This window comes from Coffea eugenioides, chromosome 2, assembly GCF_003713205.1.
Source record: "Coffea eugenioides isolate CCC68of chromosome 2, Ceug_1.0, whole genome shotgun sequence".
NCBI lineage: Eukaryota > Viridiplantae > Streptophyta > Magnoliopsida > Gentianales > Rubiaceae > Coffea > Coffea eugenioides.
Genome location: NC_040036.1, coordinates 65,621,725 through 65,693,813, shown reverse-complemented (window position 1 = coordinate 65,693,813; position 72,089 = coordinate 65,621,725). Strand labels below are relative to the sequence as shown.

General features: G+C 39.7%; 1 protein-coding gene across 1 annotated transcript; it reads left to right on the top strand.

Annotated features, from left to right (window-relative positions):
* Window positions 1-49,620: 49,620 nt before the first annotated feature.
* LOC113760048 lies at window positions 49,621-51,336 on the top strand. The gene is made up of 2 exons (XM_027302623.1): window positions 49,621-50,595; window positions 50,707-51,336. The coding sequence occupies exons 1-2, from the start codon at window positions 49,621-49,623 to the stop codon at window positions 51,334-51,336; spliced, it is 1,605 nt and encodes a 534-aa protein (XP_027158424.1).
* The last annotated feature ends 20,753 nt before the right edge of the window (window positions 51,337-72,089 follow it).

The following is a 72,089-nucleotide window of genomic DNA, read 5'->3' as shown; positions in this document are numbered from 1 at the left end:
TTGGTATGATAAACAGGATGAGGGTTTGAGTAAGTAGGGTATTGTTGAGGTTTGGGTCTTGGTACAGGGTTTCGATCCCAGACAAAAGCTGTTTCCCCCTCTTTTTTTTTTGAATTGTTGCTTCTTCCCACTACCACCTTGGCCTTGCAAAGCTTCCACTTGAGTTTTCAGGGCAGACACATTAACAATCTTTCCAGCCCTCATGAAATCATCATATTCTTCAAACTTGTTGATAATAGCGGCGAATGAGCATCCAGTCATGCGAAAGATTTTCTAAAAATACGGGGGATCATGTGCTTTAATAAAGGTGCGAATGATTTCGTCTTCAGTCATTGGCGGCTCAACCTTTGCAGCTATTTTCCTCAATCTCTTAGCATATGTTTTATGGTCTTCAGATGGCCTCCTCTTTGTCCCCTCTAGTGTGGTCCGCGTTGGTGCTAGTTCACAGTTGTACTCATATTGCCTTATAAACGCATTGGACAGGTCCAGCCAAGTCTTTATCTCATCAGACTTCAAATTTGAATACCAATCAAGTGCGTCGCCTTCCAAACTTTCTGGGAATAGCCTTAAAGGTAGATTTTCATCATCTATTGGCTTACCCAACTTGTTGGCGAACAATCGAAGGTGTGTCTTGGGATTGCCTGTGCTATCGTATTTGTTAAATTTCAGAGTCTTGAACCCCACAGGCAATTGTACATCAGGAAAAAGGCAAAGCTCATCATAGTCCAGCATTCCTTGCTTGCTTAAACCCTAGCTTTTTCTCATGAATTCATCGAAACGATCGAGGTGCTTGAGCAACTTCATGTCAACAGGAGCAGAAGATTCTCCTATCTCTGGTTTTGCTTGGACAGCGTTGTCTAATAGGAAAGGCTCTGCAGTGGCTTGGTAAAATATCTGTGGTTCAGGAGGAATATTGGAAGTAATTTGGCGTGGTGAAATTTGAGCATGACTAGGATTGAATGAAGGATTAGGGGGGGTAAGAGTATGATGGATTCGCAGCAGTGTAATTAAAGGTTTCTTCAAGTGGACCAATGAAAGATGGATTGAAGGCAGTTTGGGTCTGGGGTTTGGTAATCATTGGAGGTGGAATGGTGAAAGATGGATTGAAAGTAGTTTAGGTAGGGGGTGGAGGTTCAGACTCAAATTGTTTAGTAGGTATTGATTCGGGCTGAATGCCACTGTTGATGAGTTGGTCGATTAGTTGCCTCTGGGCTGCCATCTCTATAGACATCTCATTGAATCTAGCAAGCATTTCAGTCAGCTGAGCTCCCAAACTTGTAGTCTCAGATTGGATTGTTGTAGGAGTTTTCTCCATTGGCTCAGGTTGTGCACTCATGTTTACACGACTCTTTTGGGCTTGGCTGCGAGATCGCGTTATGATGGGACTTCGACGAGAAACTATGTTTAAATATTACCTGAAAATTTTGAAAGGAATTGCCTTTAGATTTAGCCCTCGCTTAGCTTTTCCAACAAAATAAAAATAAAGAAAAAGAAAAAGATAAGAGTTAGTAAATATAAAAAAAAATTCGGATGCATGTCCTATGGGGGAACCCTTTTTGTGCCAAGGGTAGGCCTAGCATGATGCGACACTTTGGGGAATGAGACCCCGTTGATCAAACCTGTTATTGACAATCATTTTGTGAAAAAGGGAGAGATTTCGTTTCATTGCCAAATACCAAGTACATTTGTTTACATCATGTCACGAAGGCGGTTTCGTACAAGGTCACCAAAATTTCTGAGCCTATCTAGTACAGAATCTCTAGTTTCTCTAGCATACGGAATCTTGACACGTTCAACTTGATCATGTAATTCCCCACATTTCTGCTTCATCTCTTGGTGCTTTTCTCGCTCCTCTTCATATAACCTTTTGTTTTCCTCTGCCTTTTCCTTGTGTGCCTCGACAAATTTCTTCAACTGTAAAACCTCCTTGTCCTTGGCTTCAACGATGGCTTTCAACTTCTTGATCTCCTTATACGGCTCACATTGCAACCCTTGCGTGGTGGAGTCTCTTAACCAACCCTCGTATTGTGAAGTTGCTACACCCTTTTGTTTGAGCTCTGGAAGATAACTAATGCATCTATCGTCGGATATTGTTCTCCAAGCTTCGATGATTTGGCTCTTCATAGGGATCTCTTTTGAACATACTCCCTTATTAAAGAAGACGGTGACTTCACTCAACTCAGATGCAGACGGTAGTCCCTGGATGCGACCTAGTTGTCTGAGAAATCTCTTCGGGGTATATGAGATGATTCCTTGAGTATCCGACAAAAGAAAATATTCTGACGCCTCAATGCGAAGTACTGGTTTAAAACAGTCCATCCAATCTAATACCCACCTAATGTCATGATCTTGTAACATTTCTAAGTAATCCACATATTCGGATGCGTTCTTCGGTAGACCCTCTTTGTTGACTCTTTTGTAATGTGTAACTATCCAATTGTATCCAACCACCGGCAAACTATTAGCAACAGACGATTGTCTCCTAAAATACTCCATAGCCCATATATGCAGAACCAAATTCGCCCCATAAAAGAAATTTTCTCCCTTTTGGCAACTGGTACAGGCTAAAAGAATGTCTGCGAGAATGGTCGGGACTATAGAGCATTGCTTATCCTAGATTCCCAAAAAAAGGTCATTCATAATTTTTGCTAATTTAAAAGCTATCTTTTGATTTTTCCTCGAGAAGAAATAGATCCCAGCCATAACTATTCCATATACTAATGGCCTTTTGTGCTCTCATATGTCTTTGGAGGTGAACACAAAATCCGTCACATGTCTCTTGAACCCGTCGCATGGTGCAAAACGTTCAAACAGAATATTGACGGCAACGCCCTGGTCTGATCCTCGTAGTACCGACTCTTTCAATCTTATGATCTTGCAAAATTCTGCCTTGTCTGAAGCGGACGGAAAAACCAAGGCAGTTCCATGCATGGGTAGATTAAGGAGGCCAGCTACTTCCTCGAGTGTTATAGTCATTTTCCTATTACCTATTCTAAAAGCAGAACACTCTGGGTCCCAAAGATGTACTAAAGCCTCTACTAAATAACCGTTGGGTTTGATCTCCTTAAAATCTCCAATCGGTCCTAAATATTGGGCTACTTGATGCAATTCACTGGGTAGCATGAAGGTAGGCCATCTTTGAACCTCGATCGATGGTATCAACAACTGATAAATTCGGCGAGGGCAATCCATCTAAAATGGAGAAAGTAGTTTGTCAATTACCTTACCTATGAGTCTCATTCCTCCAGTTAGGCGATAATTTAAACGTGCAGTCCCCTGAAGGATTAAATACCAACGGGGAAAACAAAGGTTGACTTTATTCCTAAACGGAATTTCCTACGTAGCGTTCCCTCTCTAGGGTTTATGCATGATGCCATTTTATCAAAGTGAGTAAATATGAAATGTAACCTAAAAGGATCCCCTTTTAATTGTCGGGGTCAGCCTAAAATGATATGTTATTATGCTACCAATGCAATGCATTGAAATTTAAACGTGTCATAACAGGGTGGCTTTTTGAGAGTACCATACCAGGACTTTTATTTTCTAAGCCTCGTGAATGTAGTAAAAAAGAAACAAAGAAAGGTTAGTTCAATCAAATAAACACATAACGCATAGAAGCAATACAAAACATTAAATAAATAATGAAGAAGAGGTGGGATCCCTCCCCACGTGAATCGTGTCCCTAATAGGGTAAGGCAGACTCTACCCTAGGTAAACGATCATAGATGCATAAGGTATTGGCTCACTAATGCATCTAGACTCTATAAGCTCAGGTCCCCAAGCCTTCAGACTCGTGGCCAAGGGTCATCAATCCCAAGACCCTTTGTCGGTGGCTCGAACGATTCCCCAAACACCGCTACGCACACATCGTGTCACGGCTACGTGTTTGAGTGAATCTATCAAATAATCCTCAACCTTCGACCATAAACAGAAGGCTATCAACCCAAAGCTTAAAGCAAAAAATTGAGTGACCCCTCGGATCATGCTACGCACACATCGTGTCACGATCACATGTCTAAGTAGGTCGCCTAATCCTAATAGGGTGGAGTGGCGTGACAAGCCACTAAAAGAAAAATAAATGAGGGTTTAAAATAAAGCATATGCACGTATGAAAGTGTTCCCTTTGGAGGGGAGGGATAAAAAAAAGCACGATGGCTCTAGGGCGATACTCCCTCCCCCAAAAAATATGCAATGCAAAACGCGGCACAATTAAAGAATATAAATAGAAATCATACATTCGCGAAGTGTGAGAAAGGGATTAGGAGCACGAAAAATGCAAAAATCCTTAAAAAGGAAAAGATGCAACCCTAGACATCTAAATGTGATACATGAAGAGGGTAGAAAAAGGACAAGAATGACTAAATCGCGTACTCGGACCCACTTAGGAGATCCCCAATGGAGTCGTCAAGCTGTCGCGCCCCATTTTTTATAAATGAGTGATGTGTGGATCAAAATTAGTGATGTGGTGTTTGTAAAAAATCATAATGTGATGTGTGTAAAATGAAAAGGCCATGGGACTTTGAAATACGACAGTTTGGCCAAAAATAGTAATCTAAAAAGGTTTTGGTAAAAGTGTAGGAGTCGTCACTTGGTATCGAGTTAGGGTGTACCAAGTCACCTAAAAAAATGTGGATTTAAAAAAATGTAATACCTTTTTAGATTGACTCCAAAATCTACGACAAATCAGAGAAAAATGATCCGGGGGTCACGGTTGAAGAGAGGGAAGGCAAAGACAATGTCTAAGGCATCCTCTTAACCTAGCCTAAGTTAGTTGTATGATTTAGTCATGATTTTCCTAATTTCTAACCAAAAGATATATCACATTTGGATGTAACTATCATGGATGCACTCCTAAATCTAACGATGAATCGAAAGGGACAAATATCTCTTAGAGGCTCGATCGGACTAGATCACATGAGTTGTGATAGCCAAGGATAAGCCCTCCAAGAGATCATGAATAGTGCTAATAATGTAAGGATGAGTGAAATAAACGTGTGCAGTGTGAACAAAATGAGCGTGTGTGAAGTGAGAATGTGTAAAGTGGTAGTGTGCAATGCGATAATATATGAAGTAAGAGTGCAAAGTAATAGTGGGTAAAGTGATAGTGTGCAGAGTGAGAATGTGTAATGCATGAGCCCTAGAGGAATGCAAGCAAGACGGATATGGGGAGACCCTAAATCGTGACTTTTGATTTGCCTTTTGGTTAAAAAGAAAACGAACGTGCTAAGGCTATGTGTAGTCATACTCGTTCGTTTCTCTTACCAGAAGGGTAACTCCCTAACCTAATCAAACAAATAACCCTAATAACTAGAATGAAATGCAAAGTCCTAAAAATCGTACTTCAAATGCGGGAAAAGGGTAAAGGATCATGCAAAAAATGTAAAATACTAAAAAGAAAAAATGCATGAAAATGTAGCGAAGGCATGCGAGTATGTACTAGCGAGGGACGGCCCTATTGGGTCTAGCATTGGACTAGCCCTTTACTAACGCTCTCTCACAAGCAATTGGACTTGTGAGCGATCGGAAATAAATAGCCATGACTTGCATTGGACTAACCACGGCTATATCGTGCATCTGCATCCACCATATACATAAGTAAATAGGCATAGTTAAAGCAAGTAGGCATGTGAGCACATAATTCACATAACATTTAAGCATAATATCTAGATGCAAGGTTCTAGAAAATCGAGTAACACGTAACACATAGGCATGCAAATCACAGAAAATAAAGCAAATAAAACAGATAAAAGCCCTAACTATTACATTTGGGGTCTTAACTACAATCTAAAAGGGGGGAAACTAAATAAATCCCTAACTATTACATATTCTATCTAAATACAGATCTTCAACCCCCTAACTATTACAACTTGGCATTTAAATGCCTTTCAAATAATTACATTAGAATAAGCACATAAATTAAAGTAAAATTAAATAACTAAAGAAATAAATGAATGAAAATGAAATAAAACGTTAAAAAATCATGCAATTGCACACATAAAACACATAAGTGCACATATGGCCAAAATAAGGGATAGGGTGTACCTCCCTTGAGTTGGAGCCCTAATGAAGTGAAATTACTTATTTACCCTCCAAAATAATAAAAGGGTCAAGGCATCACTTTAATCAAGAAATAATCACATAAATACGAAATAAGCATGAAATCCAAGGCGTTTAAAGGAAGGTGAACAACCCATGTAAAATTAAAACAAGTAATGACTTGATTGCAAAAACTAAAGAAATTTGAGGGTTCAATTTGATTGATTTTTCCAATTGTTTGGGCCGTAGTAGAATTAGACAAGAAACAAGGGGTTAGAACGCGATTTTTCTAAAGTTTTCATGCAAGTTCCATGCAAAGCTTACGAAAAAGCTTATATTTCTGCAATTTTCAGCCATTGTTATTTCTGCAACTTGTCATGTTCATTTGAATGCAATCTTTCCATCCAAACTTAGCTAATATCTCAACCCAACATCAAAGCCTCGATCCCAAACAACGAACTCACAAAATTCAACGTCCAAACAAACCAAGAAAGAAAAGAAAAACTAGAATGGGAACATGTAATTTTGGAAAATTTTCTGCTATTGCTGCCATGAACAACAAAGCATCATTTTTTGATCAAAAACACAAGCACAATCCATCTAAATATGGTAAAACGTGCGCTAAACATTCAACAAAAGAAAATCAGCAACAAATGGCCAAACACAGCATCTGAATATGCATTTGTCACTACCTCGCTCCATCAGATTCACAAGTGCAACCATGAAAAAAATGCAGCAAAGAAAACCTTATCATTTTTTTGCTGGAAACATTAAACTAGCACATTCAAGAAAATGTCCTAAAGCTCGGACCATGACACAACAAAGTGCTAGGCTTCTGTACAATGAGTTTAAAAACCATATCACGCAACTCTCAAAGAGGCTTTCCCTCTTATTGCTGGTTTCTGGGTTTGCTCAGTCCCTTGAATACAACCAACAATTCGCATGCATATCACACCATAAAAAGACAAAGTAACTAAGTCTAAATCTATTCAAAAACTCCTAGAAAAATCATTCAAGAATAAAAACTCCACAACTTTAGATTGAAAACAGCAGCTCATGAGACAAACCAAAGAACAGGAGGAAAGGAAATGAAAGCCACGAGAGGTAACATATATGCGCAACAAACGGTCCCTGAATCTAGCCAAATTCCACATGCATGGTTCTCCTGTTCTTGCACTAGAAACCGACAACACAGAAAAGAAACCAAAACACCAGTTTCATGGCTTAGAACTTCCACCCAGGTTCATGATCAAGAGAGTATACGAATGAAGGAAGAAAAGGAAAACAAGTTCGGATTCACCTTAAATGAACAAAGGTCTGACACCAAGTCTATCAACGACACAAAAACAACCTCCCAAACGTACCCACATAACAACACAACAACCTCCCAAACATACCCACAATTTCGGCCATCTTAAAGCTTCCAAGATTGGAAATGACAGATAAACAAAACTAGTTTTCTGGTGAATGGGTTTGTCCAAGTTAACACCTTTCTACCAAATGCCAAACAAGTCTAAAGCTTTGGCAAAATCAAATCATTAAAAGCCCATTTCTTTTAACATCAACAATCATACGAACAGAAAATTTGCAAAAAGAAACACATTCATGCGAATGAAACCGACTGAAGGAAGATGATTGTTACCTATAACCAGTCAAATGTGCTGAATTGACGCAAGGAAACTGGACACAATCGTCTGGAGTGCCCGAAATGAAGCGAAAAGCTTTCTTTCTTGTTTTCCTCTTCACTCTCAGGCTCTCTCTCGCTCTCTCTTTCACTCTTTCTTGATCCTTGTTTCTCCCCTGTTTCTTGCTCTCCCTCTCGTTCTCCTTTTTCCTTTCCAGCTGCTACTCTCCTATCTTTTCATCAGCCCTCACCAGATTCTCTCTAAAACCACATTTCAGCCGTCGGTTTGCTCTATTTTTTTGTTCCAGCCGTCACTTCCCTCTCCTTAAACCCTCGGGTTCCATTTGCTAGTCTTTTATAGCAAATCAATACTCCCAAAAACCCTCCGCTCAAGGGTTCCGATAGAATCTCACTTTGATACCTATCTCCCGGCCCTTGGATTGTTGTTTTCTTTCTTTTCTCGATTTCTCTTGTTTCTTAGATGCAAGCCAAGTGGTTAGGGATTAAAGGATCCAATGGTGAAGGAAAAACAGTGGAAAAAATGGTGGAAAAGAGCGTGGAACGGGGCTGCATTTTCTGTACTTTTGCGTTTCATGTTTTCTGCTTGAAATGTAATATGGAGAAAGAGCTCGGATCATGTGCAGCTCAGGGTGCGTGAGCTTGCTTTTTTTTCACTTAATTTAGGTAAACAAACAACAAATTTTCATAAATTGAATCTAAAAGAATTTAAAGCATATTTTTGTGAACAATTTTCTTTTTTTGATAAATTTTGATAATAATTAAGAAACTAATGAACAAAAATAAATAATAATTATCATTTAATCCATAAAAATGAAAAATAATAATAAATAAAGCTAAACTAAACATTTGGGATCTAAAATACTAAAAAATGCTAAAAAATGTCTAAAAAACAAAAATCATGAGATTAATAAATAAAAATAGATAATAAAATAAATTAAAATAAATAAATTAAAAATTTGGTGTCTACACTTAAATTCAACACATAAGCAAACTTAACAAAATGGCTCTTCAACTAGGCTCAATATTATCCAAATACAAGTCACTTCTAGCAATGAAACCATCAAGATCAAAACTGGAAACCAGTTTTAAAGAAGAATGTCTAAGTGGCAGATTTGTCATCCTTCGGTATTTTGGTCATAACTGTAGCTAGGTATATCGAATTGAGATAAACAACAATAATCAAAGCTGAAAAAATGCAAACCCTAGCTAAACATGCCACTACACCATCAAAAACTAAACAATCAACCATAGCAAGCCAAGGTTAAAAGCTTCTATACCAAACTTAGCAAGATTAAGCAAGAGGAAAGGAAGTGTTAGCCTTATACCTTCCAAAAGCCTCTTGAAAGTGAAGAACCAACCACTATCCCCCAAGATTTCCACCACTTCTACCCTCCTAAGCACCAAGATGAGACTTTAATCGGTTTAGTTTTGTTGATTTAACTCAAACAAGGCTTGATTCAAGATTGGAGTTGCAAGCTTTCTTCTCACTTTTTCCTCTCCTCACTCTCGGCCAACAAGAAAAAAATGAAGGAGAAAAGAAGCCAATTTGAAGATAAGAAGAAAGGAAATTTTCTTGGTCAAAGTTGGTTTGATTTTCGCCAAGTGTCGCTTTATGGTTTAATCTCAAAATTTTTCTTTTCTCCCTTTTTTTATGTCAAGAATTTCGGCTGCCTTGAGGGACATTTTGGGGCTGATTTTGCTGATATAAAAGTAAGGAGATTAAGGTAATAAAGTAGTATTCAAGTGGTGTGTTCAATCGGTAGTAAACGATGCACGTCGGTTCAAGCCGATTTTCCTTAACTCGCGCGTACTAGTGTTTTAACTTATGATTCACTAACTTATTATTAGCACTTCTATTCACACAATTTCTCTTATCTAAAACTCACTCTTAACCACCAAATTTAGTATACTCGCCTCACCAATTAATCACACTACCAAAATACGCAAAAATCCTATTTTACCCTAACTATAAAACTACGGGTAAAACTCTTAATTCTATTATTTATTACAACTATTGAGGGGTAAATGAGTAGCAAAGATATTATAAAATAATTTATTCAAAATAAAAGGAATTTTAAGAAAATGTAAGGGATTTTGAAGTCCTCACAATGTTGGCAGTACTCCGCTGGTTGTCACTATCTAATAATCGAGGATTTTCACCAAAACTGTCGATACTTGCGTCAAGAAGTAGTGATATCTATGAGTACGTGGTCTTATAGTGATAGGAGTTGAGCAACCGAGTTTCTTCATCTGACAAATGTCAGAATTTAAGTCAAAAGATTTTAATGGCTAAAGACTAAACCTATATCTCAATATCAGAACTTGCAATATTTTTTAATAGAGGCAATGATTTATATTTATTAAGTTAGTCCTCAAACAATTATAAAGTTTGCCTATTTTCTAAAAATTAACCGTCTTGTTACCTGGCAGTACTCTAGTCCACGAGATTGAAAATCTGTAGGAGTCTAAACCGATATTCTTGACAATTTTCACATCTTCCTGTAGTGTAATTGGACAGAAGCAACGAATTACGATTGGGAACTTAAGGGCCAATAAATTTGGAAAGAGATATATCTAAAAAGAGAGAGGAATAGTTTGAATGAGCTAGAATCTATGTGAATGGCGGATAAGTACCTTGAACAACTTGTATGAATAACATGCAACGTTTGCATTTTCACCTTCATTGGCTTTTCCTGGAAATCAGCCAATTCGTTAGAGGCACAAATTTTTTTGGACATGAAAAGTAAAAGGATGAAACTCATACTGAAATTCTTAAAGATAATAGTTTGCCACTTTTTTATTTGTATTTTAATTTTTTATATAATTTTTTGTGTCTACCTAGAACAATCTATTTTTACTTGTACTATGAGGAAGAAAAATTCTAACTGAAACTTATATATGGATTAGGTAGACTTTAGAAATATAGGAGCACTGTAACACCCTCTAAATTTGTTTGAAGAAGGGAAGCACTATACTTCTCCTTTATGCATGAAGTGAGATTTAAACTCTCAAACTAGTGTTGGATTTGTAAGAGGCTTTCCCTGGCCACTTACAATATGGTAAAGTAAATTCAAAACATTTGGACAAAAAAAAAAGAAACAAAAAGTCTAATTGCAATATCAAACATTCTCTTTTGTATAGTGCAACTCTAGTTTTAAGGACAAAGAAGGAAAAATAAAAAAAAAAGGAGGAGATAAATTCACACCATTCATCCTAAATTTACACGTATTGTGAATTATATTTATCACTTGTATTATTGAAATTAAACAAAAAAAAGAGAAGAAATTAATTTAGACTTTCACAGAGTAATAACAAAGTCTAGCTTTAATGATGACAAAGAGGAGGACTGAGACAACAGACCTGGTGTCGTTTGGGTGAAGGCATCCCACGAACTAGGTCCACGACCTCCTTCAAACACACCACCTTCAATCTATGGAACACAGCGAATCCAATGGGTAGTAGAAGAAGGGTCAGCCCAAAAAATTAACCCAAAAACAGATTAAGAACAAAGTGTGAATTCGGGTATAATTGAAAGGTGCAAATTAAAATTAACCCAAAAACATATTAAGACCAAGTAGCCAACTTACACAAGGTGCTTATATACCATTCTATTTAATCATATTACTTTAACATGGTCAAGTATTCTTCGTTTAGGATCAAAACTTGGGGGATGTGGTCCAAGTTTAACCATGTAATTATATATACTCAAGTTTTGTAGGTTCTCCCCATATACTGTGTGAGGAGTTTTTTTTTTTGAGCCTATGTGAGGAGTTTTTATGGAGTTTATTTTATTTGGTAAGAAACCTTTTAGCCAAACTCCAAACTATTGAAGGCATAATTCATTCATGATATGTTGATTGGGTTTAAAATATATGTTAATTTTATTAATATTTTCTCTCTCACGAGATTAGATATTTCACTAATTCATTGTTTTTGCAGGAATTTTGATAATCGGCGGCTATCGTTGGGCTTAAAGACAAAAAAAGGTTTAAAGAGATAATTGTTGAAAATTTTTACCTGTTAGACGTGGCCGCACTCAAGTCCGGATTTTCGGGATTTAGTGCACGTGAGAAGATTTCAAAAATGTACCAAGGCTAACTTCCTGAAATGTTGGGACTGACTCCTTCAATTGAAAATCAATTAGTTGGCTACAAATTAAGAATTTAGTGGGGGCCACTTTGAAGAAAAAGAAAAGTAGAGGAAATTGACTTGTAATAGAACTTTCTTTTAGAAAGTTGATTGGTATTAGGATACCAATCAATTAGAAGCTAAAGGAGGGGAAAGTCGGCAAACATCACCTATCATCTTTTTGCTAGGAAACGAAGTAGCATAGTACTTTTGTCTTGACTTTTCTCTTTTGGCTGATTTTGGGGAGAAACAATTTGAAAACTTCGAACAGATTTTTGCATGGCTTGTTCTCCATTAATGGAAAACTAATTTCGTATTTCTAGTCAAGGGGACAACTGAAGATTTGGTTCAACAATAACTGTGAGAATTATAGTTTTAGTCCCCAATGTATTACCCATGCACAGAACTAGTCCTCAATCTATTTCAAAAAGTAAATTTGGTCCCTAATCTATCCAATTTTGCGTAAAAGTGGACAATTGACAGATTCCTTCCAGTTGAGTAACGGAATGTGGCGCGTGCACTCATTGTACCAGAACGTGCAAGTGGTTTCAATGTTTGTAAATCAAGAAACTATTTAAAAAGTCAAAATCTATCCTCTCTTTTTCTCTTCTTTTCATTTTTTCACATCTCTGTTCCTTTTTGTCCTTCGACAAAATGTGAACGATTTTCTAGTAAGCCTTGAAATAGGGTCGGTAATTTGGTTGGTTTGAAGCTAATCTGAAGAACTGCACACTGGCGGAAGGGTTGAGCTTCAGTTTTTGGAGGACAGCATCGATGAGTTTGTGGGAGAATTAGAAAGAAAGGTTCTTGAGGTCTGAATGGCGTTCGAGAACTAGAAGGTGGCAAACCCGACTGGTGAGTTCGAGCATTGTCAAGTTGGAGGGTTCTACCCCGGAAGCCCATTTCAGGAGGGTCGCAGAAGAGTGAAAAGAGCGACGGCGGAAGAGGGGAAGATGAGAAAATAATCTGCAAGAAATTTGAGCGATGGCCTGAGTGAGCACCATTGGAATAAACCATCAGAATTTTTAGCAGAAACTGAGAGAAAGAAATACTTGGAGTTGGTCTGAGTGAGCAGCTTAGCTAGCAGCACCGATTGGAAAAAAAAATGGACCACCGAGTGGATTATTTACCTTTTGATTCTTAAGTCCTATAAGCAGCGAGATAAATGAATTTAGGAGGAGAAAGTAGCTGCCAATTATTAGCTAAGTGCAAGCGGTGAGTGAATGGAGCAATAGAAACTGATATATTAATTGGGCGGTGGCCGAGTGAAGAAGCACGCTTCAACTCTTTTCCTACCAACTAAACACTAGGAGCAAAACTGAGAGAGAGATTTAGCCACACCCCTTCATCTCAAAACACAACTGAGTGAGAGGAAAAGAGAACATTCTAGTTTCTCCTTGCTTCCAGCCCGCAACTGAGAGAGTAAGGAAGAGAAAGATAAACATTTGCTCGCTTCATTGCTCCAGCTTGTAACCTCAAAACCATGAGCCAAAAGTGAGTACGAAGGAGAGGCTAGTGCAGTTTTGGGAATCGAAGCAGGAAACTAAAAGTGCAGTCTGCAATTTTCCAAACTCTAAGAGGAAAGAAAGAGGTAAAATGACTACAATAGTTTTTTTTATCAGCTGAAGCCCTTGAGTACGTATATAGTATGCTAGATTCTAGTCAAGGAAAGTAAGTTTGGTTTCGAGAAATCCTGCTCAGAACTGGTAGCTTGCTAAAAGAAAATTCTACTCTTTAGCTAAGAAACAGGTACGAATTGTTCAGGTGCTATCAAAGGAGGATGGAAACAGGTAGCTAGGAACGTATGAATATGTTCACTTTAAGTAGTAAAAGCAGGTTACCGTAGTAACTTGCAAGAATCTGAACATGCGTATGAAAGAAATCTGGTGTAGGTTGCTTTGCATCAGATTTTACAGCCTTGCACCGGCATGGGATTTGATTAAGTTTCCTCTTGGAATCTGGTCATAAACTTCCGTGTTAGCTTAGGATAATCTATAGTTGAATAGGTATCCTTTGTAGGATCAGCTAGGACATAAAACAGAAATGGAACTAATGAGAAAATATCAAACGAAAGGCTACTGCTGCTACTGGAAATTAATGTTGCCGCCGAGAGAAAGAATAAGGAACCATTGCAGGTTCTTCAAGAAATCTGATTCCAAACCTTTGTATTGAAGTATAACTCAAGGTACAACATGTTAGTTCCAACATGTATGTTAGATTAGAAGGGAGAATTGAAACCACTTGCACGTTCTGGTACAGTGAGTGCACACGCCACATTCCGTTACTCAACTGGAAGGAATCTGTCAATTGTCCACTTTTAGGCAAAATTAGATAGATTAGGGACCAAATTTACTTTTTGAAATAGATTGAGGACTAGTTCCGTGCATGGGTAATATATTGGGGACTAAAACTACAATTCTCCCTTATTTTAATTATTTCTTTCATTCATTGGTATTTGTATGTTTTCTGCTTTTAGTGGCTATGGCTATTGTGTATGATTGAATAGTTGCGTAATATTTAATTATCCACATAGTCTATTTGCTAATTGAGGGTAGTTGAATCCGTAATTGTTTGATTACTCTCTTCCCGATAGCAACTGGCATAATTAAGTTTGTATCGGGGAAACGTACAATCTAATTTAAATAAACCCTCGTAGAGTGTTTATTGATTAGAGTAGGGTTTCTCTAGTTTCTAATGCAATTGAAAAATTAAATCCTATGGTCGTACTTAGGGTTATTCCTAAATTAGAAAAATATTCAATGGTCGTACCTTGACTATCGAAACAGTAAGGAGAGACTGACTGTCAGATCGTATCGGCAGTTAAAAACCTACTTATTAATGAATGTTGAAATTATAATGCATCAATGATCAGTTACTTGGACAATCTCTGAAGTGTATCTTTGGCTAGAGTTTTCCCCATTATTTCTCTCTCTTAATTATTTTTCGCAGTTGATTAATTTAGTTAGCAATTCATTAGCGTTTAATTCTCAAAACCCCCGTTTCACCTTGACTTGAAAAGGAATGAACTTTCCCCAATCCTTGAGGATACGATCCTACTTGTCCTATATACAAATTAAAGATTTTTTGTGAATAAATTATGGTATATCGGATTTAGCAAATTCTTCGGAACCAGGGTGAATCTATTAACACATTGCACATCTAAAGTCCCTGCTCCAGTAGTAGAATTGACACGAAACTCCTTTTGTTGGCACTTAGGATTATTATTATTATTATTGCACAGACTCGACACCTATCAATTTTTGGCGCCATTGCCGGGGACTAGTGCCTGATTTTTCTTGTTCCTTTTTGAGTTAATTTTATTTCATTCCATTTTTATTTTTATGGTATTTTTGTTAGTGTATGCCTCGTTATTCCTGCACAGGTGAATTAATATACGACCCTGAGGTTGAGAAGGCAGCACGTAGGTGAAGACAAGAAACCAAGAAACGTAAAGAAGGACAGTCATCTACTGCAAATGATTCAAAACAAGAAAAGTATATGATGGTAAATAACAGGACATTAAGGGAGTTGGCTGCTCCTGATTTAACTCAGCAGCCCCTTTGCATTACCTTCCCTAATCTGAATGAAAATACCTCTTTTGAGTTGAAATCTAGATTAATTCACCTCTTACATTCTTTTCATGGTCTTTCAGATGAAGAGCCCCATAAGCATCTACAAGAATTTGAAGTAGTGTGTTCAAGTACAAAACCTCCCGGGGTGACTGAAGAGCAGATTAAATTGAGAGCATTTCCTTTCTCTCTCAAGGACTCGGCCAAGGATTGGTTGTACTACCTGCCGGCAAGTAGTATTACCACCTGGGTGCAACTTAAGAAGAAGTTTTTGGAGAAGTACTTTCCTACTTCCCGAGCTGCTAGTTTGAGAAAAGAAATATGTGGCATTAAGCAGCAGCCAAGGGAGACCTTATACGAGTACCGGAAGCAGTTCAACAAATTGTGCACCAGATGTCCCCAACATCAGATAAGTAACCAGTTGTCAATTCAATACTTTTACAAGGGTCTTATTTTTTCTGACAGGAACATCATTGACGCCGCAAGTGGTGGAGTACTGGTGAATAAAACCCCTGGAGAAGCATGGGAGATTGAGGAAATGGTGCACAAGTCACAACAATTTGGCCCCAGAGATAATGTTCCCATTCGTCAAGTGAATGACGTGGAAAGTTCGTCTATTCAGCAGCAGTTGTCGAAGCTGACTTCAATTGTCCGACAATTGGCTATAAGAAATATACAATAAGTTAAGGTTTGTGGTATCTGTACCAACATGGGGCATGCTACTAATATGTGTCCAATGCTTCAAGAGAAGAGCCCCGAACAAGTCAACATGACTGGCAACGTGTCCGCGTCAAGGAGGCAATATGGTCCATACTCCAATACCTACAATCTGGGTTGGAGGGATCATCCGAACTTTAGCTACGGAGGGAACCGTCTGCAAAATTCTGGTTCGAATAGGCTGCCAGGGTTCCAGCCTCAATATCAGCCAAAGGATCATGCCTCATCCTCTAATAGAGGAAGCTCATTGGAAGATTTGGTCAAGAGTTTCGCCGAAAGCACCACCCAACTCCAGCAAAGTACTGCTCAATTCTAACAGGAGACAAGGTCTGGCATGAAAAATCTAGAAAATCAGGGAAGCCACATGGCAACTGCAATTAACCATCTAGAGTCTCACATTTTTAGGAAGTTACCATCTCAACCTAAAGCAAACCCAAAGAACGTGAGTGCCATGACCTTGAAAAGTGGTAAAGAAGTTGAAGGGCCCCGATTAGTAGTCGTTAGAGATAAGAGTAAGGAGCAAATAGAAAAGGATCTTGAGAAAGAAGGAGGGGGAAATTCAAATCCCAAGGTAATCTCTAATTCTCTTGTGAATCATAAGTCTAACACTCGACCTTTTCCTAGCAGGTTGGAGAAGCCAAGGAAGCAAAAGAAGGAAAAAGAGATCTTAGAAGTGTTTCGAATGGTGCAAGTCAACATCCCTTTATTGGATGCAATCAAACAAGTGCCCAAGTACGCCAAATTCTTGAAGGACTTGTGCGTTAATAAAAGAAAGTTGAGGGGAGATGAACAAATTGTGGTGGGGGAGAACATATCAGCAGTGCTGCAAAGGAAGTTACCTCCAAAATGTGGAGACCCAGATATGTTCTCAATCTCATGTGGAATAGGGAATACTAAGATTAGAGATGCAATGCTAAATTTAGGGGCTTCTATTAACGTGATGCCTAAAATTAATTTATGATTCCCTAAAATTAGGACCTTTGAAAGAAACAGGAATAATAATTCAATTGGTTGATCGTACATTTGCTTATCAGGATAGGCTAATTAAGGATGCTTTAGTGCAAGTAGATGGATTAATTTTTTCTCCTGATTTTTATGTGCTTTACATGGATGATAGAAGTGCTCTAAATCCATCACCCATCATATTAGGAAGGCCATTCTGGAGTACTGCCCAAACTAAGATTACTGTTAGTAAGGGTGCTCTCACAATGGAATTTGATGGAGAAATAATCCATTTTAATATTTTTGATATAATGAAACATCCTATTAACTCTCATTCTGTGTTTGCTATTCATGCTACTAATCCCTCTATGCAAGAATTTCTTGAGTTTGATTGTAGGGGTAAATTCAAAATTGCTGCGAACAAATATCCCTGGATGAAAGCAATTTATGAGGTGAAAATGAGTAGAAAATTAAAGAAGATGGTTACACTCAATAGCTATTAGGATCCTGGAGGAATGTCACTGAAAGCAATAAAATTTGAATTACATTCAGATTGAGGAGTGGTGTTTAACGTCTAACCAAAGACGTTAAAGAAAGGCACTGCTTGGGAGGTAACCCAAGGCCTTTTGTTTTAGTTTTCTTGTGTTTCTGAAGTTTTTGTTAAGTGTTAGTTGCGTTTAGTGATTTGTTGCTTTGGTGGCAGGAAGCAGATATTTAGGCGCACCCGTGTCTAGTGGTAACGCCTAAGGACAGAAGTTTTAATTTAGCGGACAGAAAACTACCCATTAGTTAGACGTGCCCACGCCAAGTGGTCACACATAAGGAAGGCAATTCGCTTCTGTGGGTAGAAGACTCTCCATTAGTTAGGCGTGCCCACACTAGGTGATCAAGGTTAAGGAATTTAATTTTCAAAAGTTGGTCAGAAAATTCGAATGCAGTTAGGCGTGCCCACGCCTAACATAGTCGTTTAAAAAAAAGAGGGAAAAAGGGGGGTGAAAGAACGGATTTGCCCTTTCTTACTTCCAATTCAAAAAAAATCCACAGTTGCCCTAGTCTTTTTCTTTCTTCTTCTCTTTCTTTCTCCGTCTTTCATTTTCTTTCTTTCTTTCTTCTCCTTTTCTCCTTTCCCCACAGCTCACGCTTACCGCGCCGCTAGCCAGCCGCGTCGCATCACGCGCCGCTAGCCAGCCGCGTCGCATCACGCGCCGCTTGCGCTGTACACATCCTGGCCGCGACCCCGCAGCCCGCCGCATAAGCGCGCTACCTGATCTCTGCCGCCCGCGCGCACGCCATCCTGGCTAACAGCACGGACCGCTCGCTCACCGTCCGTGCGTTTTACCCTCGCGTTCTGCCGCTTCCGCTGCTGCCTTTGCCACATCGCCACCGCCATGAGCTTGCCACCTCCACTGCCGTCACCGCCGCTAGTGCTGTGCTCCTTCGACAGAGCCTTCTCTCTCCTCACGGCTGCTCCCTGTCCCATCCTCAATCTCACTGCCTATTCTCAAATTTCGGTTACTCCTTTCCTTAATTATTTTTCTTTTTCTTAGCTGAGGACAGACAATTTATTTCTTAGCTAATGACAGATAAATTGTGCCTATTTGGGATGCTCTGAATTCATATTTTGCTCCACCTTGCTATCTGTTTAATTTCATATCAATATTGATTGTGATTGGGATCTTTGCTGTTGCATTTGGACATTGACACATTTTGGTTGATAAGAACGAATTGGGGGTCTAATTTGTGCATTTAGGCACCACACCCATACTTATTCACCTTCTCTAGGTTTGGTGTGACACCGATTTTTTGATTATCTGATTATTCTCGACCCCTTGTTGCCCCAAATGGTGAGAAAGCATGCTAAAAATCACTCCACAGCCAGCACTTCTTCACCCCCAACCCACTATTCCATTGAGTGAACCTTCCCAAGCATCTGCTTTGGGTGGTCCCCGGACTCGCCTTGGGAGGAATAAGGAGTTTCGCCTCTCTTCTCCCGCCCACTTTGATGGGCATTTGACCTTCACCGGGGCAGCCGATAAGGAACGGTATGCCGCTGCGTGTACAAGGAAAATTATTCCTTGTAAATTCATCCATGGCCCCACACTCGACCTTTTGAACATTAAGGATGAGGTCATTAGGAGGATCACTGCCATTGGTTGGACCAATTATACTTCCATTGTTTTGCCTACTTTCACTGAGTTAATATGAGAATTTTATACCACTTTCGAGTTCAATGTACCTGGTGAATTCTCTGTTATGACTCCTGAAGTGGTTTGATTTCAATTGATGGGTTGGGAATTCAAAAGTCCGTCACTGAATTCAATTTAGCTTTTGACTTTATTGATGTCCCCTATTCCCAATCGGATGAATATATGGGAAGTGCATGTGAATACACTGAACCCTTTTTCGCCCATAACATTGGCTACTGGAAGGATTTGTCGGTTGATACTCAACCTTATGATCCTAGCCAGTCTAAGGCCTCCTACCTTAAGAACCCCGTTTTTCGTTATTTTCACTGTTTCATGACTTATAACTTCTCGGGTAGGAAGGACAGTTCGGATATTTTAATAAAACTCAAGTTTTTCTTTATTTGGTGTATGGTTGCTGAAGTTAAAGTTAACTTGGGGTGTTGGTTTGCTTCTCACTTTCAGATTGTCTTGAGCAAGAAAAATAAGCCATTAATTTTGGGTTCATTTATCACTCGTTTGGTCGTGAATCTTGGGATTTTTTATTTGAATAATTATAATTTGCATTTGGCATGTAATAAGGAATCCCTTGATTTGGTTTGTTTGGAGAAAATGGGTTTAGTTTAGTAGGTCAACGGTGTTTTTCAGTTCACTCCCCCGGGGGCCGATCCAACTTCCACCAAAGCGGAAAGCTTCAAAAGCTACCGCCTCTCAGACTAGCGGTACTTCTACTGATGCCCCTAGTCCTTCCTCTTCTGCACCCCTGCCATCATCTTCTGAGGAAAGGCATTCGTCAGATCTCCACTTCCAGTTACATTAGATCGATTCTCGATTGGAGTGGATGGAGTGCCAGATGTCCTGTATAGCACATAATTTTGCTCAGTGTTCAATCACGTGGGCTTCCATCCACCCTTTCCTCCCAAGTTTTAGTCCATTTCTACCCTCCTCCGTGTTTAGGGAAGTGTCATTGTTCTCTTTACTTCTTTTGCTATTCTTTATTGCTTACATTGAGGACAATGTAAGGTTTAGGTGTGGACAAGGGTTAGCTATGCTTTTAGGTGTTTGTTTTGCATTTTCTTTTCCTTAGTAGTTCTTTGCCTTAAACAATGATGAATGCAATTGAGATACGAGTACGAATAGTGAGTTCATGCCATGGGTTTTCTACTTTTTTTTATGATGGAATTAATTGATGAATATGCTGGATTTGATATTAATTCCTGACCACTTGTGAGATTGTTGAACCTGATTGTGAGCATTATACTCTATATTTGCTCTATTTTTTGCTTTTTGTTTGTCGAGTGGTAGTACACATGGTTTGATCACTCTAGAACTTGCTCTGTTATGCATGTCAAGATCACAATTTTGTTGAATTAGATGTATTAAAATGATGAGGGTACTTAGGATTAACCAGTTTTCACTGTCTTAAAACAACCTACCTTTATTTTATCTATCTTTAGTGAGTCAAGTTGAGCCTTTAACCCTTTTCTTTTGTTTGATAACCTAATTGTTAGCCAAAAAACCTCTTTTAGACTTTCTCTTTGAACCTTGTGTTAAAGAAATGCCTTGATTACATTGCATGGAAATTCGAAATATTATTTGAAAGGCAGTGAATTAGAAATGCAAGTATGACAAGTGAAGTTGATTTGTAAGGTGTTGGTTCAAAAGAAAAAAGAAAAAAAAAGAAGAGAGAAATTCTGAAAACAAAGTATGTTGCAATGCACTTTCGTGCATAATTCTTATGTTGTGACAAGTGCCAACAATTGTTGATTTTGATCCCTAGTATTTTATGTTTACAAAATAATTGGATGATACTAATATCTCTTCAAGAAATACTTTCAGCTATGAAACAAATCTGATTCAAAGATCAAGAGCATTTGAAAGAGATAAAAGAAGTTGAAAGCTGTCGGATGCTCGCGAAGACAACAACAGACGTACGATAAACAATGCAGCACTTCAGACTCATGAAAAACTCCATCACCGAACGTCCGAAAGAATTAAGATGATTTCTCAAATTCACTATCTGCTGTCGGATACAAGCATCAGCTGTACCGGACGTTCGATACTCCCAACGACTAGTTGACTCTTCAACTGCCTTCTATCCATTGGAAGCATTAATGAAACACTTTCTTGGTCTCATATAAATAGAGTATGGTCAGAAACTTCAAACAACTTTTGTACACTGAAAATACAAAAGATATAGAGTAGTTTTAGTGAGAAAACACTCTCCAAGGAAGATTTGTAGTCTTGGTGGTGTGAAATTCATTGTAAACTTTTCATTTGTTAATGAATACTTCAATAGTGTAGTTCTGTGAGGGTTGTCCTAAGAAATAGTAAAACTTTCTAACTTGACCGAGTGAGGTTTGGGGCAAGGAGGAAGTGAGCTTTCCTTTGTACACAAGATTGGTCGTATTTCATCAACTTGAAGAAGCTTGTTTTATGAATTGAACTTCAAACTCAAGAGGAGCTTGGTAGTCAAATTGATTTGCTAGTCTTCCCTTTCTATTTACTATCTTGTGAACCTTAATTGTTTATCTTTTCTACTAGAGCGCTTAGTAGCTCAACAGGGCTAGGGAATTGGACAAGAAAACCAACGTGGAAACCAGGAGATAGGAGAGGATCGAGTTTTGGAGCGATTTCAGAAATTTTTCCCACCCAAATTTTGTGAAGGACCTGACCCAAAAGTGGCTGAAAATTGGTTAGAAAATATAAGAGATATATTCGATGCCTTGAACTACACAGAAAAAAGACAAGTCACTTTTGCTGTATTTCAACTTGAGGGAGCAGCTCGAGTCTGGTGGAATGTTATAAGAAACAAGTGGGAAAGAGATCAAACTCCAAGAACTTGGATAAATTTTGTACGAGAGTTTAATAAGAAATTTCTTCCTCCACTAGTCCAAGAAAATAGAGAAGACGATTTTATAAAGTTTCGTTAAGGAATTTCGAGTGTGGCTGAGTATGAAACACAATTTACAAAATTATCTAAATTTGCTCCAGAATTGGTGGCTACGGAGCGGAAGAGAATAAGACGGTTTATCTAAGGATTAAATTTAGAAATCCAAGATGCCCCTACCGCAGCATAGATTGAAACATTTAGTGACGCTCTTGAGAAAGCACAAAGGGTGGAGAGCACAAAATTCCAACTGAGAACCTTTCAAGCGAGGAAAAGAGATGTATGCGATAATAGTCACTACCTTGAGGTACCAAGTGAAATTGGACCGCCACCTAAAGTTTTAAAAGGATTAGATGGAGTAAGACTACCACTTTCTTCACCACCCATGATAAAGAAACCAGAAGGAACTATGTCACGAGAAACGCCAATAGGATAGATACAATCAAGGAAAACTTCGTAGGCAAGTCAAGTCACAACTCCTCGTCTGACCTGTGAATATTGTGGAAGGGCGAATCATACTGAAGAAAACTACTGCGTTATGGGGCGAAAGTGTGAGATGTGGGAGCACCAACTATAAAGTTCGCGACTGCCCAAAGAGGTATCCACAAGAAACTACTATTCAACAAGGAAATAAAACTATCCCTCGACAAGTCAATGAAGGAGGAAACCGACCAATAGCACCTACAAGAACATATGCAATGATCACACAATAAGGTCTAGGGTTATCTGAGGTTATGGAAGGTATGAATTTCGAGAACAAAATTCTTTTAAAGGGGGAGAGAGTGTGAGAACCCTAATATTTATTCATGCATGAATTACCAATTATTTCATTTAAGTGCATATAATTTGCTTTAATGCATTGGAGTCAAGATTTTTACATTTGTAGACTTAATATCGCTTGGTTGTGTGAAAACATGAAAACTAGAAGTAGCTGTGAACATATATAGTAGCTGTGAACATAAAAACTAGAGGACACCGACAGAGACGTCAACCCAGACAACCCCGAAATCAAAGAGTAGATAATGAGTCTGCTACTGATCAAAACGCCGAGCCAAGAACTGGGGGGAGGAGATGACCAAGTGGCATTAGTTTCAACTCGCATGACGGATGCACTAGAGCGCTTAGTAGCTCAACAAGGCCAGGGGGTTAGACAAGGAAACCAACGTGAAAATCAGGAGATAGGAGAGGATCGAGCTTTGGAGCGGTTTCAGAAATTCTTACCACCCAAATTTTCTGGAGGACCCGACCCAGAAGTGGCTGAAAATTGGTTAGAAAATATAAGAGATATATTCGATGCCTTTAACTATACAGAAGAAAGACAAGTCACTTTTGCTGTATTTCAACTTGAGGGAGCAGATCGAGCCTGGTGGAATGTTATAAGAAACAAGTGGGAAAGAGATCAAACTCCAAGAACTTGGATAAACTTTGTACGAGAGTTTAATGAGAAATTTCTTCTTCTATTAGTCCGAAAAAAGAGAGAAGACGATTTTATAAAGTTTCGTCAAGGAACTTCGAGTGTGGCTGAGTATGAAACACAATTCATGAAGTTATATGAATTTGCTCCAGAATTGGTGGCTACGGAGCGGAAGAGAATAAAACGGTTTATCCAAAGATTAAATTAAAAAATGCAAGATACCCTTGCCGCAGCACAGACTGAAACATTTAGTGACGCTTTTGAGAAACCACAAAGGGTAGAGAGCACAAAATTCCAACTGAGAATCTTTCAAACGAGGAAAAGAGATGTATGCGATACTAGTCACTACCTTGAGGTACCAAGAGAAATTGGACAGCCACCTAAAGTTCTAAAAGGAGTGGAAGGAGTAAGACTACCACTTCCTTCACCACTTATGATAAAGAAACCAGAAGGAACTATATCACGAGGAGCTCCAGTAGGACAGATACAATCAAGGAAAACTTCGTAGGCAAGTCAAGTCACAACGCCTCGTCTGACCTGTGAATATTGTGGAAGGACGAATCATACCGAAGAAAATTGCTGGGTTATGGGGCAAAAGTGTAAGAGATGTGGGAGCACCAACCATAAAGTTCACAACTGCCCAAAGAGGTATCCACGAGAAACTACTATTCAACAAGAAAATAAAAATACCCCTCGACAAGTTAATGAAGGAGGAAACCGACCAATGGCACCTGCAAGAACATATGCAATGGTCACACAACAAGGTCCAGGGTTATCTGAGGTTATGGAAGGTATGAATTTCGAAAATAAAATTCTTTTAAGGGGGAGAGAGTGTGAGAACCCTAATATTTATTCATGCATGAATTACCAATTATTTCATTTAAGTGCATATAATTTGCTTTAATGCATTGGAGTCATGATTTTTACATTAGTCGACTTAATATCGCTTGGTTAGATAAACTCCGGCAAGTTTTAGTTCAAGAGGTTAGTAAAGTACTTTTGCATGATTTAATATGTTAATATTGTGGAGTTTGGTGATAATTACATGAGGTTAACCAACTAGAAAGACTTAAGAGTGTAATATGATAGGTTTTTGGAACACTTGGACTTCGATTGGCCAATTGTCACCATTCTAGCATTTCTTGACCAAGACCATCTTGTGAGTATCCTTAACTTTAAAAAACACATTTTCCTCTTCTTCTTCAACCTTCATGGCCAAAATTTGGACAAGAAAAGAGAAGAAAAACAAGCCAACTTCAAGCTCTTGAATCCTTCTTAGCTTTGTAAGACATTCACAACCCATCCATAAGAAGTGATATTTTGGTGATCCTCAAGCTTGTGGTGGAAGGAATTAGAAGGAAAGCTCTTGTTCTTGCACAATTCTTCTAGGCTTTTGAGGTAACTTTGGTCAAGAAACCCTCTTTTTTTTATCTTGCAATTGGGAGGATTTAAGGCATGTTTATGCAACTCACTTGGAGTACTATCTATTTGTTGTGCTTGATTGTGAAAATTTCAGCTATATAGTGTTAATTTGCAAGACTTGACTTGAGAGTTATGGCCATGATTAACCTTGATATGTTGTGTTTAAGCTGTGGTATGAAGTTGATGATGATTATTGAGGCTTTGTAGGTGATTTCTTGTTGTTTTGTATGATGCTGTGTAACGTGACCAAATCTGGCATGAAACAGGGTAGCTAGAGCAGTGTTGGGAAATCTGTTGTATCTTGGTGTAGGAAGGTCAAAATTGAATTCTGTTTAATGCGTTTGAAACTAGATTAAATAGGGCTATAAACCGTGAAAATTTCAGACCCTGGTTCTGTCTGTGTGATTTATGGTGATTTTGCAAAGTTTGATAAATTTCAAGACTGTTCTGCATTAGTTTTGTAGTTGCTGTATTGTATAGTTAAAATCAGACTGGTTTGTGGTCCGAATCTTGTAAAGTGACCTTCTAGATATATGTAGCTCCTCAATCTACCTTTTTGTGTCAAAATTTTGGTGATTTTTGGATTTACAATATCCCTGTTTTGCTTGTTCCAAAGTTGGTTGCTGGAGTTGAAAACTTTCTGTTCATAGAAGTTTTAAGAGCCATTTGAGCAGCAAATTTGTCCATCGTTTAGGCCAAACCAGCTCTTGCTCAAAACATGAAAGTTGTAGAGTATTGAGCCAGTTTTTTACCTACAAAAGTTTAGATCAATCAAATCATCGTAGCCTCGGAAATGACTAGAACACCTTGCCTATAGTGAAAACCCTAATTTGCAATAATCGTTTTCCTTATACTTCTGAAATGTTCATTTTTTACCCTTAAGACGTCTGATTTTGAACCCAATGTCTTCATAAGAAATATAGCCCTGTGTTTTAGCTTTGAAATGATATAGAAATGATCTCAATCTGATTTGTATAGTCTCAGTTATCATCAGAATGCCAACACATGACAAAGCTGTCACCTATACATTTTCTCTTTAGTATTTCCTTTCTTTACTTTTCTTGATTCCATTCATTTTTCTTAGTTCAAATTAACACTTGTACTCCATATTACACTCAAACCCTTGTACTTGATGTTTCCTTGGATTTAAATGAGAAATCTTAATATTCTTTATTATGTTTAATTCTTGACCCAAAACTTGATTTCTCATGGTTCCATTCTTACTTTTGAACTTTGAATTTGAAAAGGCTTGATTCAAGGCTATAACGACTCACTTTATTCTTTAGTATACATTTGAGAATTATATACCAATCTCTTGTTTCTTTACTTCTTAAATGCAAGAACCCTAAGGTTTTATTTTTCACTTTCATATAAACTTGTTGGTTCTTACCTCAGGACTCGAGGGTAATCAAGGGTGTTATCCAGGAACCGAAACATATCGCACGTAACAGTAAGTGTTTCTTGCATGTGTGTGTGACTTGAATAATTTTGCTATATGTTTACTTCATATTATTTGTGTGTTTAAGTGTTAAGTGCTAAGTGTTCCCTATAATTGTTCCTATGTAATTTTTTACCGTTTTAAGGCGAGTGTGTACTTTATCACACTCGACCTACTAAAATAACAAATTTCTACCGTTTAACCATGAATTTCTACTGTTTATCGGTTTATTTGATTATTTGCGCATGTTGCAAGCTCTTAGCTGAACTGGCTCTGCCCTTGGTTGCTAACCTGCTTGAGCTAAGACTGGGCTTGGTCGGGTAGTTTGGAACCCTGGATCACCGTTTTGGTATACTCGAGTATTACCCCTGGAGGAATAAGGCGATGACCAAACAAATCGAGAGAATTATTGGAGTTATAAGGTGAAGCGGACCAAACTAGTTCCACGTGAACACCGTATCCTTTTAATGTGTGTTTATTTCTGTAAAATGATAAATGCCTCATTTTAATGTGCCAATGTGAAATCTTGAACCATATGTGCGTTATGCTTAATTTACTTGATTTATTAAAACTGCTTGTGTGTTTTAGAACCTCACTGGACTGTTTAGCTCATTCCACTCCTTTGTTTTCTACTCTTCCTATATTGAAAATATTTGAAGTATTTCTAACTTTTAAATTATGGATTGTAGTGAGCCCCGACGAGAGCTTGGCAGACAGTTTCGTTGACCCCTCTGATTCACTTTTGGAGAAAGTGGGGCTGTCACAGGCGGTATCAGAGTTTAGGATTTAAATTTCTGTAGTGTATCCTAAGTTTAAATTTTAGGATGCGGACTGTGGGACTCATTGGACTGTTAAGTGACACGATGCCAAGTAAGGGTTGATTTAAGCTAATCATCTTAATTGTGATTGTAGAAATGGAAAGAAATGGTGTACAAGGACTGCCTAGGAGGCGACTTCGACCTCTTATGTTTCAGACAGGGCCGGGCGAGCCATTTTGGCAGTTCGTCCCAGGGCGTCAGATGGATCGCCGATGTGATTGTTGGATAACACATTCGTATCCTGACCATGTGGTACTAGCTATAGCAAAGGAGAGACAGATGCCAGTCATTGCAAATGAAAGAGTAAATCATCGAATTCAGGCGTTTGATACTAAGGTGCTCGAGGAACAAGAATGAATCGATATTTATGTGAACAGTTACAGGAAACCAATAATCGTTTGGCTAGAATGACACAACCATTAAGAGAGAGGTGGAGAAGATCGTGGCTCAGAGGATCCTAGTGTTGGAATGAAGTTGAACGTGTTAGGGAACGGGAATCATCTAGTTCCAATTAATCTAGTGAAGCACTACTTTTGATCCTTTGTAATGAGACGATGGGAGTAGAACTTAGAAGTTTGTACCTTGGAGATGCATGTACTTTTGTTAATCACCTGTTTCCTTTTGTTTACTGACCTTGACTTGGTATGTACTTTACTTGACTGTAACTTGTGTTATGATCTAATGAACTCTAGTTTGTGTTTGACTTGTAAGGTGATAAAGTTATTTGTGCAAGTGATTTCATTTTTGTTTAGAGTTGTTACTAGTATGCATGTGAACTTCAATTATGGTTTAGTGTGGGGTTTATGCATGTGTATATAGAGTAGTTGTGAACATGAAAACTAGAGGACAACGACAGGGACGTCAACCCAGACAACCCCGAAATCAAAGAGTAGATAATGAGTCTGCTACTGATCAAAACGTCGAGCCAAGGGCTGGGGAGAGGAGATGATCAAGTGGCATTAGTTTTAACTCGCATGACGGATGTACTAGAGCGCTTAGTAGCTCAACAGGGCCATGGGATTGGACAAGGAAACCAACGTGGAAACCAAGAGATAGGAGAGGATCGAGTTTTGGAGCGGTTTCAGAAATTTTTTGCACCCAAATTTTTTGGAGGACCTGACCCAGAAGTGGTTGAAAATTGGTTAGAAAATATAAAAGATATATTCGATGCCTTGAACTACACAGAAGAAAGACAAGTCACTTTTGTTGTATTTCAACTTGAAGGAGCAGATCGAGTTTGGTGAAATGTTATAAGAAACAAGTGGGAGAGGGATCAAACTCCAAGAACTTGGATAAATTTTGTACGAGAGTTTAATGAAAATTTTCTTTCTCCACTAGTCCAAGAAAAGAGAGAAGACGATTTTATAAAGTTTCGTCAAGGAACTTCGAGTATGGCTGAGCATGAAACACAATTCACGAAATTATCTAAATTTGCTCCAGAATTGATGGCTATGGAACGGAAGAGAATAAGACAGTTTATCCCAAGATTAAATTTAGAAATCCAAGATACCCTTGCCGCAGCACAGATTGAAACATTTAGTGACGCTCTTGAGAAAGCACAAAGGGTGAAGAGCACAAAATCCCAACTGAGAACCTTTCAAGCGAGGAAAAGAGATGTATCTGAAAGTAGTCACTACCTTGAGGTACCAAGAGAAATTGGACAGCCACCTAAAGTTCGAAAAGGATTGGATGGAGTAAGACTACCACTTTCTTCACCACCCATGATAAAGAAACCAGAAGGAACTATGTCACGAGAAGTTTGAGTAGGACAGATACAATTAAGGAAAATTTCGCAGGCAAGTCAAGTCACAACTGCTCGTCGGATCCGTGAATATTGTGAAAGTACGAATCATACCGAAGAAAACTGCTGGGTGAAGGGGCGAAAATGTATGGGATGTGGGAGCACCAACCATAAATTTCATGACTGCCCAAAAAGGTGTCCACGAGAAACTACTATTCAACAAAGAAATAAAACTATCCCTCAACAAGTCAATGAAGGAGGAAACCGACCAATGGCACCTGCAAGAACATATGCAATGATCACACAACAAGGTCCAGGGTTATCTGAGGTTATGGAAGGTATGAATTTCGAGAACGAAATTCTTTTAAAGGGGGAGAGAGTGTGAGAACCCTAATATTTATTCATGCATGAATTGCCAATTATTTCACTTAAGTGCATATAATTTGCTTTAATGCATTGGAGTCAGGATTTTTATATTAGTAGACTTAATATCACTTGGTTAGATAAGCTCCGGCAAGTTTTAGTTCAAGAGATTTGTAAAGTACTTTTGCATGGTTTAATATGTTAATATTGTGGAGTTGGGTGATAATTATATAAGGTTAACCAACTAGAAGGACTTAAGAGTGCAATGTGATAGGTTTTTGGAACACTTGGACTTCGATTGGCCACTTGTCACCATTCTAGCATTTCTTGACCAAGACCATCTTGTAAGTATCCTTAACTTTTAAAAACGCATTTTCCCCTTCTTCTTCAACATTCATGGCTGAAATTAGGGCAAGAAAAGAGAAGAAAAACAAGCCAACTTCAAGCTCTTGAATCCTTCTCAGCTTTGTAAGAAACTCACAACCCATCCATAAGAAGTGATATTTTGGTGATCCTCAAGCTTGTGGTGGAAGGAATTAGTAGGAAAAGCTCTTGTTCTTGCACAATTCTTCTAGGGTTTTGAGGTAACTTTGGTCAAGAAATCCTCTTTCTTTTATCTTGCTATTGGGAGGATTTAAGGCATGTTTATGCAACTCAGTCGGAGTACTATCTATTTGTTGTGCTTGATTGTTAAAATTTCAGCTTTATAGTGTTAATTTGCAAGATTTGACTTGAGAGTTATGGCCATGATTAACCTTGATATGTTGTGTTTAAGCTATGGTATGAAGTTGATGATAATTATTGAGGCTTTGTAGGTGATTTCTTGTTGTTTTGCATGAAGTTGTGTAATGTGACCAAAGCTTGTACGAAACAGGGTAACTAGAGCAGTGTTGGAAAATCTGTTGTATCTTGGTGTAGGAAGGTCAAAATTGAGTTCTGTTTAATGCTTTTCAAACTATATTCATAGGGCTATAAACTGTGAAAATTTCAGACCCTGGTTCTGTTTGTGTGATTTATGGTGAATTTGTAAATTTAATAAATTTTGAGACTGTTCTGCCTTAGTTTTGAAGTTGCTGCATTGTATAGTTAAAATCTGACTGGTTTGTGGTCCGAATCTTGTAAAGTGACCTTCTATATATATGTAGCTCTTCAAATCTACCTTCTTGTGTCAAAATTTGGTGATTTTTGGATTTACAAAATCTCTGTTTTGCTTTTTCAAAAGTTGGTTGCTGGAGTTGAAAACTTTCTGTTCAGAGAGGTTTTAAGAGCCATTTGAGCAGCGAATTTGTCCATCGTTTAGGCCAAACCAACTCTTGCTCAAAACATGAAAGTTGTAGAGTGTTGAGCCAGCTTTCTACCTGCAAATGTTCAGATCAATCAGATAATCGTAGCCTCTAAAATGACCAGAACACCTTGCCTGCGGTGAAAACCCTGATTTGCTGTAATCTTTTTCCTATACTTCTGAAATGTTCATTTTTGACCCTGAAGACGTTGAGTTTAAACCCGATGTCTTCATAAGAAATGTAGCCCTGTGTCTTAGATTCGAAATGATGTAGAAATAATCTCAATCTGATTTGTACAGCTTCAGTTATGATCAGAATACCAACACATGACAAAGTTGTCACATATACATTTTCCCTTTAGTATTTCGTTTCTTCACTTTTCTTGATTCCATTCATTTTTCTTAGTTCAAATTAGCATTTGTACTCCATATTACACTCAAACCCTTGTACTTGATGTTTCCTTAGATTTAAATGAGAAACTTTAATGTTCTTTATTATGCTTAATTTTTGATCCAGAACTTGATTTCTCATGGTTCCATTTTTACTTTTGAACTTTGAATTTGAAAATGCTTGATTCAAGGCCATAACGACTCACTTTATTCTTTTGTATACAATTGAGAATTATATACCAAGCTCTTGTTTCTTTACTTCTTAAGTGCGAAAATCCTAAGGTTTTGTTTTTCACTTTCATATAAACTTGTTAGTTCTTACCTCAGGAATCGAGGGTAATCAAGGGTGTTATCCAGGAATCGAGATATATCGCACGTAACAGTGAGTATTCCTTGCATGTGTGTGTGACCTGAATAGTTTTGCTATATGTTTACTTCATATTATTTGTGTGTTTAAGTGTTAAATGCTCCCTATAATTGCTCCTATGTAATTTTCCACCGTTTTAAGGCGAGTGTGTGCTTTATCACACTTGACCTACTAAAATAATAAATTTCTACCGTTTAACCGTGAATTTCCACCGTTTGCCGATTTATTTGATTATTTGTGCATGTTGTAAGCTCTTAGTTGAATTGGACCCTGCCTTTGGTTGCTAACCTTCTCGAATCAGGATTGGGCTCGATCGGGTAGGTTGGAACCCTGGGTCACCGTTTCGGTATACTTGAGTATTACCACTAGAGGAATAAGGCGATCGCCGGATAAACCAAGAGAATTATTGGAGTTATAAGGTGAAGCTGACCGAAACAGTTCCACGTGAACACCGTATCCTTTTAATATGTGTTTATTTTTGTAAAATAATATAAATGTCTCATTTTAATGTGCCAATGTGAAACCTTGAACCATATGTGCGTTATGCTTAATTTACTTGATTTATTATAACTGCTTGTATGTTTTGGAACCTCACTGGGATGTTTAGCTCATTCCACTCCTTTGTTTTCCTTAACAGGGTTCAAGACCGAGAGTGCTCACGAATAGTACTAAATTATTTTCTTTTGGAGACTTTAAGTTGTATCATAGCAAATGACCGTAGTACATATTCTTTTGGGTTGTATTTAAACTTGAAGGTTAACTAATTTTAAGTATGAAATGTTTTGGAATACTTTAAATGTATATTAAAAATATTTGAAGTATTTCTAGCTTTTAAATTATGGATTGTAGTGAGCCCCGGCGAGAGTTGGGCAGGCAGTTCGCTGACCCCTCTGGTTCACCTTTGGGGAAAGTGGGACTGTCATAGGTGATATCAGAGCTTAGGCTTTAGATCTCTGTAGTGTATCCTAAACTTAAAGTTTAGGATGCTGGACTGTGGGACTCATTGGACAGTTAAGTGACACGATGCCAAGTAAGGGTTGATTTATGCTAATAATCTTAATTGTGATTGTAGGAATGGAAAGAAATGGTGTACAAGGACTGCCTAGGAAGCGACTTCGACCTCTTATGTTTCAGACAGGGCCGGGCGAGCCATTTCGGCAGTTCGTCCCAGGGCGTAGGATGGATCGCCAATGTAATTGTTAGATAACACATTCGTATCCTGATCGTGTGGTACTAGTTATAGCAGAGGAGAGACAGAGGCTAGTCATTGCAAATAAAAGAGTAAATCACCGAATTCGGGCGCTTGAGACTAAGGTGCTCGAGAAACAAGAACAAACCGATATTTTACGTGAACAGTTACAGGAAACCAATAATCGTTTGGCTAGAATGACACAACAATTAAGAGAGAGTGATGGAGAAGATCGTGGCCCAGAGGATCCTAGTGTTGAGAATGAAGTTGAACGTGTTAGGGAACGGAAATCATCTAGTTCCAATTAATCTAGTGAAGCACTACTTTTGATCTTTTGTAATAGGACGATGGGAGTAGAACTTAGAAGTTTGTACCTTGGAGATGCATGTACTTTTGTTAATCACCTGTTTACTTTTGTTTACTGACCTTGACTTGGTATGTACTTTACTCGACTGTAACTTGTGTTATGATCTAATGAGCTCTAGTTTGTGTTTGACTTGTACGGTGATAATATTATTTGTGCAAGTGATTTCATTTTTCTTTAGAGTTGTTACTGGTATGTGTGTGTAGTTCAATTATGGTTTAGTGTGGGGTATATGCATGTGCATATAGAGTAGTTGTGAACATATAAACTAGAGGAGAATGAGAGGGACGTCAACCCAGACAACCCCGAAATCAAAGAGTAGATAATGAGTCTGCTATTGATCAAAACACCGAGCCATGGGTTGGGGGAGGAGATGACCAAGAGGCATTAGTTTTAACTCGCATGATGGATGTACTAGAGCGCTAAGTAGCTCAACAGGGCCTGGGGGTTGGACAAGGAAACCAATGTGGAAACCAGGAGATAGGAGAGAATCGAGTTTTGGAGCGGATTCAGAAATTCTTCCCACCCAAATTTTCTGGAGGACCTGACCCAGAAGTGGCTGAAAATTAGTTAGAAAATATAAGAGATATATTTGATGCCTTGAACTACACAGAAGAAAGACAAGTCACTTTTGCTGTATTTCAATTTGAGGGAGCAACTCGAGCTTGATGGAATGTTATAAGAAATAAGTGGGAGAGAGATCAAACTCCAAGAAATTGGATAAACTTTGTACGAGAGTTTAATGAGAAATTTCTTCCTCCACTAGTCCAAGAAAAGAGAGAAGACGATTTATAAAGTTTCGTCAAGGAACTTCGAGTGTGGCTGAGTATGAAATACAATTCACAAAAATTATCTAAATTTGCTCCAGAATTGGTGACTACGGAGCGGAAGAGAATAAGACGGTTTATCCAAGGATTAAATTTAGAAATCCGAGATGCCCTTGTCACAGCACAGATTAAAACATTTAGTGACGCTCTTGAGAAAGTATAAAAGGTGGAGAGCACAAAATTCGAACTGAGAACCTTTCAAGCGAGGAAAAGAGATGTATCCGATAGTAATCACTACCTTGAGGTACCAGGAGAAATTAGACCGCCATGTAAAGTTTGACAAGGAGTGGATGGAGTAAAACTGCCACTTCCTTCACCACCCATGATAAAGAAACTAGAAAGAACTATATCACGAGGAGCTCCAGTGGGACAAATACAACGAAGGGAAACTTCGCAGGCAAGTCAAGTCACAACTTCTCGTCTGACTTGTGAATATTGTGGAAGGACGAATCATACCGAAGAAAACTGTTGGGTGAAGGGGCGAAAGTGTATGGGATGTGGAAGCACCAACCATAAAGTTCACAACTGCCCAGAGAGGTATCCACGAGAATGTAGACACCAAATTTTTATTTTTGTTTTAGCATTATTTATTATTATTTATTATTTATTGTTATTTTTATTTTTAAATGATAGTTAGTATTCATTTTTGCTTATTAGGCTCATAATTTTTATTTTTAAGATATTTTTTTGATTTAAAAATTTTTGAAAAGAAAAATCTTTACAAAAATATGTTTTAATCACAAAAGATTCGATTTCTTTAAAAATAAATGTAATTTCTATTAGGAATTAATTTTGTTTGTTTAAACTAAAATTGAAAAAAAAAAGGAGAAGGAAGGCACGCGCGCTACTTCTTCTCATCGCACAAGCCCGAACGAGGCTACAATACCAGAAATGCAGCTCCATTTCACGGCCTTTTTACACTCATTTTCTTTGTTTTGTTTTCCTCCATTGGATCATACTAGTACCAAAGCCACTTGGCATCAATCCAAACACCAAGAAGGATCTAGAAGGGAGCCATCTGATGGCTCTAAGAATTTGACAGAAATAGGTTTTATGAGAGCCATTGAGATGAGGGTTTGAGAATCCTTATCTCATATAAGGAGTAGAGTAAAAAAGGTGGCGGCGAAACTAGGGACGAAACACGGAGAGAAAGGGATAGAAAAGAATGAAAGTAAGGGATTGGCGGCTAGCGAAAGGGTGGCGGCCGGAAAAATAGAGAAAAAAAAAAAAGAAAAGAAAAAGGTTGAGGGGAAGTTACGGGCTGGGATGGAGAGAGATCTTCGGCTGAACAAAGAGAGGGAGTAAGAGGCGGCTAGGGTTAGAGAGCTAGAGTGAGAGGGAGACCGAGAGCTTCGGGCTGGGGTTGCAAGAATCTGGGCAGAGGGTTAGGGGACAAGCGAGGGAGAAAAAGAAAAAAAAAACAAGCAAAGGAAGGAGTTGCGGGGAAGAACCAGAGAAGGGGAAGGAAAAGAAACTGGAAAAAGGGAAAAATCAGGAAAAGAAAGGAAAGGAAGAAGATTTGTGTTGAAATGTTTTGGAGAAAGTCGCTGAAACATCTTCAAATCGAAGCCTGAAGTGGAAACCTTCACGTTCCTTGAAAGCTGCAATCTGGGTTTTGAGCAGCTTGCCTACCTTCCTACATATTTCCATTGCGATTTCAACTCTATAAGGTGAAAAGAGGTAGTTTCTTTTTTCCTTTTTCCATGCATATAACATTGGATCTGCATCAAAAAACTGGAAACCTTTGTTGCTATGTTTCCTTACCAGTTTTCTTCCTTTCGTAGTTAGACCCATTTGCGGATCCGTTGGAGATGAAACTTGAACTATGGTTTTATATTGTGATTATGTTGTTTATCTTTGTCACCAAAAAGGAAAAGACTAAATTCGCGAAATAACCTTGACTGGCATTGTTTTTTCCATCAGCCATGCATTTTGTTCCTTTTCTTGTCTTTCCCTTCTTCCATGTTTATGATTCTTGCACTAGAAGAATTACATGTTTCTTATTCTGAATTTTGTTTGGCATGTGCGAATGCTAAATTTCTGTGGTGTTTGGTTGAGATCCTATGCGAATAGAAGCGGGTATCATTAACCCAGCATGTTGCAAAAAGAAACCAGAGAAGAAGATAAAAGCTTCCAGTTGCAGAATCTTGCTCTTCGAATGCTTTGCATGAATGATCTGAAATTTTTGCCGCTTATTTTGCAACTCATTTGGTTGGATTTTACTGATTGATGATTGTTTTAAGTGTAGTTTATGGGTTTGAGTGTATAAATGTGGTGTATTTCTTGAGTCCGAAACCTTCGGAAGGGATGGGTTTCTCCCTTGCATTTTGATGAACCCAGCATGTTGCAGAAGGAAATCTGCAAAGAAGAAAGCTTCTTCGTGAGATTGCATGAAAAATTTTCCAAAATTACAGTTCAGCCCCTTAATTTCTCCGTAATGCTGCTTTGGCACAGAAAATTGAGAAAATTTATCAATTTTGCCCCTTTAACATGTTAATTTTCTTTGGCATGCTTTAATATGATTTCTGGACAGATTATGCATGAGTTTTGGGATGAAATTTGAAGGTTTAATAACTTTTTGATAAATTTATAACTTTGATTTGGATTTTTAGTGGAATTTTGGATAATTTTGTAGTTTAACTATAGCAAATGGGTTTTCATTCATTTTTTTTGAATTTTATCATTTGGGTTTGGTATGTTTCTTCTTAAGCCATTAATTTTAATTTATTTTAATTTAGCCCCCTAACACTTGTAATAATAATAATTTCACCTCTCAAACTTCTTTAATTGTTTCAATTGGATCCTTGTTTGTTTTAATTTAGGGATAATATCATAAACCTCCCCTGAGGTTTCTTGAAATATCACTAAACTCCCTCCACATTTTGAAAATCTCTCTTACCACCCCTCAAGTGATTGTGGGGTCAGAAGTCACTAGTGGACTTCATCAGTTGCCAATAATACCCTTGTTTCTGCTGTTACCTTATTCTGCTTATAAAAGGAAAAAAATTTAAAGTAAAGAAATTAAAACAATTAAATATTTTACGCTTAAAGCTTTTTGGGGACATTTTACTCTCAAACATTCAATTTATAATAAATATATAAATATTTTTAAGTAAAATTCAAAAAGTGTTACAGTAATTTCTTACGAAAAAAAACTAGTAGGTTATCCATTTAATATAAATTAAATATTTTTTAAAAAAGAAATATCCCATAAAGTACTAACTTTTTATGGCTTTTCTCTATTACATGAACCAAGTATCAGGTTTTAATGGGTATTTTATTCTGAATCATTTAAGTTATGTTAAATATATAAATATTTGTAAATAAAATTCAAAAGTCATTACACAAATATTTTTACAGAAATAGCAGTAACCTCCCTTAAATATAAATGAAGTATTTGAAAGTAAAAAAAAATTGTCCATAACATACCAGTTCTTTACGAGTTTTTTCTATTATATGAATAAAGTACTAGCTATTTATGAGCATTTTACTTTGAATCATTTAATTTATATTAAATACATAAATGTTTATAAGTGAAATTCAAAAAGTATTACACTAATATTATTACGAAAGGAAAACTAATAGGTTTTGTATTTAACATAAATTAAATACGTGAAAGTAAAAAAAGAAATTAACCACTTTTTACTAGCTCTTTACGGGTTTCTTCTATTATATGAATAAAGTACTAGTTATTTATAGGCATTTTACTCTGAATCATATAATTTATGTTAAATACATAAATGTTTGTAAGTAAAATTTAAAAAGTGATATACTAATATTTTTACGAAAGGAAACTAGTAGGTTTTGTATTTAATATAAATTAAATACGTGAAAGTAAAATAATAAAAAAAAATTGCCCATAACATATCAGCTCTTTATAGGTTTCCTCAATTCCCTTATATGTATATCCTTTATCCCATATTCCCCCTATATGTATATCCCTTATACCATATTCTCCTATATGTATATCCCTCATCCCATGCGTGAAACATGACATTAGACTTGCATTTCATTTAAGAAAATTAGAATTAGATTAGGTCATTTGCTTGACTAGATAGGAAATACCCCTTGAATATGGGATATGGACGAGTTTGGCTCTCTAGCCTTAGCACGCTCGTATTCCCTCTATAAAAGGAAAAATCTAGTCACAAGTCATAGTTCCCTGCACCCGTTATGATGCATTCTTTTAGGTCATGTATATTTGTATACTTATCATTTTCTTATTTCATTTTCTTTTCTTAGAGTCCCATATTTTGTACATTCGTGACCTCTTCAAATAATTACTTTTGGGTATCGTAATTAATGAAATTTGCACCAACTAGAATTCGAAGAGACATGTTGATCCCGATTCATTAGGTCTAGGATTTGCATTCATATAGTACGTCCAAATGTGATAAATTCTTAAGTTAAAATAAGAAAATCTTTGACTAAATCACGCAACTAGCCTCGGCTAGGTTGAAAGGGTGCCTTGGATTTTATCCTTGCCTTCCCTTTCTTCAAATGTGACTCCCGAATACTTTTCTCTGATTTTCGAAGACTTTGAGTCTTTTAAAAAGGGTTTTTCTCTACTTTTTATTTAAAATTCATTTTAGGTGACTTGGTACACCTTAACTCAATACCAAGTAGCGACTCTTATTTTTCATTAAAACTCTTTTTAAACTACTATTTTTGGGTCAAAATCGTCGCACTTTTTAAGTTCCATTTAGGCCCATTTTATTTGTTTATTCTTTAAAAATTAATAATTCATTTTTACTCAAAAAATAAAATTCCAAAAATTTATTTTTCTTAAACAAACTCATAATTTTATTTTTCTTTTAAAAAATGGGGTGCGACAGCTTGACGACTCCACTGGGGAATTAGAGAGTCCGAGCATATTGATTTAGTCAAACATTTTCTTCTTTTAACATTTTTATATATCACATTTGGAGGTTTAGGGTTGCATTTTTCCTTTTTTAGGGTTTCTTGCATCTACCACGCGCGTAATTACTCCTCGCACACTATGTATGTGATGAATGGATTGTTTCTTTTCTTTTACTTGAATCGCGCTTGCATTGTTGGGTTGGGGGTAGTCACCCTAGAACCTTCGCCCGCATTTAATAGTATTATAATCTCTCCCCTCAAAAGGAAGCACTTCATACGTGCATGCATAACTTTTTACCCTATTTTCTTTTTCGTGGGCGCCATCCCATATCTCCTTGTAGGATTAGGATCAATTTCCTTAGGTAGGCAGATGGTGTGCTCTGCGCTCATAGCGATGTCTAAGGGATCACTCGAGCCACCGACCGAAGGCCCTGGGATTGATGACCCTTTGCCTTTTGGTCTGAAGGCTTGGGAGCCTGAAGTCTTATCGAGTCTAGATGCATTAGTAAGCCAAACTTCATGCATCCATATTAGAAATACCTTAGGATAGAGTCAACCTTACCTAACTAGGGACACTAGGCACGAGGGGAGGGATTCCACCCCTTTTTCCTTATTATTCTTATAGGTTTTTATTATTTGATTGTCGCAACGTGTTATCTATTATCTAACATTTCCTTGTTTTCTCATCTTTTGCATTCACAAACACTAGGAAATAAGAGTTCTGGCGTGATACTCTTTTAGAACCTACCCTCTTAAAACAGGCTATTGCACGTTTAAAATTTCGATGTATTGCATTTGAAGATTAATAATTGCACATCATTTTAGGCCCACATTGGCCTACAAAGGGTCCCTTTAGGTCATGTTTCATTTCAAATTGCATATTTAATTGCTTTGATAAATTGGCATCATGCATAAACCGTAGAGGGAATCCCGTGTTAAGAATAAGCCACCTTATGTCTCGGATATGTAATCCAATGAGACTTGCACGTTTATATTTCTTGTACCATCCAAAGGGTAGTGCGCGAGGTAAGGTAGGATCTGATCCCCTCCGCAATGACGATGTTGACAATGATGGAATAATTTTTGCACATTAGAATATGAGCCTCTAATAATCATCTTTTGACCGTTTTTGTTAAAATTGGTAAAAATCCCTTGCATAAAGGACATTAAGTTGAAGAAATTCACAAATAATTCTTCATTGTTGAGATGGTAAATATGTTGAAACCAAAATCTTGATTATAGAAGGCTCATAGACTAATGCGTTGGCAAAAAAAAGTGATAAATTAGGGTTTTTATCGATTAGGTGAGCCAGTCTATTTTTAGCAAATCATTAATTTCATTTGACCAGTTTACCCATTTTAGGGCAATCCGGTCAATTTTTGAATAAATCATCAATTTCATCAGATCCATTTGACCAATTAGGGTTTCAATGTCAAATTTCAAATTGGGAAGACTAATTATTTTTGAGAAAATCACCCATTGCATTTATTCCATTTGGATAAATTAGGGTTTCAATCCATTTTTCGCTGAGAAAATTGGTTGAGAAATTGCAATCTCTCCAATCGCAAGTTCGTCAAAGTTAAATCAATTTGTACGAATTCCTGCCAACCAAAACCATCAATTCATTCGGATTTGTCCTCATTCTGTTAGAGGTTTCCCGCTGTTCAATTGGCCCAAAATTTTCAAATTACCTTCCAATCAAATATCAATAAATTGATCTGATTCATCAGGTATTGTATAGTGCCTACCCTGAAGGATTGTATTTTCATGCTAGGCCAACCCTTGGCGTAAAAAGAGCCCCCCAATAGGGCATGCATCCCAATTATCTCAATATATACTAACTCGTGTCTTTTTCTTTTTCTTTCTTTTCTTGCTTCGCTAAGAGCCGGTCAAGAGATGATGCTAAATAGGGTTTTTTAAAATGTCAGGTGTTTTTCAAATATAGTTACAAGAAGAAACCCCATCGTCACACAATCTCGCAGTTGAGTTTTGAGAAATCGTGTAAACATAAGCGCACATCCGAAATCATCTGATAGGTCCACCATGGCACCTCCAACAGACGCTGCAAATTTGGGAACTCAATTGAGCGAAGTGTTGAAAAAAATCAATGAGTTAAGCACGGAGGTAACCGCACAAAGGCACATGATTGACCAACTAGTTCCTAGCAGCAGTGGTGTTCAGCATAATCCCTTACCTGCTAGTCAACCTACCTACTTATACCCTTACCCATATTACCTAAACCCACACCTTGTTTACCATACTACTAGCAATCACCCTCGATCTCAGCCAAACTATGCAAACCCACCTATACTACCTGTCCCAATCTTTCAACCCAATCTTCAAACTCGACCTCACCCTCCTTATAATCCAAGACCTGCTCAACCAAACAACCGAACTTATCCTCTAAATCGTAAAATTCGAAACCCAACCCCATATCGAACCTTCACCAACTTGGGCCAACCTATCGATCAATTGTACGAACAACTCAAAGCTACCGAAAAAATTGGTGTCATACCTCCCAAAATCTATTCTAAAGGGTTTCCCTGTGATTATGACCCTCAAGCCGTCTGCACTTATCATTCTGGAGCTCCTGGTCACTCGACTAGTAACTATTGGGTACTAAAGCATAAGATCCAGGACATGATCGAAGCAGGAGATATAGTGTTAAGGAAAAAGGAAGAACAAGTACCGAGCACAAGTACGAATCCTTTTCCTGAGCACAAGGACACCATCCTGGCATTTACCCCCAATGAAGAAGTCTGAAAATCCTGGAAGGGGTCGAATTACTGAGATTCCTCTCTCTTGAAGGGAAGTTTCGATAAATTTGGAAAATTATTTTGGTTAAAGCCAATGAAAATCGTTCATGTGTGTATTTTTTGTTTAACTATGTTTTTTGTAAATATTTTTCAATCAAGTGGCTTTTGAAGACACGTCTTGTTTAATAAATAACATGCTAGTAAGTTTGGTCTTTTTCTTGAAATACAATAAAATGTACAGTTTTATATGTACTGTGACTTACATATTCATTTCAGATGACCCAAAATAAAACCCCCTGACCATTTGGATATTACCATTCCGGAATTTGACGGCTGCAATCTCGATACCGCATGAATGTGATTTCAAAATTCAAAATGAGAGGAATAGCGAGGAGGTATCTGAACATACTTCAAAGAGATTCGAAGGAGGAGCTCAGACGAATGGGGATCAAGATGAAGGAAAAAAAATTAGTGGTCACTTGAATAAAAAGCAGACAAATGAGGCTGATGAAAAGCAGTGTCAAGAACAATAATCTTTATTTGATGAGAAGCAACCAAATGCAGTCAAAAGGAGCAACCTGTGCTTACAATAAAAGGGTCAAATCATGACTACTCGGAAAAGAGACAAAATGTTGAGGCAACTGTTGTCGATACAAGATTGGAAAGGGTTTCTTGTCAAAAAAGAAAAAAAAAGAAATGAGAAAGAGTATTGTCCGACGGATCACTTATGTTTCACATATATGAATGAAGAAGAGTCTTTCTCAGTCAATTAATTCAGATATATGCAAGAAATTTCACATTAATGGAAGTTTCCTTTCAGAGTTAATGTAAGGAATGGAATAAAAGTCAGGCCTTCTTCCTTTCCAATTAAACATTCTATCCCTAGTTATCCCTTTTGAACCTTCAGAATAAATTATTTCATTTGGCAACCCCTGAGGATCGCAAACCCCACACTATGGCAAGTTTGAGTTGAAAAGGAAAGAAAAGTCTCAAGAGATGAAAAGTGATCAAGCAACAAAACAAAAGGAAAAAGAAGAAAAGAGAACCTCAGTTAAGCATAAACTGGGCCAAATTTTGAAAATTTCAAAGGAATGGCAGAAGGCCGAAAAAAGAAAAATGAAAGAGAATAGAACCTCAGTTGAGAATAAACTTGGACAAGTTTTAGTTTAACCCTAAAATAGGGTTGATGCAACAATGCGATCTCAGATCATTTAAACCGCTTTTTGAAATTCACTTTCAAACCTGAACTTTTCTAAGCACCCTACCTGACCCCATTACAAAAATCGAAAGTCCTGACTTCTGTTCTTTACAATATCTTTGTCAAGAAATTTTCTAATTAATTGGCAAGTGATGTTCATATACTGATGCCAGAAAATTTTTAGATGTATTTTTGAATTGATTAGGTATGAGATTGACACTACTCATCATGTGAAAACCCGCAAGGACACCTTTAAAAGAAAAAGGAGAAAGAAAAAAATAATAAAATCAAGAAGAAAAATAGGGGAAAAAGAGAAAAAAAGAAAAAATAAAAGGATGGAGGGTAATCTTGGTGAAAACGCGAAATGACGCTAAGGTAGGGTTGCACAAAGAAAGCAAAGGTGACTCAGTTCATTGGGATTCCTTTCACATTGTGGTTTTTCTACTGGCATTGAATTTCAGACGGACGATATCCAAAGGGTCAAACGCGACATTTTGTTCGTGAATCAAAGTGTTTTAGTTCATCAAACAGAAGCTTTTGAGTGTACAGGTTCATTTCTCTAAAATCAATTTTTTTATCAATAAAGGTAAATCGTTGCTTTCATGTTACTTGGATTTTCATCATTTTTGTGTAAATAAAATAATTTTCTTATATTTCATGGTCCCATTTATCTCTTTGGCTTTATCAAATGGCAATCCCTCTGATTTATTGAAAATCCCTGGATACCAAATGACATATTTCATTAGCGTTGGAAGTCAACGAAAATTTGATACACTTCACAGAACAAGGTCGGATTTTTGCAGCATTGAGGGAAAAACATCAAAGTACTCATGTTTACACGTTTCTTGAAAGTCGGACGGATCGAATAGTGGTGGCATTATTTCGATTATTTCACATAGCAAAACTGGAGAAAATTATTTTTTGTAATAAAGTCATGGAAAGTCACCCAACAATCAAAGATTCAGGGTTCAAATAAAAGAGAAAATACGAATCAAGGCCTTAAGAAGGAGCAAGAATGCCACAATGCAAAGCAAATGATTGGTTGTACAAAATTGATTCAAACTGGGGCAATTTTTGAAAAGATTTGTCAGGTAAGTATTCAAGAACTTTTTCATGCACTAACGTGTTTTTTCTTTCACCGTTAGTATCGAGTTTTACTCACTAGCGTGTGCCGTGTTTTTTCTTTCACCGTTAGCATCGGGTCCAACCCACTAACGTGTCTTTTATAATCGTTAGCATCGAGTTTATCTCACTAACGTGTTTTTTCTTTCACCGTTAGCGTCGAGTTTTACTCACTAACGTGTGCCATTTTTTCTTTTACCATTAGCATCGGGTCCAACCCACTAACGTGTCTTCTATAACCATTAGTATCAAGTTTATCTCACTAACGTGTTTTTTCTTTCACCGTTAGCATCGAGTTTTACTCACTAATGTGTGCCATTTTTTCTTTTACCGTTAGCATCGGGTCCAACCCACTAACGTGTCTTTTATAACCGTTAGCATCGAGTTTATCTCACTAACGTGTTCTTTCTTTCACCATTAGTATCGAGTTTTACTCACTAACGTGTGCCGTATTTTTTCTTTTACTGTTAGCATCGGGTCCAAACCACTAACGTGTCTTCTATAACCATTAGCATCGAGTTTATCTTATTAACGTGTTTTTTCTTTCACCGTTAGCATCGAGTTTTACTCACTAACGTGTGCAGTATTTTTTCTTTCACCGTTAGTATCGAGTTATCTCACTAACGTGTTTTCTCTTTCACCGTTAGCATCGAGTTTATCTCACTAACGTGTATTTTCTATCACCGTTAGCATCGGGTTCATCCAATTAACGTGTATTCCTACTTTCATTAGCATCAGGTTTTATCCCACCAATCTCGACAGGATCGGGTTTTATCCCACTGACCCTTATATGTTTGCATATTTCAGCTCACAACAAAATAAATATAGGTAAGTATTTGGTGTCTATGTCTTTGTCTCGAGTTTCTTCGAAATTCAGACAAAGAGAGGCAAGCTGTAGACACTAAATTTTTATTTTTGTTTTAGCTTTATTTATTATTATTTATTATTTATTCTTATTTTTATTTTTAAATGATAGTTAGTATTCATTGTTGCTTATTAGGCTCATAATTTTTATTTTTAAGATATTTTTTTTATTTAAAAATTTTTGAAAAGAAAAATCTTCACAAAAATATGTTTTCATCACAAAAGATTCGATTTCTTTAAAAATAAATGTAATTTCTATTAGGAATTAATTTTATTTGTTTAAACTAAAATTGAAAAAAAAAAGGAGAAGGAAGGCACGCGCGCTACTTCTTTTTCTCATCGCACAAGCCCGAACGAGGCTACAATACCAGAAATGCAGCTCCATTTCACGGCCTTTTTACACTCATTTTCTTTGTTTTTTTTCCCCCATTGGATCATACTAGTACCAAAGCCACTTGGCTTCAATCCAAACACCAAGAAGGATCTAGAAGGGAGCCATCTGATGGCTCTAAGAATTTGACAAAAATAGGTTTTATGAGAGCCATTGAGATGAGGGTTTGAGAATCCTTATCTCATATAAGGAGTAGAGTAAAAACGGTGGCGGCGGAACTAGGGACGAAACACGGAGAGAAAGGGATAGAAAAGAATGAAAGTAAGGGATTGGCGGCTAGAGAAAGGGTGGCGGCTGGAAAAATAGAGAAAAAAAAAAAGAAAAGAAAAAGGTTGAGGGGAAGTTACGGGCTGGGATGGAGAGAGGTCTTCGGCTGAACAAAGAGAGGGAGTAAGGGGCGGCTAGGGTTAGAGAGCTAGAGTGAGAGATCGAGTGAGAGGGAGACCGAGAGCAAAAGAGAGGTAACGGGCTGAGGGTTTGAGGAAGAAAGAAAAAAACCAAGTGAGCGAGAGAGAGCTACGGCGAAGAGGAAAGCTTCGGGGGCTGATTGGGGAGGAAAAGGAGGAAGATCAGGAACCAAAAAAAAAAAGGAGAGCTTGGGCAAGAAAAGAACGGTAAGTGAGAGAGGAAACAGCAAGGGAAAGAGAGCTTGGGGTTGGGGTTGTAAGAATCTGGGCAGAGGGTTAGGAGACAAGCGAGGGAGAAAAAGAAAAAAAACAAGCAAAGAAAGGAGTTGCGGGGAAGAACCAGAGAAGGGGAAGGAAAAGAAACTGGAAAAAGGGAAAAATCAGGAAAAGAAAGGAAAGGAAGAAGATTTGCGTTGAAATGTTTTGCAGAAAGTCGCTGAAACATCTTCAAATCGAAGCCTGAAGTGGAAACCTTCACGTTCCTTGAAAGTTGCAATCTGGGTTTTGAGGAGCTTGCCTACCTTCCTACAGATTTCCATTGCGATTTCAACTCTATAAGGTGCAAAAAGGTAGTTTCTTTTTTCCTTTTTCCATGCATATAACATTGGATCTGCATCAGAAAACTGGAAACCTTTGTTGCCATGTTTCCTTACCAGTTTTCTTCCTTTCCTAGTTAGACCCATTTGCAGATCTGTTGGAGATGAAACTTGAACTATGGTTTTATATTGTGATTATGTTGTTTATCTTTGTCACTGCAGAGGCCCCGTCCTGGGCCGAGACACGTGGCAACCCAGGAAGGCCAGAGTTGAGCTCGGACCTCAGGCCCATGGCAACCATCTTGAGGCATACCGCCGCTAGGGCTCCGAAGGGTTCCAGAGAACAATCCCGCAGAGGGCGGGAAGGATCCCCCTCAGCGCGGGATTGAGACTATTCTGGGCAGGTCCCGAAACGTACGGAGGTCGGACTTACCACCAAGTATAAATAGTAACGCACATCCACTGCACAAGGTACGCTCACTACTGGCAAATTACCCCCGACTGTTTTACTTCTTGTGAATTCCACTCACCGGAAGACTAACTTGACCGTCGGAGTGCCCCCGGAGACAACCTCGGGGCTCCCCTGCTAGTCATCCTATAGACCTTTTCTCGTTTATTTTGCAGGGTTTGGACACGCTTTCCTCATCAGCACGCCGAGCTCAGTAGGTCAGCTGGGTCCGAGGAAGCTCAGCGCTTCTTCAGTTGGCGCCGTCTGTGGGAAGCGAGAGGTAAGTACAGTTGCGTTGATGGCGAGGACGCGCTCCAAGCCAACCATCGAGAACGCCGATCCCGGAGCCAGCGAGGGGTCCCGACGAAAGGAGACCGAGGCGGCTCGGGGGGCTAGGGGCTCAGCCCTTTCAGGGGAACGGAGACAACAGATCCTCCAGTTCGTGACGGAGAACCTCTCCATGTTGGAAGACATGGTCCGACAGGCGAAGGAGGGGGGTGAAGCCGGGGGAGCACAAACTTCCAAAGCGAAGGAGAAGCAGAAGGAATCACTTCCTATTCCCTCGAAAGACGAGTCACGAGACCAGCCCCCCTGAAGGAAACGGCCACGGACTCCCCCCCGGCCACGAGCCTCGGTGGTGGGGGACAGCGAGAGGTATTCCCGTGACCGATCCGCTGGGGGTCGACCGACAAACCTTTCCCCCTGGAAGCTTGCGCGGAATAAGCTTGAACGCTCCCCCGACCGATCTGTTAAGAGCCGATCGCGAAATCTCCCCCATTGGAAACCTATCCGGGACGAACTCGAGCAGATCTTGCGGCCGCAATTGTGTTAGGACAACTACACAGCCTTGCCCTTTACCCGGGGGATAGAGGACTACCCGCTACCCCGGAGATTCAAAATCCCGAACATCGAGTTATATAACGTCTCGACCGACCCGGAAGACCACCTCTCGATTTTCCTCACGCACATGCGTCTACAAACAGCCGCGGATGAGATCCGTTGCAAGACCTTCCCCATGTTCCTGAAGGGGAGGGCCCGGCTCTGGTTTCTGGGCCTGGCACCGGGATCCATCCGAAGTTTTTCCGAGCTGGCCAGGCAGTTTGTCGCCCAATTCGTCTCTTCGAAAACTTACTCTAAGAACGCGGTTCACTTGATGGAAATCAGGTAGAAGCCGGACGAGTCCTTGAGAAATTTCATGGCCCGTTTCAACACGGAGAGCCTGCAGATCAGGGACAAGAATGAAAATGTGGTGATGGCCGCCTTCATGATTGGGCTTAGGGCTGAGGAGCTCTTCTACAAGCCGGCCGAGAAGCCTCCCGGAGATCTGGAGGAGCTCTTGACCAGGCGCACGCAGCTGCTAACGCAGAGGAGGCGGCACGCCTGAAGAGAGAGTCGGATCGGGAGCTCGGAGATCGTAGGGGACGGGGAAATCCCTCCGAAAATAAGGACGGCCCGACCAAGAAGAACGTTTTTGACCGACTCTCAAAGGAGAAAACCCCCGCTCAACCGCCGCCTCCGGAAAAAGGGTACACCTCCCTGATTGGGCCCAGAGTCCAGATCCTGGCCGTTATGGAGGCGGAGGGCCTAGGGGGACGACCGCCAAAGATGGGGACACCCCGGAACAAGAGAAATCAAGACCGGTAATGTGCCTTCCATCGTTACGTCGGGCACGACACGGAGGGGTGCTGGGCCCTGCGGAGGGAGATCGAGGATCTGATCCAGCGCGGCTGCCTGGGACGGTTTGTGTGGCCAGGTCGACCAGGCCAGGAGTCAGGACGCACCTACCGTGGAGACAGGGGCGAGGGCCAGCGTCGCGACTGCCCTGAGAGGCGAGATATTCCTCGGGAACACTCCCCTGACCAGGACACTCAGAACTTGGCAGGGGTGATTAACACCATCGCTGGGGGTCCCACGGGAGGGGACAGCACAGCAACACAGCTCGGAAGAATAGGCGACCTCCCCTCGAGGGAGACGATTCCATGAAACGCCTGCGCGTGGACGAAGAGATCACCTTCGGACCGAGGGATACGGTTCTCCTGGCGTCAGGGAACCACGAGGTCATCGTGGTAGACGTGGTAACCAATAACTATCGGGTGAAGAAAGTGTACGTCGACCAAGGAAGCGCGATGGACATCCTGTTTTACCGGGTGTTCAAGGAGTTCGGCTTGGAAGACGGACAGTTGACCCCGGTTCGACACCCCTGGTGGGCTTTACCGGGCTACCCATTAACCCGGAGGGAATGATCACCTTGATGGTCATTGTAGGGCAGGCGCCCAAATGCCGAACCGTCCCCATCAACTTCGTGGTGATCAAACAACAATTCCCGTACAATATGTTCTTTGATCGGCCCGCCTTGAACGCCCTCCGAGCTATTCCTTCCTCGCTTCACCTCAGCGTCAAGTTCCCTACCCCGGGGGGAATAGCCGAGGTACATGGAGATCTCGAGGTGGCCCGAACTTGCTACTTGGCCGTGCTCCGGGGACAGGAGAAGGTGGTCGCCCAGACGACCAGTTTGGAGCCCTACATCTCGGGGGAGGAGGACCGACAGTTGGGCACCCGGGACGAGATCGAGGAGTTTCCCTTGAGAGAGAATAAGCCCAATCAGGTCCTCCGTATCGGTGCTCTGCTACCTTCCGAAGAGAAGGAGGGGTTAAAGGCCCTGCTGAGGGAGTACTCCCGGGTCTTCGCGTGGACGGTGGAGGATATGTCTGGAATTTCGACTGACTTGGCCGTCCACCATCTCAACGTAGATCCCCGCTTCAAGCCGATGAAGCAGTAGAAAAGGAGTTTCGCCCTAGAGAGGAATGAGGTGATCAAGAAGGAGGTCGGCAAGCTGTTGGAATCCAAGATCATTCTGGAGGTATATTACCCAACCTGACTAGTCAACCCGGTCCTGGTAAAGAAGGAGGACCAATCCTGAAGAATGTGCGTGGACTTCACAGACCTCAAAAAAGCCTGCCCAAAGGACTGCTTCCCCTTGCCAAGGATTGACAGGTTAGTAGACTCTACTGTGGGTTTTGATGTTCTGTGTTTCCTGGACGCCTTCAAAGGATACCACCAGATCGAGATGGCTGAAGAGGACTGGAAAAAAACTTCCTTCATCACTGAGGAGGGGACATACTGTTACAGGACAATGCCATTTGGATTAAAAAATGCTGGAGCTACCAACCAGCGCTTGGTCAACAAATTGTTCCAGAATCAGGTCGGCAGGAGTATGGAGGTCTACGTGGACGACATGATCGTCAAAAGCCGAACTGACCGGCAGCTCGTTCCCGACCTGAGGGAAGTCCTGAACATCCTGTGAGAGAGCCGGATGCGGCTGAACCCGAAGAAATGCACCTTTGGGGTTAGGTCTGGAAGGTTCCTAGGTTTCTGGATCTCCCACGAGGGAAGCCGAGCCAACCCGGATAAGCTCCAAGCCATCATGGACATGGCCCCCCCGAAGAACATAAAGGAGGTCCAGCGGCTCACGGGGAGGATGGCTGCATTGAATAGATTCCTCTCGCGTTCCACGGTGAGGGGGCTACCCTTCTTTCGAATTCTGAAAGCGCTTAAGGACTTTCAATGGACTGAGAAATGCCAGAGAGCCTTCACTGACCTGAAAGCATATCTGGCCAAGCTGCCCACCTTGACCGCCCCGAGACAGGGAGAGACCCTGCTCCTATACTTGTCCGCTTGTAACGAGGTCGTCAGTGCGGTTTTGGCACGAAAAGACAAGGGGGCTCAGAGACCAATATATTACGTCAGCCGTGCTTTATATGGGCTGAAGACGCTGTACACACCGGCAGAAAAATTGGTCCTGACCCTGGTGCACGCCGCCCGGAAGCTTCGACCTTACTTCCAGGCCCACAGCATCGTTGTTGTGACTAATCAGCCCTTACGACAGATACTCACGAAGCCAGAGGTCTCGGGCCGGATGACCAAATGGGCCGTCGAACTAGCCGAACATGATATTGGCTACCAGCCTCGCACCGTCATCAAAGCTCAGGCCCTGGCGGACTTCCTTGCCGAAGGGGCCGGTTCGTCCGTGACTGAGTTGAGCTCCCCACCCGAGGAGGTACGGCCGGAAGAGCCGTGGGTACTGTTTGTGGATGGGACCTCGAGCAAGGAGGGAAGCGGAGCTGGCCTGCTGCTCATCTCGCCCACCGAAGAAGAGCTGACATATGCTCTCAGATTTGACTTCCTGGCATCCAACAATGAGGCAGAGTACGAGACCCTACTGACTGGGTTGCGGGTAGCCCACCAGATGGGTATAACCGCGATCAAGGTCCGGAGCGACTCCCAACTCGTAGTCCACTAAGTTCGCGGGAAGTACGAGACCAAGGAGGACATCATGAAAAAATACTTGGCCAAAGTACGAGAGGTGATAACCCTGTTTGATGTTTTTGAAATCAAGCAGGTGCCGAGATCACAGAACAAGCGCGTGGACGCCCTGTCAAAACTGGCGTCCTCTTCATTTGCTCACCTGAACAAGGAAGTCTTGGTGGAGGTAGTCAGGCGAAAAAGCATCGACCAGGTCCAAGTTTTGGCCATAGACAGCCCGGCCTCTTGGATAACTCCTCTCGTGGACTTCCTCAGCTCGGGTGTCCTCCCCGAGGACAAAATCGAGACTCGACGACTCCAACTCAGGGCTACCAAGTACGCCTACGCTGGGGGGACCCTCTACAGGAGGTCGTATCTGTCCCCCTGGCTAAAGTGCGTAACTCCCGAGGAGGGCGACTATGTCCTTCGAGAAGGTCATGAAGGCTTATGCGCGGCACATGTGGGATCTCGGGTGTTGGCCAAAAAGTGTCTGCTCCTAGGCTATTATTGGCCCTCAGCGTTTCGGGATGCCGCGGCGCTGGTTCAGCATTGTCGAGTTTGTCAGGTGCATGCCCCGCTGCGTCACCAGCCAACTCAGGAGATGGTACCTATCCACAGTCATCGACCAGGTCCAGTGGGGCATAGACCTTCTGGGACCCTTTTCCCGAGTTCTGGGGAGATACGAACACCTTGTGGTGGCCATCGACTACTTCTCAAAGTGGATTGAAGCGGAGCCTCTGACCACCATCTCTGGAAAAGCAGTCCAGAAGTTCTTCTGGAGGAACATAGTTTGCCGCTTCGGGATTCCACACGTCTTGATATCTGACAATGGGCGACAGTTCGCCGAAAACCCCTTCAGGAGCTGGTGCGCCGAGCTCGGGATCAGCCAACACTTCACGTCGGTCGGTCATCCCCAGGCCAACGGCCAAGTGAAAAATGTTAACCGAACCCTTCTGCAGGGGCTGAAGACTAGGTTAGAGTTGGCCCAGTCTAACTGGCTAGAGGAACTTCCTAGTGTCCTCTGGGCTTACCGAACTACGCCGAGAACAGCCACTCATGAGACCTGTCGCGCCCCATTTTTTGATAAAATGAATAAATAATTTAAAAATGTATTTTTTAATTCAATTTGTGATTGAAAAATGAATTGTGATATGAAAGAAAAATGGGTCTAAATGGGGGTTTGAGAATGCAACGATTTGACCCAAAATTATAGTTTAAAAAGGGTTTTTTAAAATAAAATACGGAGTCGCCACTTGGTAATGAGTTAAGGTATACCAAGTCACCTAAAAAATGAATTTTTACGAAAAATAGGAAAAAGTAGTGAGAAACCCTTTTTAAACGACTCCTAACCCACGTAAACCAAAGAAAAAGGTTCGGGAGTCACATTTGACAAAGGGGAAGGCAAGGATAAAATCCAAGGTACCCCTTTGACCTAGCCAAGGCTAGTTGCATGATTTAATCAAAGATTTTCTTGTTTTAATCAAAGAATTTATTACATTTGGATGCACTACGTGAATGCAAATCCTAGACCTAGGGGTATTGGGGGGAATTTCCCTTCAAAGGTTGAGTGGTGCCAATCACATTAATTGTGAAGCCCAATAACGATCCTTTGAAGAAGTCACGAATAATGCAAGTGGGATGCAAATGAATGGAATGCATGTATGCAATGTGAGGACATGAGTTTGAAAAAGTAATAAAAGACAATAAATATGTAAATGAAAATGTGCACGTGAGTGGGCAAGGTACGGTATGTGACATGATAATATGAAGTGCATGTGTGCAAGTGATGATAAAAGTGTTCGTGTGCAAGTGAAGAAACATAAAGGTGTACGTGTGCAAAATGGGAGGAAAAATGAAAGTGTGATGGGGGTATAAAATGATTGAGTGGATTTAAAAATGCATGAGCCTAGGGAATTCATGCATATTGGGTACGGGAAGACCTAAATCGTGACTCAATTTGCCCTTTTATAGAGGGAATACAAGCGTGCTAAGGCTTAGAAAAAGCCACACTCGTCTATATCCCATATTTAAGGGGACTCTCAAGCAAATGAACCCCTATAAACTAGCATGAAATGCAAAACCTAAATTGAGAGGGAAGGGATTAGAGGGGCATGCGAAATGATAAAACTAAGAAAAATGCATGACATGTAATGAACATGCAAACATGTACTAACGAGGGGAAATTCCTAAGAGTCTAGCGTTGGACTAGCCCATTCTATGAATTCCGACTAGCGTTGGACTAGTGGAAACGTTCATTCATTCATCACATTCTTTCATGGCCATGGAAAGCGAGTAGACATGCCAAACACTCGTAAACACATAGCACATAACACTTAGCATGCTCGACTAGATGCAAGGCCCTAATAAAGCAAATTAACACGTAACAACTAAGCATGCAAGACACATAAGACAATTAAAGCCCTAACTATTACATTTGCTAGCTAGGCACACGTCTTCGATAGGTCTTCATTGAATGCTCCTCCAAGCCCTATCTATTACAAGCCAAGAGGTGTACACATACCCCATAAAGAATAACTTAAGTAAAAAGCAAAAGTAAATGACATAAATAAAAGGAATCAAGGAAAGGCTAAGAAAGCAAAGTAGACATGCAATTCACTTAACACGTTGGATCACGTAGGAGATGCAAGAGGATAAAAGAAATTATACCGCCCCCTTGGAATGGTGTCCAAATGAAAGGAATCACTTATTAATCCTCCAAAATAAAAGAAAAGGTCAAGGGACCAATTTATTTGAGAAATAATTAAAAATTAAAAATATGCAAACACAAACTCACTTGGTCATAAAAACCAAAATATGCAAACACAACTCACTTGGTCATAAAGACCTTAAAATCATGATTTAAGTGCAAATTAAACAAAGCATGGAGGTTAATTGAAGCAAACAAGCAATGAAATTGAAAAAATAAAGTTTCCAAGGACCAAATTGCAAATATTAACAAAGCACTCAAACCCAATTTAAACATTTTAGGAACTTCAAGGGGCCAAAAGTAAAGAAAGAACCAAGAAATGGTTCAAATTGCACTTACTCCATGACTCAATTGTAAGAGAATGGAATGTAATTGGGCCTTGGTAACATTACTAGAGACTAGAGGGAGCAAAATGCTAAATTCAGAAATTACTTTCATGCAAAAACATGCAGCCACGTAAAAGCTTAGACTTCTGCAACAAAACAAACGAAACATGCTTCCTTTTGTTTTCCAAGTTTGCTGCAATTTCCAGCCGCAGCTTTCTATTCATGCGAACCAGATTTTTGATTCAAATGCACAACCTTGATCAAATATTTTTTAGCCCAGCATCACGACTCTAAACCCAGCAACAAACTACCTAGTGACCACAATTCAAATGACCAGAAAAACTTGGGAAGACATCATACAAGATTCTGGAAAATGCATGCAAAAACAATTCGACAACCTGATCATTTATTTTTCCAGCAAGCATTCAATCGTAACTCAAATGTTTCTAGACCCAAACACCTAATCCCAACATCACAAATTAAGACTAACCCACTTCATAGTTATCACCATTCGAATAAACAGGAAACTTAGCAAGATCTAGTGCAAAAATCTGAAAAAAAAAAAACATACAACATGATTCGGCAAAACTGAAGTGATTTTCCTTCTACCATTTGTGTTGAAATTTTTCATCCGTAAGCCTCTGCAACTTAACGTGATCTCAGCACACAAGATTCATATCACAGCTTTGAAACAACTCCAAACAAAAACATGGCTGAACACCTCTAAATAATACAATTGCTAGAAAAGTTTCATGCGAGCTTACAAAGAAAATGAGCTCCTACAACTAAAAGAGAAGTTTGCTATGTTTTTGTTTCCATGATTTGCTGCAACATTATATGACAAATAGCTAGCAACAAAGTCTGATCTCCAAGCTCTCATTCAGTGTTTCAAACTCATTCTCAAGATATCATGCAAGGGGAAGGAAAATCTGGGCAGAGAAGGGCCATAAGATTAGATTTCTGCTGGAAATTTTACAACTTATTTTCAAGATAGCAGCAGGTAACAAAATTCAAACAAACAGCAGTCTTTTCAAGCCAAAACAAACTTTATACATCTCATCATCTAAAACCATCCTTATGCACCCCTCCAGGATTTCCAAACCAGATTATGTACAAAGGAAATCAAAAGAGCATTCATGAACTTTTACAGATTTCTGGGTTTCATGTCAAACAGGGGGGACCAAGCTCCAAGCAAGCATCAAACTCTATTCTAGCAATCAAAACGCAGGAATTCGACATCCAAACATGAATAAGAACCCAGAATTCGCAAAAGCAAACTGGAAAATTCTTTTCTTCTTCACTCGGCTACACTGGAAAAATTCCAGCAGCTTTAGTCCATCTTTAAACCGAATTTCCTCGGCTGAAACACTAAATTATGTACCCAAACTAACATGCAAGACTAATAAATGAAGTCATTATCAATTCCAGTTCAAAACAGGGTCGGTCACCAACAAAATGTATCCAAAATTCCAGAATTTGTTCAACTAGTTATGGATGACATGCATGCAGCAGCTTTTTGGTTTCATTCAAATCTCTGGTTTACACACAGCTAATTAATCATCCAGTATTTAGTTAGCTAAACACACAACCAAGTGAGGATCAAATGCTTTCCGGTAGATTTCGTACTAAAATACCATACAATTTTCAAAACAGCTCCATCGGCTAAGCTGGAAAATTGGTTTAGCAATCCAGCAACTTCCAATAAAATTTTCCAGCCATGCAACCGAATTCCTAGCCATAAAGATCACATGCAACACCAAATAAAGAGCTATCTATCAGATTGGGTCCAAAATCAAGTTCAAATGTCATCAAAAATCACCATTTAACCAGAAATTCATCCAAACTTCTCTCGGTTGACATGCATGCAACCAGGTTTTATAATCCTTCAATTTTCTTGCTTAAACAAGGTTGATTAACCTCATGCAAGGCTCAATCATCCAGCTATTAATTAGCTAAACATACAATTAAGCTCAGATCATCACAACTTAGTAAGTTAAAGCTGAAATTTCCAGCTCAAGCAATCGGACAGTTCCAATTCCTTCAAAATCAGATTTTCTTGTAACTTAGTTCATCATCCAACCGTACAACCCCACATGCATGCTTATAAACAGCTTCATCAACCCATAAACAACTCATCTAAGTCCAGAAATTACCTCAGCTTGAAGCTTAATACACACGACTAGCAGCTGCAACAAACCTCCACTCTCGGCTGTCCAGAAATTGCAGACCGCTAGCTCTCTCTCTCTCCCTTGCTCTGGCTTGCGGCTGGATTAAGGAAATTTGGTTCTCAGCCTTCACCAACTCACGGATGGAAGGAGGAATGAACCGCAGGTCTCTCTCTTCCCTCTCTAGTTTACGGACAGAAAGAAAGGAAACCAAAGGCTCGGCTCTCTCTCTCGGTCGTTAACTCCAAGGAAGCCGCTCCCTCACAGCTCACGGCAGCAAAATGAAAAATGGAAGTCTGATATTGTGGTGAATTGGAAATGGTATCTAGTGGAATGTGTGGTTGGTGGAATGTATATGTTTTTGTATTGTGAGTGGAGTTGGGGGCTGAAATGAAGATGAATCGCGGATGGAGGAGGTTGAGTGTTTTAGAGGGGAAAGGAAATGTGATCCGGCAGAAATGGAATTGTGATTTTTTGATTTTTTGATTTTTTTTTGAAATTAATTAAATAAAACTGATAATAACAACAAAAACAACAAAAAAAAATAATTTAATTAACATTGGATAGAAACTAAATAAACTAAAATCAACAAAGCACAATTTTCCATTTTTCATCAATTTCCTCTTTTTTTTCTTTTTTTTTTCACAAATTTTACGTTAAAACTTAAAACTAAAACTAAAACTAAAACGTGAACAAAATTAATATGACAAATAATTAGCAAATAAAAGACAAATAAAAAAGGTAACAACTAAAATGCAGACAATCTAAAACAAAAATCATGAATTAGATGCAACATACAAATTATTTAAAAATTTGGTGTCTACAAGACCCCTTTCTCCCTGACTTATGGGGCAAAAGCAGTGGTACCAGCAGAGATCGGCCTCCCGTCGCCTCGGATACAGAATTTCGTTGCGGTAACCAATGAAGAAGAACTGAGGTGTAACTTGGACATGTTGGAAGCCAGACGCGAGGAAGCAGTGATACGGATGGCTAAGTACAAAAGTCAGCTCGCCCGCTATCATAATGCGAATGTGAGGAATACGCAGTACCAGCCAGGCGACCTCGTCTTAAGAAAGAATTCAGTCAGTCGAGCTCATAGTTCTAACAAGCTCGATCCGAATTAGGAGGGGCCGTACAAAGTCCTGGAGGCGAGCCGAGTAGGGTACTATAAGCTTGCCAAATTAGATGGAGTAGAGGTAACTCGCACTTGGCACTTTTCGAACTTGCGATTGTTCGTAGGTTCTGTTGGTCCGCGATATCTTACTATCTATTCTCCGGAATTCACCTTCGGGTCAAAATTAAATAGATGTTCGAACCTTCATTATAAAGTTTGTCAATACCGTCTACCATGAATTATCGCATTATTTTCTTGTTACTTCTCCACTAGCACACTCAGATAACACTAAGTGTCCTAATGGAGGGCTTGGGGACAATGATTGGATAATGACAGGCGAAGTGCCTTTAAAGCTTGAGAATTTGACGTTCGACCCAGGAGGTCGGCTTAGTGTGAAGCCTTAAAGTCTGATGTTCGGCCCAGGAGGTCGGCACGACGCTTGGGTTATTACAAGTTTAACGATTCGACCCAGGAGATCGGTGCGGTGTGAAGCCTTAAAGTCTGATGTTCGGCCCAGGAGGTCGGCACGACGCTCCGGTTATCAAAACTCAGATTGGCGAATGAGTTTGATAGTTTGTTAGTACCCCAGTTTGTTATCCTTGACGATTTAGTTGCAGTTTGTTATCCTTGACAATTTAGTTGTTAGTTTAAAGTTTGATAGATGCTCGACCCAAGAGGCCGGCACGCTGCCTTGGTGGATCAATTTGATGCTCGACCTAAGAGGTCGGCATGCCGCTTTAATTACTAGAGTTCGGTGCAAGCAAAAATTGGAAGTCAAAATCAGATAATTTCATTCAAACATTATTTCATATATACATTCAAAACCTACCTATTACAAAGCCTACTGATCTATTAAAAAAAAAAAAAAAAAAAGAGAACCTAGCTCCGCCTAACCCACGGGCTCCTTCCCGGAAGCCCTGCCTGGGGCATCGTCCTCCTCCAGGGGAATCTCCGCCAACTCAGCCCCTACGTCGCTCCTGCTCACCAGGTCCTTCAGGGCACGCCCCTTGCAATACCCGTCGAAGAACCAGTCCAGCTTCTCCTCGGCGGCAGGGTTGTAGTCCTTGAACGCGGCCAAATCGAAACCAGGCAGGCCAAGTTCCTTCACCTGGTCCAGGGCTCGCGTGAAGCCGACCTGAAGGATGGGCTGGTTGAGGAGGGCGACGTCTTCAGCAAACTGCTCGGAGGAGATGAATTCCCGAACAGCCTTCTTGCGCTCTCGGCTGACGATGTCGGAGAGCTCAATGGCGTGGTCCGCCTTCAGCTTCTCCACGCCCGTCCTCTCCTGGTCCAGCTCTAACCTGGTGGAGGCGAGTTGGACCTGAGCCGTTTCCAGCTCCTTCTCAGCCTTCCCCAACTTGGCCTTAAGGGAATCCGTCTCCTTAAGGGCGTGGGCAAGCCTTTGCTCGGTCTCCCGATTCTTTTTCTACAGTTTCTCCAAATCGGGAGATAGCTCGGAGAAGCGGATCGCCAGGGCGGCACCAGCGGCGTTGGCCTGAGGAGAGAACAAGGAAGTTAGCACACTATGCGACTTAGCCGAGGAGCGGAGGCAGAAGAGGCCTAAATGGTAGGGAACTTACTTGAACTTGGGTGGTGAAGTACATGTCCTGGAGCTCGAACGGACTGGCGAGCTCCATCCACCTCTTGTCGCGCGGGAGGACCGAGCCCGCGACCAACTCGCGAGCCACCTCAGGAAACTGGGCTCGATCTTTGATGGAAAGTCCCCAAGACGGGCAGAAGCTGTGGGAGTCGTGCATAGAGGGGGCCTGGCCCGACTTCACGGGGGCCACATGGCGGAAATGCCACAAGCTGGGGGGAGGCGTCTCCCGTGCGTGCTCCTCCTCGGAGCCAACCCCGAGATGGACTGGACCAGCATGGGGGGCGCCCCCCGATGTCAGCAGGAGAGAGGGCTGTACTGGAGCTAGCGCGGGCTTCTTTCCAAGCTGGGAGGGTTCATCCCCTCGGCCCCTCTTCTGTCCGGTCGCCTTTTTCTTGCTAGCGGCCTGCTTGGAGGGGGACGAAGAGTGTGACGCCTCCTTCTGAGGGGTCGAGCTGCCCCTTGGAGCCGGAGATGCCTCAGAAGCCTTCTGGCTGCTGGGTGGGGGCGACTTGCGCGGAAGGCGTGCCCAACAGCTTGGAAAGCTTCCGCACTGCAGCAAACACCACCAGGTTAGTAAAAGCAGGATTAATAAAAGAAAGAAGAAAGCGACGGGCTGCAGGAACACAGAGGTGGCATTACAGGTGTCGTAGTTGGTAGGGGAGGGCTCCACTCCTCCCGGGGACTCGGACAACGTCCCCATCAGTCCGGCCGCAGATATCTGCTCGGTGGAGAACTTGGCCGCGTAGAGTTTCACCGTAGAGTTCACTAGTTGGCTGAGGGCCTCGGTTTCCAAATCCCCTGGATAGGGGTCGGAGACGACCTCCCCGACCTTCCACACATTGGGGGAAAAATGTGTGGATCTGACAAAGAAGAAGTACCCCTTCCAGTTCTTCACGGAAGAGGGGACCCCAAAGATAAGATCTTGGGTGCCCTTCCCACCCCGAACTTTGCTAGTAGTTCGGCGGGAGAAGTAGTACCACCCAAGAAGGGAGAGCTTGAGAGAGTAAGAGGCTCGGAAGAGAGAAAAAGAATATGGGATGGAGCAGATCTGGCAGTAGATCACGAATCCAATAATGATCCTGATCGAGTTGGGATGGACCTGGGTGATTCTGAGCCCCCAGTAGCTCAGGATCTCGGCTAGGGCCGAAGGAATGGGGAGTCGAAGCCCTGCGACCAGCTGCTCCCTGTAGATGGCCACGACGCCAGGGGTGCCCGGCTGGCTCGGTCATTGGGCCCGACAGCCCTCGGCTCGAAGGCCGGATAAATGGAAAAAGACCTGACCAGCTCGGCGACCCCTCCGGGTGAGAGGGTGACCTCTTGCTGGTCAGGTTGACCGTAGTCGGGTTCAGGATCATCCCCCTGCTCAGGAGTAGGGGTCCCCTCGGAGGAATCCTTATCCTCGCCTGCCCCTCCCTGGGCTCCGCCAGAGGAGTCATGTGGGGACCTGGGGAAAGGGACGCCGGACTGATCCGACATAAAAAGCAAAGGGTGACAAGGGAAAAAGAGAGCGAAGGAAGAAGAAAATGACTTACTGATGAATGGAACAAGAAAAGATTAAGGAACCGCCGGAATCTGGGCACTGTGGGCCGGAAGTCTTGCCGCGGGAATTTCCGGGAGGAAGAAGATACACGAAGAGAGGAAAATGGCAAACAGAGTCAGAGAAAATCTGGAAGCCCCTATTTATAGGGAGTGAAATGGGGGGAAACGGCTGCTTGAATTTGAACCGTCCCCATGTTAACGCATTGAAGAGCGGTACGGAAACCGAAAAGATGCGACATCCGAAAGGACGCGAGAGCAGCTTTTCAGTGACAACACTGTGCCGGAGGTGACCATGGCAGAGTAGGGCGACGCCGGTCTCCCACGTGGCAGGGGCGTAGATTAGGTCTGTCTGGAAGCCCTACCTAATCTAGGGGGCTAGTGCAGAGGCCCCGTCCTGGGCCGAGACACGTGGCAGCCCAGGAAGGCCAGAGTTGGGTTCGGACCTCAGGCCCATGGCAACCATCCTGAGGCACACCGCCACTAGGGCTCCGAAGGGTTCCAGAGAACAATCCCGCAGAGGGCAGGAAGGATCCCCCTTAGCGCGGGATTGAGACTATTCTGGGCAGGTCCCGAAACGTACGGAGGTCGGACTTACCAGCAAGTATAAATGGTAACGCACATCCACTGCACGAGGTATGCTCACTACTGGCAAATTACCCCTGACTGTTTTATTTCTTGTGAATTCCACTCACCGGAAGACTAACTTGACCGTCGGAGTGCCCCCGGGGACAACCTCGGGGCTCCCCTGCTAGTCATCCTATAGACCTCTTCTCGTTATTTTGCAGGGCTTGGACACGTTTTCCTCATCATGACGCCGAGCTCAGTAGGTCAGCTCGGTCCGAGGAAGCTCAGCGCTTCTTCAGTCACCAAAAAAGAAAAGAGTAAATTCGCGAAATAACCTTGATTGGCGTTGTTTTTTCCATCAGCCATGCATTTTGTTCATTTTCTTGTCTTTCCCTTCTTCCATGTTTATGATTCTTGCACAAGAAGAATTACATGTTTCCTATTATGAATTTTGTCTGGCATGTGCGGATGCTGAATTTCTGTGGTGTTTGGTTGAGATCTTATGCGAATAGAAGCGAGTATCATTGACCCAGCATGTTGCAAAAAGAAACCAGAGAAGAAGATAAAAGCTTCCAGTTGCAGAATCTTGTTCTTCGAATGCTTTGCATGAATGATCTGAAATTTTTGCCGCTTATTTTGCAACTCATTTGGTTGGATTTTACTGATTGATGATTGTTTTAAGTGTAGTTTATGGGTTTGAGTGTATAAATGTGGTGTATTTCTTGAGTCCGAAGCCTTGGGAAGGGATGGGTTTCTCCCTTGCGTTTTGATGAACCCAGCATGTTGCAGAAGGAAATCTGCGAAGAAGAAAGCTTCCTTCGTGAGATTGCATGAAATTTTTTTTAAAATTACACTTCAGCCCCTTAATTTCTCCATAATGCTGCTTTGGCCCAAAAAATTGAGATAATTTATCAATTTTGCCCCTTTGACATGTTAATTTTCTTTGGCATGCTTTAATATGATTTTTGAACAGATTATGCAAGAGTTTTGGGATGAAATTTGAAGGTTTAATAACTTTTTGATAAATTTATAGCTTTGATTTGGATTTTTAGTGGAATTTTGGATAATTTTGTAGTTTAACTATAGCAATTGGGTTTTCATTCATTTTTTTTTAATTTTATCATTTGGGTTTGGTATGTTTCTTCTTAAGCCATTAATTTTAATTTAGTTTAATTTAGCCCTCTAACACTTGTAATAATATTTTCACCCCTCAAACTTCTTTAATTGTTTCAATTGGATCCTTGTTTGTTTTAATTTATTGAATATGGGCTATTTTTTTATTTGAATGCTTTGATTGATTCAATTTTGTGTTTATTTCCAGTTCTTGTGATTGTTTGTTAATTAAAGTGATACCTTGACCATTTTATTATTTTGGAGGGTAAATATAGAAATTCCGTCTCCTTAGGTCATCAATTCAAGAGAGGTATACTCTATCCTTTATTTTTTTGATTTTATTTGATCTTATGTGTTTTATGTGTTTTTATGCGTGTCATTGCTTGATTTTTGAATGTTTTATTTTATTTTATTTTCATTTATTTATTTCCTTAGTTACTTCATTTACTTTAATTTTGTGTATTTATTTTGATGTAATTTTTTTATTATTCGAAAGGCATTTAAATGCCAAAATGGTAATAGTTAGGTATTTATTTTATTTTCCCTTTTAGATTGTAGTTAGGGCCCCCAAATATAATAGTTAGGGCTTTATTTGCTTTATTTGGTCTGTGTGTTTTGCATGCTTATGTGTTACGTGTTACTCGCTTTCTTAGGGCCTTGCATCTAGATACCATATGTGAGAACCCGAAAATTTTCTTATTTTATCGAATATTACTAGTTTATTTAAATATTTATTTACTCATTTTCTCCAAATTATTCATTGCGATCATTTAAAATCCATTTATATGGAACAACGCTTCTTTTATAATTTTAAAGCGTTTTGTTGCAAAATTCACTTTTCAAAAATTCATTTAGTTCGGAACAACGAGTGCACGTCTTTCAAGGCTATACTTGAATCGAGAGTGTATTAATATTGGAGAGTTAAGAATGATCAATGGTAGATTAAGAAAGGTTAATTGAGGAATTAATACTCGACTCATGTGAGGACTCGTAAAAATTTACCTGTTTTAAATTCCTACTTCTGGCTCATTTAATTATTTATTTGGATATTTGTCCTGAATATTATTTTCTATCCTTATTAGACCCTAAATACATGGAATTATAGTTTCATTATATTTTTAAAAGTGACTTGTTTCAAAAATTAATTTTTGGAAGCCCGTTTAATGAAAATAGTGAAAACGTATTTGAAAATTTTAACCGATTGAGGGTACAATAAGTTTGAAAACTGGAGACTTGTACAATGGTCCTAAAATAGGTAATTTTATATTTAAATACTCAAGTGATAGTTATTAGTACTATCGTTATAAGAAATTCTTGGAGGTTTCGTTTTATCGTGCTTAAATTGGGAATACGCGTTTTCACACGCGCGATTTAATTGAGGGACTTTAGACCCTTATTTTGGGACAATTAAGAATGAATAATATTAATATGAATACAAGTACATGAGAGGTTTAGTGCACTAGTGAAACAAATGCAAGAGAAATTGAGCACGAAACGCGCGCGTGCACGCGCGAGGGAGAGTTGACTTTTGCACCATTCTTAGCCACACAAATGAAGCTTCCTTAGGAAGCCAAATTCAGACCAAAAACACTGAGTTTGTTTGGATAAGAGTTTATTTGGATGATTTATTTGAGATATTTACTGTAGCACTTTTGTGATGTGATGTATGTGAGATAAAAAGGTGGTTGGGAAGATAAAAAGGTGATTGGGATTTGTGAGGCAAAATTTTTTTTTCTAAATTTCCTTTGTCCAAACAAATCACTCTCTCTTACCTCCAAGAACAGCCGGCCAAGAAGAGCAACAAAAGACCAAGGAAGCTCTTCAAATTCCTTCATCAAAATCTTCATCAATTTCCATCCAAATCACACCAAATTTCACACACACTTAGCTTAATAGTTGGTGATCATCTTGAGCTACAAAAAGGGGGCTGCTTTCCACGGTTCTTAGGGGCTTTAAGAGGATAAAATTTCTGCCTTAGTTCGTCCAAGCAAGTAAGTCATGATCCAACTTGAAAAACTTGTTTCATGGAAGTAGTATTGCACCTTTAAACTCATGCATGCATGTGGGTACTCTTGTTTATGGTGGATTTTATTGTGTGGGCTCTATGAACTCCCACTTTTGATGGAAGGACTGATTTGATGTTGGATGATGAAATTAATGGTGGTTTAGTGCTTATATTAGTGGATTAATGTTGTATTATCGGTAAAAAATCAAAGGAGGTGCTTGGAGCAAAAGTGACCGTTTTACCCCTGCCTTGCCCGAGCCCTTTTGTGCAAACGTTTGAGGTTCTAATGACTTGATTATGTTGTTTACATGTTATATTGATTGTGTGAAAAGTTTCATGGAAAAATAACATGATTTGGTTGGTCAAATGAAGTGATTTCCAAAGTTTAGACATCTGGAAAAACTTTCCCGTATTGACCCAAACTGTGTTTTTGTTTCAGCTATATCTTTTTATTCCAATGTCGGAATCGAGTGCCGTTTGCGGCACTGGAAACTAGACATTTCCAGATTTCCAACGGTATAAAATGTACATTCTGGTTCCACTTGAGTGAGCCGAACCATTCGTTTAAAAATCGCTGTCCTGTTTCATTGTTTCCTGGAAGGCAGCACATGAGTGGTAACTTGATGCTCATGAACGAGCTGATTATGAACAGATTTTGAAAATGGTTTCTTCTGAGAAAATATAGTCTTATGAGTCTGTTTTCTAATTCCACCAACCACGCTCCATTTCGAGTTGAATTGAGTGATTTATGATGAAAATTCGAATCTGGTCTGGTGAAGGAATACCTTGCCTTTGGACAGATTTGAACTAGCAATGATTTGGGACTCGTTACCCGAATTTCTTGATGTAAATCACCTATCAAATGTACCTTGGACATATTTTAGACATTTCCTACTAGAATGGACAATGTTGAGATGTTTCTTGGCCAAATGTTCGAAAACGGCAAAACGGAAGCTCAAAGGCAGCTTAGCCTTAGAACTTCTTGCGATTTCAACGGTTTTGTTAACCGAATTCCCGTGCATATTTTTCTATGAAATTTCGTAGAGGAATAGCCCTTATATGGTTGTGTAATATTACCAAATTTGGTGTCATTCCGACTTCGTTTCGATGCTCAACCGAATTCCCAAAATCTAGACTTCAAATCTGGAAATCTCTCATCAGGTTCAAAATTTCAGCAAGTTTGAGTGATCATATCTTGGTCCTCAAAACTCTGATTCTTGTTCCGTTTGATGCTTTATAAAACTTACTTGCAACTCTAATTGAGTTACAAATGTTGGATACTGGTTTGTAACGTATGAAATTTACCGAATTTCCAAATTTAACAAAAAACCAACCCCGGCCCAATTCTGAGCACCCTGAAACAGTAACTTTAAGCCCATTTTTGAATACCTTCCACTTAGATTCATGGACAAGTGTCTTCTAAGAACTTTTAGTACTTTCAAAGAGGTTTCCAACGGTGTCAATTTTTCCAATTTTGGACTTGTGTGGAGTAAGATACAATTTTTCCAAGGATTCGTATCAAAACAGAAATTTTCCGAATTCCAAGAAAATGGAGTTTTTCAAGTACTCCTTATTCTTTCGATATTATCCGAACGTTTTATCATTGATTTCCAAGATGTAAACTTAATATCTCTTGTACTTTGAAATCCCGCTCGAGAGCCTCGATTTAGGATAATTAAGACTCGTTTCACGAGATTTTTCTAAGATTGTACTATGATACGATCTTCCTCAATAGTGGGGATATTTGAATGATAGTCTATTATTATTTACTCAGGTGCACACGAGGAATCTCAAGAGGATCCCACGGTAGACGCTTGAACTTCAATTGAATCTACTTGCTCTTGTTATTTGGTGAGTGTCAAGTGCATGTTTACTTGAACTCCTGTGAACTTGATACATGCTTATCTGTTATCAATGCTTTGAGATTTTGAAAATGGAGTCGAGTGTGTACTTTATCGCACTCGTTCTCATTTGAAAACAATAACTCATGCTTCAAATGATGGAATATATCAAATGCTTGAATATATCAAATGCTTGATATATCAAATGATGGAATATATCAAATGCTTGAATGACATGAAATACTATGCTATGGCTGCATACGTCGCTGGAGTGAATCTCCTCGACACACACATGTACATGGGGGATGTACATGTACACACATGTACACACACAGTTATTGCTTTCAAATGATGGAATATATCAAATGCTTGAATGACATGAAATACTATGCTATGGCTGCATACGTCGCTAGAGTGAATCTCCTCGACACACACATGTACATGGGGGATGCCCAAACTCATAGATCGACCTTGGAACCCGAGCCGGCATGGACTTGGTCGGGAACCTCGGTGAGTCATGAGATTACATGATAAGTTTGATCTAATGAGAGATCTCGCTTGGCATACTCGTGAAGTATCGCCTCATAAATGTCGTGCGGGCCCGGGGTTAGTGTAAGGTGGATGGACATGAGAAGTAAGTGGTGATCTACGGATTGAAAATATCTACCGGGTGACGGAGTGTCATCGCGGGACGATATACGAATGAAACTGGCAAAGCAAGTGGAAATTAGCTCCTGAGAGCTAGCGTATCCTTGAATTGTTTCTGTTTACATTTCATTGAAGTTGTTTATCTCTCGTACATTATATTGCCTTGTTGACTGGAATAACTATTTGAACAATGTGCTTGCATGTGTGTTCTTGACCTCACGAGCTATTGGCTCACCCTGTAGATTTGTTTTCCTTAACAGGAATAGACTGGGAATGAGATTCGGAGGAACCCCTTTTGGATGTACTTTTGTAATAGATTTCCAATGTACTTGACTTGATTTCGGAGGGTTGTATATTTTGGGTATTGAGATACCTTTTGAAGGATTCGATGTAAGGATTTGATAGTATGTTGTATAATGTTAAGTTTGGAAGTTTTCTGCACTTTCTTACTTTATCTAGTATCGTTATCGTATTAAGCTTGAATGAAATGGACCGAGTCCTGGCGAGAGTTGGGCTGGCGCCTCGCAGATACCCTCTGGTCCGCCTTAGGGAGAAGTGGGGGCGTCACACCATACTTATGTGCTATGTGTCTATGTGATCTTATGTGTTTACTTGCTTTATCATGTTTTATATGACTAAATTAGTTATAATCAATGTGTGACGTCACCACACACTAGTCCAATGCTAGTTGTGGCCCTTTTCCCGATTTTTCACTAGTCCAACGCTTGTTGAGACCCTTATCCCGAGTTTTCACTAGTCCAATGCTAGTGCTACCTTATAGATATAGGGCTAGTCAAACGCTAGACCCTTAGGGATCATATACGCTCTAGATCATGCTTGCGTGACAATCATTATATTTTTGCATATTTTCTATCTCTTTAGGGTTTTATCATTTTGCATGACAATTCCCTTATATGTATATCCTTTATCCCATATTCCCCCTATATGTATATCCCTTATCCCATATTCCCCTATATGTATATCCCTCATCCCATGCATGAAACATGACATTAGATTTGTATTTCATTTAAGAAAATTAGAATTAGGTTAGGTCATTTGTTTGACTGATAGGAAATACCCCCTGAATATAGGATATGGACGAATTTGGCTCTCTAGTCTTAGCACGCTCGTATTCCCTCTATAAAAGGAAAAATCTAGTCACGAGTCATGGTTTCCCGCACCCGTTATGATGCATTCCTTTAGGTCATGTATATTTGTATACTTATTATTTTCTTATTTCCATTTCATTTCTTAGAGTCCCATATTTTGCACATTCGTGACCTCTTCAAATAATTACTTTTGGGCATTGTAATTAATGTGATTTGCACCAACTAGAATTCGAAGAGACATGTTGATCCCGATTCATTAGGTCTAGGATTTGCATTCATATAGTACGTCCAAATGTGATAAATTCTTAGGTTAAAATAAGAAAATCTTTGACTAAATCACGCAACTAGCCTTGGCTAGGTTGAAAGGGTGCTTTAGATTTTATCCTTGCCTTCCCTTTCTTCAAATGTGACTCTCAAACACTTTTCTCTGATTTTCGAAGACTTGGAGTCGTTTAAAAAGGATTTTTATCTACTTTTTATTCAAAATTCATTTTAGGTGACTTGGTACACCTTAACTCGATACCAAGTGGCGACACCTATTTTTTATTAAAACTCTTTTTAATCTACTATTTTTGGATCAAAATCGTCACACTTCTTAAGTCCCATTTAGGCCTATTTTCTTTATTTATTCTTTAAAAATTAATAATTCATTTTTACTCAAAAAATAAAAATCCAAAAATTCATTTTTCTTAAACAAAATCATAATTTTATTTTTCTTTTAAAAAATAGGGTGCGACAGAGAAACTACTATTCAACAAGGAAATAAAACTATCCCTCGATAAGTCAATGAAGGAGGAAACCGACCAATGGCACCTGCAAGAACATATGCAATGATCACACAGCAAGGTCCAGGGTTATCTGAGGTTATGGAAGGTATGAATTTCGAGGACGAAATTCTTTTAAGGGGGAGAGAGTGTGAGAACCCTAATATTTATTCATGCATGAATTGCCAATTATTTCATTTAAGTGCATATAATTTGCTTTAATGCATTGGAGTCATGAATTTTACATCAGTAGACTTAATATTGCTTGGCTAAATAAGCTCTGACAAGTTTTAGTTCAAGAGGTTTGTCAAGTACTTTTGCATGGTTTAATATGTTAATATTGTGGAGTTGGGTGATAGTTATATGAGGTTAACCAACTAGAAGGACTTAAGAGTGCAATGTGATAGGTTTTTGGAATATTTGGACTTTGATTGGCCACTTATCACCATTCTAGCATTTCTTGACCAAGACCATCTTGTGAGTATCCTTAACTTTTAAAAACACATTTTCCTCTTTTTCTTCAACCTTCATGGCCGAAATTAGGACAAGAAAAGAGAAGAAAAACAAGCCAACTTCAAGCTCTTGAATCCTTCTTAGCTTTGTAAGAAATTCACAACCCATCCATAAGAAGTGATATTTTGGTGATCCTCAAGCTTGTGGTGGAAGGAATTAGAAGGAAAAGCTCTTGTTCTTGCACAATTCTTCTAGGGTTTAGAGGTAACTTTGGTCAAGAAACCCTCTTTCTTTTATCTTGCTATTGGGAGGATTTAAGGCATATTTATGCAACTCACTTGGAGTACTATTTATTTGTTATGCTTGATTGTGAAAATTTTAGCTTTATAGTGTTAATTTGCAAGACCTGACTTGAGAGTTATGGACATGATTAACCTTGATATGTTGTGTTTAAGCTGTGGTATGAAGTTGATGATGATTATTGATGCTTTGTAGGTGATTTCTTGTTGTTTTGCATGAAGTTGTGTAACATGGCCAAAGCTGGTACGAAACAGGGTAGCTAGAGCAGTATTGGAAAATCTGTTGTATCTTGGTGTAGGAAGGTTAAAATTAAGTTCTATTTAATGCGTTTGAAACTAGATTCATAGGGCTATAAACCGTGAAAATTTCAGACCCTGGTTCTGTCTGTGTGATTATGGTGATTTTGTAAATTTGATAAATTTCGAGACTGTTCGACCTTAGTTTTGTAGTTACTGTATCGTATAATTAAAATCTGACTGGTTTGTGGTCCGAATCTTGTAGAGTGACCTTCTATACATATCTAGCTCTTAAAATCTACTTTCTTGTGGCAAAATTTGGTGATTTTCGGATTTACAAAATCCCTATTTTACTTTTTCCAAAGTTGGCTGCTGGAGTTGAAAACTTTCTGTTCAGAGAGGTTTTAAGAGCCATTTGAGCAGCGAATTTGTCCATCGTTTAGGCCAAACCAGCTCTTGCTCAAAATATGAAAGTTGTAGAGTATTGAGGTAGCTTTCTACCTACAAAATTTTAGATCAATCAGATCATCGCAGCCTCTGAAATGAAAAACCTTAATGTTCATTATTATGCTCAATTCTTGATCCAAAACTTGATTTCTCATGGTTCCATTCTTACTTTTGAACTTTGAATTTCAAAAGGCTTGATTCAAGGCTATAACGACTCGCTTTATTTTTTAGTATACATTTGAGAATTATATACCAACCTCTTGTTTCTTTACTTCTTAAGTGCGAAAATCCTAAGGTTTTATTTTTCACTTTCATATAAACTTATTGGTTCTTACCTCAGGACTCGAGGGTAATCAAGGGTGTTATCCAGGAACCAAGACATATCGCACGTAACAGTAAGTGTTCCTTGCATGTGTGTGTGACTTGAATAGTTTTGCTACATGTTTGCTTCATATTATTTGTGTGTTTAAGTGTTAAGTGCTCCCTATAATTGCTCCTATGTAATTTTTCACCGTTTTAAGGCGAGTGTGTACTTTATCACATTCGACCTACTAAAATAACAAATTTCTACCGTTTAACCGTGAATTTCTACCGTTTATCGATTTATTTGATTATTTTCGTATGTTGTAAGCTTTTAGCTGAACTGGACCCTACCCTTGGTTGCTAACCTGCTCGAACAGGATTGGGCTCGATCGGGTAGGTTGGAAACCTGGGTCACCATTTCGGTATACTCGAATATTACCACTGGAGGAATAAGGTGATGGCCTGATAAACCGAGAGAATTATTGGAGTTATAAGGTGAAACTGACCGAAATAATTCCACGTGAACACCGTATCCTTTTAATGTGTGTTTATTTCTGTAAAATAATAAATGTCTCATTTTAATGTGCCAACGTGAAACCTTGAACCTTATGTGTGTTATGTTTAATTGTTGATCTTGATCCCTATCTTTTGATGTTTACAAAACAAATGGATGTTACTAATGTCTCTTAAAAGATCTATTCAGTTATGAAGCAAATTAGTTCCAAAGATCAAGTACAATTGAAAGATGACAAGTATGCTGAAGCTGTCGGACGCTCAAGAAGTCAGGATCGGACGTCCGATAATCATTGCACAACTTCGGACGCATGCTTCAGACGTCCGATAGGGTCCTTCGAAATCGACGAAACTATCGGAGGCTGAATATGTCTCTACCGGACGTCCGATAGAAACAAGATAATTTCTCAAATCTGTTTGTTTGCTGTCGGACGCACAAAGAGCTTGCACCGGACGTCCGAAAGAATTGAAGAAAATCTCGGAAACTCACTGCTTGCTGTCGGACGCATAAAACAGGGCTATCGGACGTCCGACACTACCAACGGCTAGTTGGCTGTTCAGCTACTTTCTATCCGTTGGAAGCATTAATGAGGCACTTTCTTGGTCCTATATAAATAGTGGTTGGTCAGACACTTCAAACAACTTTGGCACACTGAATATACAAAAGATCTAGAGAGATTTTAGTGAGAAAATACTCTTCAAAGAAGATTTGTAGTCTTAGTGGTGTGAGGTTCATTATAAGCTTTTCATTTGTGAGTGAATACTTCATGAGTGTAGCTCTGTGAGGGTTGTCCTGAGGGATAGTAAAACGTCCTAGCTTGACCGAGGGAGTTCGGGGCAAGGAGGAGGTGAACCTTCCTTTGTACACAAGAGTGATTGTAATTCATCAATTTGAAGTAGCTTGTTTGAAACTCAAGAGGAGCTGGGTAGTTAATTGGTTTGCAATTCTTTCTTTTTACTTATTGTTGCATTTATGATCTTTAAATTGTTTATCTCTTCTACTCACAAGCACTTGTGCTTTCTTATCAACTGCTCCATTGTGTGGTCGCCTAGAAAAGGGTTGTTTTCGAGCCTTACAATTGGTATCAGAGCTTGGTCTCCTTGAGATTAAGCTCAATCGGCTTGGGAGTAAAAAATGACAACCAATAATACTATATTTTTTGAAGGACATTCTGTTATTAGACCACCTATGTTTAATGGGTCAAATTATATGAGTTGGAAAGAAAGAATGATTATCTTTTTGCAATCTATTGATATCGAATTGTGATTTATTATTAGTGAAGGTCCATATGATGCCTCTCTTATAGATGAAAATACTCATGCATCTAGACCGAAAACAAGAAATGATCTGACTGCTGTGGATAGAGCTCATCTCACCTTAAATGCAAAAGCCATGAATGTGTTATATTGTGCATTAGACTCAAATGAATCTATTAGAGTCAAGGGTTGCAAGTCAGCTAAAGAAATTTGGGACAAACTGAAAGAAATTCATGAAGGTAGTGAGAATGTTAGAGAACAAAAGAAGTCCATTCTAGTTACAAAGTATGAATCTTTCAAGATGGAACCTCATGAAAATGTTGATCAAATGTATTGTAGATTCAATGATCTCATTAAAGATTTAGAGGTGCTGGAAAAAGAATATTCTCTTGGTGAGAAAAATAGAAAAATCCTGAATGCCTTGTCCAATGATTGGGAAAATAAAGTGACTGCTATTGAGGAGGCTAGAGATTTGA

Excerpts from the sequence above, each read along its gene's own strand:
- LOC113760048 (XM_027302623.1), top strand. The coding sequence starts at position 49,621 with ATGCGGCTGAACCCGAAGAAATGCACCTTTGGGGTTAGGTCTGGAAGG. Across the intron at positions 50,596-50,706 it reads TCCGGAGCGACTCCCAACTC|GTGCCGAGATCACAGAACAA; the intron begins GTAGTCCACTAA and ends GAAATCAAGCAG.